This window comes from Saccopteryx leptura, chromosome 4, assembly GCF_036850995.1.
Source record: "Saccopteryx leptura isolate mSacLep1 chromosome 4, mSacLep1_pri_phased_curated, whole genome shotgun sequence".
Taxonomy (NCBI): domain Eukaryota; kingdom Metazoa; phylum Chordata; class Mammalia; order Chiroptera; family Emballonuridae; genus Saccopteryx; species Saccopteryx leptura.
In genome coordinates, this window is record NC_089506.1 from 191977101 (window position 1) to 192035126 (window position 58026).

Below are 58026 nucleotides of genomic sequence, written 5' to 3' on the forward strand. Positions count from 1 at the left end.
AGATGGGGTTATCAGGTGGACCCCAGTCAGGGAGCATGTGGGAGTCCGTCTCACTATCTCCCTTCCCTCACTTAAAAAATAAAAAAGATATAAGTCCCTGAAACATGATTTGCCTGGATGGAGTAGCTATAATTATGAATACATGTCCAGTGAGACTAGGTGAAAGAGGTAAAAGGATTAATAAGTGCAAACTGGTAGTTACAAAATAGTCATGGGGATGTAAAGTATAGCACAAGGTATATAGTCAACATTGAGATAACTATGTATGACCAGGTGGGTCATGGAAATATCAAGGAGAAAACTTTGTAAAGTACAGGGGTCTTCAGGTTATGACACAGTTCCATTACTACGACAGTGATGTAACCCAAATTTTGGTGTAAGTTGAAACACATCATAGCCTAAGACTAAGTCATTTACCTACCCTAACACAGTTGTAAAATCATAATATAGAACATAAAAACACAACTAAGCCACAGAAAAAGGCAAAGGACATAAATATACTGTACACTGTACTGCAGTAACAGAAAAAAATGAGTGTAAAAAAAATTTCTTACCTTTATTCCAGTGGTTGGCTTGCATACTGGAAGGGGCATTGCAAAGTAGGAGAGAGTGACCTATGGGGAGGAGGGAGCTGGAGAGGCAGGAGAACCTGCAAAAGGTGCTGGAGATACTGGGTCAGGTGAATCAGGATTGCCTAAGGATCATGCAGGAGACGCTGAAGATGATTCTACTCGTACTACAGGTATTTCATTTTGAGAAGCAGCTTATGTGGAGGGTACAGGATCTGTTGCAGGCCTCTATACATTCTTAAAGAATTGTTCAGGTTAGTCTAAAAGGTTGATGACTTCTCTTCCAAAATCTGCCTAGAGCATTGCAAGGCATCCATAACAGCTCTGTAAACCTTACTGAATTTGTCATCGCTGGGGTCCTCAGCCTGAAATTTTGCCAACCCATCCCCTACCATAGAAAAGCCTTCTGCTAAACCCTTGGTAGTAAATCTCTTGGGTTCTGGGGTTTCTATCTCTTCCTCTTCAATCAGCTGCTTCTCCAGCTGAAGGAGGTCCTCAGCAGATAGCTCCTCTACATGGGATGCTAGTAGTTCTGTAACAGCCTCAGCCTCCATCTAAATCATGCCACTTTGCTGTTTAATAATCACAGTCGATTTCATAGGGGCTTATCCCTTTACATGCTCTAGGATATGGTCTTTACCCTTGGTAATTCTTGCTACAGTAGAGTGGCTAAGGCCTAGCATGTGGCTGATGTTTGTCACTGATTCTCCTTTCTCTGATCTCTACAATGTATAATTTCACTTCCATTGTGATGGCTTTCCTCTTTTTCGAAACACTACCATCTGAAAACTGTGACTTTTGTTTAGGAGCCATGATAAGGGTCAAAAGTTGCCAAACAAAGCAACACAAACGGAACACTTGCACTTTTAACAGTCCAAAATGGTGTAGGTAAGCATAATGGGGGATGCCAACTCCCTCACTCATAGCCGCGTTACTGCGTATTCTTCCACTGCACACAACCAAACTAGTTCGCCCATATTGTCCCTAAGTACAATGCTAATGGCTTATGCCGAAGCACTCATGTCTCATTTTTTTAAAGTTTTTATTGGAGTGAGCATCATAAACTCGAAACGTCGTATGTTGAGACTATCGTAACCCGTGGACCCTCTGTATATGACTATCTAACCACCAAGCGTATATCCGATACTAATACAAAATAATATTAAAAGTAAACTGTAATTGAAAAATAAAAATGAAAAAAATCTCCATACACAAGACACTATCCAGGGCTTCAGTATCACTGAAAGATCAGCAAATGAAGGAAGCTCCCGAGGCTGGGTGCAGGCAGTGAGAAGACTGTACTGCCCCTGGGAAAGTAGTCATAATGAGGGTGAAGAGGAACAGAAGGGTCCTGGGGATGTGACTGCCCACTGTTAGGATGAGAATGACTTTTTTTTTTTCTTTAGAGAGAGAGGATAGAGAGAAAGAAGAGGAGGAGCAAGAAGCATCAACTCATAGTAGTTGCCTCTCATATGTGGCTTGACTGGGCAAGCCCAGGGTTTTGAACCAGTAACCTCAGCATTCCAGGTCCACGCTTTATCCACTGTGCTACCACAGATCAGGCAAGAATGACATCTTAATCTCTCTATGTATTGTGTAATTTAAAAGCCTACAGCTCTGCCAAATAGCTCAATTGGTTAGAGCATCATCCTGAAGTGCAGAGGTTGCCGGTTCAACTCCTGGTCAGGGCACATACAGGAGTGACTCCATGGTCCTGTCTCTTTGTTTCTCTCCCTTCTCCTTTGGCTGAAATTAAAAAAAAAAAAAAGGTCTACAAGCCAAGTCTGCTCCTGACCCTCATCTTTTTCCTTTTTTTATATTTATTTTGATTTTAGAGAGAGAGGAAAGAAAAGAGAGAGACCCACACAGGAACACTGATCTGTTCCTGTGTGTGCACTGACCAGGGATTGAATCGGTAACCTCTGCGCTTCAGGACAATGCTCTAACCCAGGGGTCCCCAAATGTTTTACACAGGGGGCCAGTTCACTGTCCCTCAGATGGTTGGAGGGCCAGACTATAAAAAAAACTATGAACAAATCCCTATGCACACTGCACATATCTTATTTTAAAGTAAAAAAACAAAATGGGAACAAATACAATATTTAAAATAAAGAACAAGTAAATTTAAATCAACAAACTGACCAGTATTTCAATGGGAACTATGGGCCTGCTTTTGGCTAATGAGATGGTCAATGTCTGGTTCCATATTTGTCACTGCTAGCCGTAACAAGTGATATGACGCGCTTCCGGAGCCATGATGCATGTGTCCCCCGTTACCGGAAGTAGTACTGTAAATGAGTGAAGCCGTGCTTTGTGACGTCGCCACATACAGCACTCCAGGAGCATCCTGTGCTCCTCTCACTGACCATCAACGAAAGAGGTGCCCCTTCCGGAAGTGCGGTGAGGGCCGGATAAATGGCCTCAGGGGGCTGCATGCGGCCCACAGGCCGTAGTTTGGGGACCCCTGCTCTAATCAACTAAGCTATCAGCTCAGGGACTGACCCTCATCTTAAAGCAGACTTAGGTTTTGGGAGTTTTAAGGACATGCCTGAACTCACGCCCTGGTTAAAGGCTGTACTACCTTCCCAGTTAGGTGTTGGAAATGAGCCCTTGAGAAGGGAGGTGTCCAGGAGAGCCCCCAAAGAGGCACTCAGTGATTGCAAGGCCTGAGGCAACTGTGGAAGTTTCTAGAAAGGTGGAAGTTCCTTTTTTTAAATGTTTATTTTATTGATTTTAGAGAGGAAGGGAGACAGAAACATCAATCTGTTCCTGTATGTGCCCTGACTGGGGATTGAACCAGCAATCTCTGTGTTTTGGGACAATTCTCTAACCAACTGAACTATCCAGCCAGGGCTGTAAGTTCTTTAATTCAACTGGCACAAATAAATGACATTACAATGTGGTGCCCTCCCGACAATGAAGGAACAGATAAATGAAAATACAATACAGTGTGGGGTAGAGATAGAGGAATATATGGTCTATGGAAGCACTGAGAAGCCAGTAAGTTAGTCTGAGGTAGTGAGGGAAAGGCAGTTTCCAGACTCCTGAGAGAGCTGAGGTGATGGCCATGTGACCAAGGACAAGAGCTGGGGAATTTCTGGTGTCAAGCAAGGAGTGAGACAGTCCCCTGGAGGGTCCCTGGATGGCTCCCCTGCAGTTTCTTCTCCACTGGGAACAAGCAAAGAAACACTCACCTGTAGGGATAGAAACATATTCTCAGGCTGGGCAACAGCATCTGGATAACACTCAAAATCAAGGCAGAAGAGCACAGTTGCAACGGTTCCCAAACTCTGGTTTGGAACCAGAATCACCTGAGGGCTAATAAAGAGACTTGTTAAAGCAGGACAGGACCTTTGTAGTTATGCCCAGGTCCCAGGTGATTCTATCTGCCGCAGCTTGAGAACTGTTATAAATCTGAGCTCTCTGACTCATGGGTTTGAATCCCAACTCAGCCATGCACCTCCTAAGTGACCTGGCAATTCTGTAGATTCCCCATGGTAACACAGAAGTTATAATAGTATCTATTCTCATAGAACTGCTGGGAGGGTGAAATAAGTTATCGCAATAGCACTGAGAACGGTGTCTGAGTACCATACAAATGTTTGCCATTATTGAATGTTTTAGCTGTGACAGAAAGGTACCATTAAGGAAGAAAAAAAGAGTAAAAACAGAGGAAGAGAGGAGGGAGGGAGGGAGGGGGAGGGGAAGGCAGGGGAGGGGAGGGGAGGGGAGGGAAGGGAGGAAGAGGAAGAGGAAGAGGAAGAGGGAGAAAGAAACTGCAGGGAGAAAAAGTGAAGTGTGGTTAACACAGAGATTGTGTTAGACATGAGAGGACTCCTTTTGGAAGGACCAAGTCTTGGCCCTCTTCCTGCCATGCCCTTCTCCACGAGGCACAGACCCTGAAGGACCAGAGAAATGTGACTACTCAGAGCTTGTGTAAGTACTTCACCCACCAGACCACAGTCCTAAGGCCTTGGAATTCCTGCCCAAACAGACCCAAACCTGCTTCCAGGGCCTGTCTGAACCTTTCCCTTGGATTTACTTCTCCGAAGACAGTGCTGCCATGGTGCACACCATAAGGCTCAAGGGGTAGTGGTTCTCAGGGATATGATGGCACTTGGAGGTGTAGGCTGGATTATCCCTTGCAATGTGGGAAAGAACCAGGTAGGAAGAAAGAGAAACAGCTCTTGACTATGGGATGGCCTGCTATGACATCACATTGTGGCAGACTTGAGAATTCTAAATTCAAACTTGGCCTTCCAGGATGTTGTACCTATCAAGATAGGATCGAGTATATTTGAGCTCAGTTTGATAACTTAAGACATGGCATATGGGCCCCATTTGTATTCTTCTTGCCTCTGGGAACAGGACTGATAAAGGTATATACCTTGGTACCAGACAGGTTTAAAAGGCGAAAGATTTATACGATATGAAGAGAAACAAGAGTATCCAGACAGGTTTAAATTAAAACTGGGCATGTCATTTATTGGTTATGCGCCTTGGACAATGTAATACTAATGTTAAAGCTTTTTCAGTTACAAGTATCCCGACTCAAATTGATTTAGTCATAAACAGGAATTTATTGGCTTTTATAACTGACAAGTCTGGTGGAGAGAACCTTAGGTGTGTCTGGATCTGCCAGTCCAAACAGTATCCTCAGCATGTGGTCTCTACATCTTTCCCATATTAGCTTCATTCTCAGGCAGGACTACACATAACAAGCTTATATCCTACTCACTAGGCAATCCCAACAGAAAAGAAATTTTCACTTTTCTAAAATTCTGGCATAGTCCAGGGATCTGCTGATGCTTATATATCCACTATGGAGCATCTGGGTCTGTCCCATATAATAAATCACATGGATCAAGAGTCAGAGGAATGGTAGTTCCCCAAATAAAAACATGTGGTTACTGGGAGAATGGCTGAGGCAAAAACAATAGCAAGTTGGTAGGGATTAAATACTTAGCACTTGATGTTAGGCAGTATTAATAATGTGATCACAAAAATACAAATGGGCTCAAATTGGTCTTGTATACAGAATAGAAAGCAAGTAGAAACCACACTCATTTTCCAACTGCCCTGAGTTCTGACAGTTGTAGCTGAAATAAAGAAAATTCAGTCACACTCTCAGAAGACATTCACAATTTTGTGTGTATGAACCATGCTTTCAGTTGCTGCGGCTGCTTCTGTAGTGCCAACCGGTGTCCATCCATTGGCCTTATCCTGAAGAGCTGGGGTTGAAACCAAGCCATGCTCACCAGAAAGATCCATATTTTTGGAATTTTGTAGAGTACATGAATTCTCAAATTATTATTTTTTATATTTTCTTTTTTTTTACAGAAGCAGAGAGAGTCAGAGAGAGGGATAGATAGGGACAGACAGGAATGAAGAGATGAGAAGCTTCAATCATCAGTTTTTCCTTGCAGCACCTTAGTTGTTCATTGATTGCTTTCTCATATGTGCCTTGACCACGGGCCTTCAGCAGACCGAGTAACCCCTTGCTCGAGCCAGCGACCTTGGGTCCAAGCTGGTGAGCTATGTTCCAACCAGATGAGCCTGCGCTCAAGCTGGTGACCTCAGGGTCTCGAACTTGGGTCCTCCACATCCCAGTCCGACACTCTATCCACTGTGCCACCACCTGGTCAGGCAATCCTCAAATTATTAAGTTCCTTAATATGGGCCCAACTTGGGACAGTGTTGGGTCTATCTAGTGCTTTATGAAGTAACCTACCATCACTGATAATTTATCGAATTACAATAGTATGTACTTCCAACTTACCTCCTATAATTTCTGATTATAAAACAATCATTTAAATATGAATATACCGGTAATTACCTTAATGAAAACTTACCAAGACTATCAATAAGCATTTAAACATACACTTTAGTGGTTTAAATATTTTATTTTTGATAACTGATAAAAATAGGCTATATACCACCATTTTTAATATTTGCCTAACTTTTTAATTTTATTTTTTTAGCAAGAGAGACAGAAGTTGAGATAGACAGGAAGGGAGAGATGTGAAAAGCACCAACTTGCAGTTGCAGCACTTTAGTTGTTCATGATTGCTTTTAACATGTGCCTTGACTGGGGGGCTCCAGCCAAGCCAGCGACCCCTCGCTCAAGGCAGCAACCATGAGGTCATGTCTATGATCATACACTCAAGCTGGGGACTCCCGCACAAGCTGGTGAGCCCATGCTCAAGCCAACAACCTTGGGGTTTCAAACTTGGGTCCTCCATCCACTACGCCACCACCTGGTCAGGCCTCAAATTTTTATTTTGAAAAATTTCAAAACCATAGAAGGTGAAATAGTAATATTCAAATATTAATGCTGCCTTCACAAACGAGGATTTTTGATCAAGATAACAGAGTAGCCTCTGCTCTATGTTAACGTGCAGATACCTTCTCCATGCTTACTATAGAAATAGGCTCATTTTTAGTGAGAGGAGCGTTCTGTCCTCAGGAAGTCTCTGTAATCACTTTTTCTGTAGTGTTTTCACTCAGCTCATTAGAAACACAGGACAGGATTTACTCCCATTTTACAGATGATGAAAGGAGGTCAAATAATCTACCTGTGCAAGGTCTTAAATCAGTAAGTGATCCAGCTGAAACTGGAACCAAAGACTTCCAACTTCAGTAACTCAACCTTCTATGGTCACCTCCTCTCCTGGATATACAGTGAGAGTAAGGCCAGAGCCAAGCAGATAGGCAAAGAAACATTTTAGTCTCATTCTCCTCTGACAATCAAAAAGCTAATATCCACCAGGGCCCATGTATATAGCATTATTAATCAGAAATCTGTTATTAGGAACATAAAATAACAGTGTAAACCAGGAGTGGGAGGAAATTCACAGAGGGAACTGAAATTTCTGTCAACTGCCCTGGTTTGAGTTCATTTATTGAGGGCTCATTCTGTCTCAGGTACTGTGCTTAGGATACAAAGCAAATCAGACAAACAAGGATTCTGCCTTTGTGGAACTCACATTCTAGTGGGTTAATGAACAATCCAGAAGCTGCCAATAAGAGATTGTTGGGCTGCATTTGGCCTACATTAGTGTTTTATTTGGTCCATACAGTGCTTAAAATTTTTTTTTTTTTTTTTTTTTGCATTTTTCCGAAGCTGGAAACGGGGAAGCAGTCAGACAGACTCCTGCATGCGTCCAACCGGGATCCACTCGGCATGCCCACCAGGGGGCGATGCTCTGCCCCTTTGGGGCGTCGCTCTGCTGCATCCAGAGCCATTCTAGTGCCTGAGGCAGAGGCCATAGAGCCATCCTCAGCTCCTGGGCCAACTTTGCTCCAATGGAGCCTTGGCTGTGGGAGGGGAAGAGAGAGACAGAGAGGAAGGAGAGGGGGAGGGGTGGAGAAGCAGATGGGCGCCTCTCTGTGTGCCCTGGCCGGGAATCGAACCCAGGACTCCTGCACGCCAGGCCGACACTCTACCACTGTGCCAACCGGCCAGGGCCAAATTTTTTTTTTATAATAAATTATCAACTTCTAGCTTCTCTGAAACAGGCAACTTCTGCTGGATTCCTGAATAACAAGTAGCAGCCACCACTGCCCCTTATCCAGGACACATGCCCTCTAGAGATCAATTCAGTCCCTACCATTTCCTACTGTCTATAGCCAGAAACATCCAATTCGTACGTTTACGTTGCCCACTTGATAACCATAAGCACTTAAACTGAAACCCCTGAAGCAAACAAATATCCAAACAAGGTAATCTCTGGTAGCACTAAGAAATACAAAGTAAATAAAATACCTTAATATGATCGATGTGATATGATTGGTGGAAAGGGCTACTTCAGATTGGCTGGTTAGGGAATGTCTCTCTGAAGTATAATTGAAACTGAGACCTGAATTATGACAAGTATGACAAGTCAGCCAACAGAAAAGAAAAATCCAAGTAGAGGGAACAACATAGGCACAAGTCTCCCTTGAGGCTGGAAATAAGTGGCTTGGTTAGGATACAGCAGGGTTGGGGTGGTTGGGAGAGTGGTAAAAATAACACACAAGAAGGAAGAAGCCAGATTATAGATGACCTTGTGGGCCATGGTGAGAATTTTGGATTTTTTTTTTTTTTACAGAGACAGAGAGAGTCAGAGAGAGGGATAGGTAGGGACAGACAGACAGGAACAGAGAGATATGAGAAGCATCAATCATCAGTTTTTCATTGCAACAACTTAGTTGTTCATTGATTGCTTTCTCATACGTGCCTTGACCACGGGCCTTCAGCAGACCAAGTAACCCCTTGCTCGAGCCAGCGACCTTGGGTCCAAGCTGGTGAGCTTTGCTCAAACCAGATGAGCCTGCGCTCAAGCTGGCGACCTCCGGGTCTCGAACCTGGGTCCTCTGCATCCCAGTTCGATGCTCTATCCACTGCGCCACCGCCTGGTCAGGCAGAATTTTGGATTTTATTCCAAGTGAGATGAGAAGCCTCAGGTTTTAACTGAGGAACAATGTGATCTCGTTTACATTTTCAAAAGATCACTGCAAATGTGGAAAAGTGATTTAATTATGCAAGAAAAGAAGGGAGACCAATGAGTAAGCTATACTATCCAGTAGGTGACAATGGGTAGGGCCAGGATGGTAACAGAAAAGATGGAGAGAAGTAGCAGATATAGGATATAATATAATCTGGAGTATAACAAACATAACTTTTTGGTGGAGTGGACAGAAGCAGTAGTAGTGGGGCAGAGGGAGCAATGAAAGAGAATAATTAAGAATAATTCTAAAGCTGTGGCTTGTTCAAACATTCATGTGAATTGGAGGTGAGTAAGGGAGGTCCCAATTTACGAAGAAATAAGAATCTGATTTGGATGAATAAATTTTTCCTACACTCAAGTCTTCTAGATTCGTCATTCCTTTATTTTATTTTCTGCATTCAAGTAGTCATCAAATCCGAAAATTCAAACTTCTAAATACCTAATCTTTTATCAAATCTATCCCTTCAATTTCAACTTCATCTCTATTGCCTTTGTTGTGGTTCAATCCTTTCTCTTACCTTGACTTTTACCACAGCCTTTTATAGCTATGAATAAACTAACAAAAAGCATTTAAAATTAAGCATTTAATAGGCAAGTATCCACTTTCCCACCAGCTATCTTTGATGGCAGAGATATTCGTACTTATCTCCAGTGTGCTGGGCAGAGAGAGTAGGCACTCAAACGTTGAATGAACTGAAAAGGGATCCCCTCCAATAGGATATAACCTCCTGAAAGAGAAGACTCCATTTTGGGATTCTATGATTTCTCCACACAATTTAAAGCAGAACCAGACATGAAATGTATGATCCCAAAAACTTCATCTTCCTAATGGGTGTGTTTCTTCCTTTCCAATTTAGTTTCAAATTACAGTAGAGACCCACTTTTATCCAGTAGTTAATATTGGTATTGGAGAATAGATAACATATATTATATACTCTTTTCTATTTTCTTCTAAATCTAAGGACTTTATACTCTCATATCCCCATGTCCTTGTAAGTAGGTCAAAAGATGATTATTCTCCATTTTACAAGTAAGAAAACTGAGGCACAGAATGAAATCCCTTACTGTTTGGTGTTAGCTGCTTTGCCTAGATTAAGATTAGCCTTTCCCTGACCCATATCACAGTTCTGTATTTGCAACACAGCCCAATCTCCCACCCCTACAACACTGCTGGTCAATACTCAGGCATTCTTTAGATTTTGCCTCCACAATTACAAACTTCTTTGGGTACCAGGGCGTGTTGCCACAAAGTCAAAGGCCATGTTCCCTGTCTCTTCTACTTACCACTCTCCTCAGTATCCAGTGAGGACAGATTCCACCCCTTAGGCCCAGGGAAAAACATCTTGGTCCTTATCCTGGGAGGTCCCATAAGGCCAGGAGTCACAACCAGCGAGAAGAAAGAGATCTACGTAGGTAAGAACAGCTTCAATGGAAAAAAGGAAATAGGGCCACCATTAAAGAAATCAGGATGCCCCTTTCAAAAGGTTTCCAGCTCAGGAGTGCCCAGGAAGGAAAGTGGCAGCAGTACTGGCAGCAGAAGGCCAGACCTTCCTGCTGCATCCTCCCAGAGTCATTTCTTTAAGGCGCGCAGGCTCTTCAGGGCCTCCTGGGCCTGGGTCAGCTGCTGTTGCAGCCTCTGGCGGGTGCTCTCATTGGAGGCCCGCTTCAGGAGGCCCTGCATTTCTTCTACCACTGCCCGGTAGCCCGGGGTGTTATGGAACAGCCGCACTGCCCGGTCCCCACAGGAGGCCAGAAGCCGGCCAGTAATGTCAAAGGACAAGTCACTGATATACTCCCCATGGACCTGCTCAAAGCACTCCTCCTTCTCACCCCGCCGGGTATTGTAGAGATGAATACTGCTGCCACTGGCCAAGGCCAAGACCTGGGCATCAGGGGAGAGTGCCAGGCGACAGGGGGTGGTGCTCGCCTCTTCAAAGCGGCCTGTCCTCAGCAAGTAGGGGTCCTGTTGCTTCTTGTATTCCACATCTGTGTCCCACAGTTTCCATGTACCATCTTTGGAGACAGAGGCCATCCTGTAGCATAGAAAATCAAAGCTCTCGAGTCAATACACCCAGAGAAGAGGGCACTGGGGCAGCACTAAGGGCTCCAACTAGGAAGCCAGCTCCACTGCTATGTCTACGTCCTGCTGAGGGTCAGACACCCCACCCACTTCAGAGCTGCTGCAGAGATAGGTAGAAAGACCCTGTTACCAAGAGGGGCTGAGAGCCACTGGTAAGAAATCAGAGAATTCACTCACCTCCGGGAGTCATTGGAGAAAGCAAAGAAGTGGACAGCTGCCGAGTGGCCCTTTAGTTCAAAGGCTCGTACAACCTCTTGGAAATCGCCTTTTTTCCCAAAGCAGACTTCCCAAACTTTGACATCCGGGGTGAAGCCACATGACGCCACAAACCTACCATACAACCCAGGTTTCTTTAAAACTTAATTTTAAGGGCATCTTATTTCTGCAAACCAATAAGCCTCTTCCTTGAGAAATTCAATACTCTTATATCTCAATATCATTATCTTTTTTTTTCTCTTTTTAAGTGTCACTATCTTTTTAAAGTGTTTTTATATACATGAATCTATACACATGATTCATCCACAGAGCCATGCGGTAAGATACACAGTACCACCATTCAATCTTTTAAAAACTATAGATGAAGAAATAGAGACTAAGAACTTAAATCTAGGTGTCCTAATACCATATTGTATGCATTTTCCCTATTTGCAGCTGGCTCACTTCTCTGTCCTTAGCCCCCACCCCAACCTATATCCATCCCACATTCTAAAGTCCCTCCTTCCTCACCTGCTACAGTGGGATATAGCAGCATGTGTATTATTCATCTGGTTGGTGTTAATGGTAGACAACACCTGACCTTTCAGATTCCATATGAGGATAGTTGTGTCACTGGAGACAGTCATGATGAACTTTCCTGAGGAATGAAGGGAATGAAATAAGCTGAGGTCAATTACCTGACCAACTGTCAATCTCCAAGAAGACACTTATGAAAGCCTCTGCTGCTCAAAGTATCCATGCTCCTTTCCAGGCCAAGGGTCAACACAGATAAAGACTTTGCTGCCCTGGCCGGTTGGCTCAGCAGTAGAGCGTCAGCCTAGCGTGCGGAGGACCCGGGTTCGATTCCCGGCCAGGGCACACAGGAGAAGCGCCCATTTGCTTCTCCACCCCTCCGCCGCGCTTTCCTCTCTGTCTCTCTCTTCCCCTCCCGCAGCCAAGGCTCCATTGGAGCAAAGATGGCCCGGGCGCTGGGGATGGCTCTGTGGCCTCTGCCTCAGGCGCTAGAGTGGCTCTGGTCGCAACATGGCGACGCCCAGGATGGGCAGAGCATCGCCCCCTGGTGGGCAGAGCGTCGCCCCTGGTGGGCGTGCCGGGTGGATCCCGATCGGGCGCATGCGGGAGTCTGTCTGACTGTCTCTCCCTGTTTCCAGCTTCAGAAAAAATGAAAAAAAAAAAAAAGACTTTGCTAAAGAATCTGACTCTAGGCCCTGGCCGGTTTGCTCAGTGGTAGAGCGTCGACCTGGCATGCAGGAGTCCTGGGTTCGATTCCTGGCCAGGACACACAGGAGAAGCGCCCATCTGCTTCTCCACCCCTCCCCCTCTCTCCTTCCTCTCTGTCTCTCTCTTCCCCTCCCGCAGCCAAGGCTCCATTGGAGCAAAGTTGGCCCGGGCACTGAGGATGGCTCCATGGCCTCTGCCTCAGGCACTAGAATGGCTCTGGTTGCAACAGAACAACGCCCCAGATGGGCAGAGCATTGCCCCCTGGTGGGCGTGCTGGGTGGATACCGGTCGGGCGCATGCGGGAGTCTGTCTGACTGCCTCCCCGTTTCCAACTTCAGAAAAATACAAAAAAAAAAAAAAAAGAATCTGACTCTTACTTGCCTTCCCTGGGGATTTACTATGGCTCCCAGACTCCAGGGAAACACAGTCAGAGCCCCTTTATCACTGCTGGGGGCTGAGCATAAAACTGACAGGCAGCATTAACTCCTTCAGTATATGTACCATATTCCCCCATGTAAAAGATGCACCCTAATTTTGGGGCCCAAAATTTGAAAAAGAAAAAAAAGTATTACATAAAGTTATTGAACTCAACTTTTATTCATCGTAAAATTCATACAACTCCTCCTCACTGTCAAAACTCCCATCCCTTAGCTTGTTCTCATCTGTGTCTGATGATGAATCACTGTCTTCAACAATGAGCGCAAAAACAAGCGTGAAAAAGTGGGAAATGCAAGTAAAAAAAAATCTACATCCATTTTACTAGGCGCATCCAGTTTTTAGACCCCAAAACTTTTGAAAACTGTGCATCTTATACATGGGAAAATACAGTAACTAGGGCCATTCCCTCCTGCTGTGGACAAGCACCACCCCCTGAATGCCTCTTACCTGTATCAGCAATGCCAATGTTGATAACAGGTGCTTTGTGCTTTTTAGGAAAGTCCTCTGGTGTGGCTGTGAAGGTATATCCCCCATCCTCTCGCTTGGTCATCTTGAAGACACGGAGGGTGTCTTCATTGGCCAGCCAGACAATGAAGGCTCTAAAGACAGGAGGCAGGCGAGGAAGTCATTCACCCATTTGGACAAGGAGGCCTGTGTGTGCCAGGTCCTATGCTGCTAGATTCTGAGGAAAATCAAGATCTCCCCTCATTCTCTACAGTTCAGCCTCACAACTTACCCCTTGGTTCAAAATCTCTTACAACTCTTTTAAGATAGAACTCTAATAGCTTTTGTTCCTTTAGTGTCTCTCTAGAGTTTAGAAAATCATTATAGCTTCCAAGACTAGTCTGGAAGCCAGATTTTGGTACTTCCTAAGTTGCTTCTTTGCTATACAGCCTCCATAGCCCTTTAGGGAGCTCCAGGCAGCGCTCAATCTGTCTGGATGGTCTCACTCTGCTACCCAAAGGGAAATCCTGGGTCCCCACCCTCACTATCCCAACCCAAGTATGAGAAGACCATAAGCCTGGGCTTCTGCAGGCAAACCTAAGGCTTCATCCTGTCCCACCTGCAGTCAGGGCTGAAGCGCACCAGGGTGGCATGGTCCAGCTCCACATTGGCTCTCATGCTGCGATGCTCCCGTTGCAGGAAGTCCTTTGTGCTCCAGATGCGGACGGTGCGATCATCTGCACAGGTGGCCAGGTACTTGCCATTGCTGCTAAAGTCCATGCAAGATATGTTCCCACTGTGGCTCTAGGGGGAAGGGTTGCATGAAGTGTAAACAGGAATCCCTTGGGCAGATGGGGAACCCCAAAGTGCAGCCATGACTCCAGGGCCCTGTTGCCTGGATTAATAGCAAGATGCTGATGGGATATGATGAGAAGGGATAGAACGGAGCGTCCAGACTGACTTTGGTCAGAGACCAAAGGGTCTGTAAAATGCAGAGAACACTACAAAGGAAAAGCTTGCGGAGTCTCTGTATGTGTGTTGTGCACGGTATCCATGTACCTTCAGTGCTGCAGCCAGGAGGTGGTGGGTGAAATTGTGTTGCTGAGGCTTCTCCTTGCGAATACGCTGTTGCTGTTTCTGCTTCTTGGATCGCAAGGACTTGTCAAGTGGAAATCCATTTGCTTTTTGGCCTATAAGGAAGGGCCATGTAATCCATCCATTACTCACTAAGTAAGCATTTACTGACCACCTATAACTGGCCAGCTATTGAGAGGAGCAACAAGAGATGATCAGATATGGCCCATGTCCTCAACAAGAGTGAGCGATGTAGGCAAAAACAGAGGCTTTGGAATCAGGAGTGGGTTTGGATTGTGATCTTGAGGAGACTGCTTGCTGTTAGTCCATATAGCACCTCAATGAAAATTAGAAAAGGCACCTTCTATAGGCTGACACAGCTCAGTGAGTAGACAGCATAGCCAGCGGAGTGCAGATCCTCGGCCAGACATCCCTACATAGGGAATAATGTGCACAACTGAACCTGGTAGCCCCAACCTTGAGTCAGTTACTCAAATTGTTCCGGGACTTGGTTTCCTTAAAGTTGTGAGAATTGGATAACATACACAAATGAAAGCAGAGTACCCAGTAGAAGCATTAAAGGCGCAATGGACTCAGAACTGAAGGATGAGAGACAGTCAATGTGCACTGAGTTAACCTGTGCCAGAAACGGTGCCAGTTACTTTTGACTAAAATAGCTAATTTAATTGAGAATCATGCCAGGTGCAAAGTTGGCATGTGTTAGATCACTGCCGACACTCCTCAATTCCTACAGGAGAAAAACTCTTTGAGTCCCAGTCACAAAGATGACCACAATCTGCCCTCTGCTTACCTCTCAAAGCCTTGTCTAACCCCCCCCCCCTACTCCCCCACCCCAGCGCTGCCCTCCCACTGAAGTCATACCAAATGCTGTTGAGGGCTCCTTGCCTTTCTGCATGTTGCTATTGCCAGAAATGTTCTTCCTTCCTTGGCCTCCTGGCAAACTCTTACATATCAATGCTTTAAGACCACATCTTACGTGTTCTCCACTCTCTTTGAAGACACCCCCTCCCTCCACCCCCCACCACAGAAGCAGGGCTGACCACTCCCACTACTGGGTTTCCTGTTTGTAGTACTGACCTATTCTACGAAAGCCATTCCATTTATTTTTGACCTACATTTTTAGATGTTCTTCTCCATTCCCCACAGTGGAATCCCTAAAGGGAAAAGACCTCAAAGCCTACTGACTTAGTGGGTCCACAATAAATCAGGAAACTAGTCAGAATGCTTACAAATGAACGTCGGTTTGTCCCTCACTTCCCTGCCCATTTTCATAAAATAAGGAACAAGGAAGCGAACTTGGGAGTTTAGAAGCAATCTCTCAGCAACCCTCGAAACAAGCAGAGACTCCAAAAGGCAAAGTGGCTTGGCCTTGGCCACCGAGAAAGGGGCAGTGTGGGACCAGTCTTGCCGAAGGGGCGCGACCAGCCGGCACATCTTGTCGGAAAGCGAAGCTCATTTCACAAGAGGAGAAACTGAGGCTCAGGAGACTACGGCATATCCGCGGGCCAGACCGCAGGTTGGACCACTAGGAGGTCGGAAGCGAGGGCCCCGCGGGTTGCCCCAAGCCCTCCCCAGCCCCACTAACCGGCAGACCGGCTGCACGTCTCCTCCTCTGCGCGCAGCCACCCTCGCGCTACCGCCGCCGTCGCCATCAGGGCTAGCAGCCCGAGCAACAGCGACAACCCCATCAACTCCGGCATCTGCGGCAGCTCCATGTTGGCGCAGCAGCTGCCACCTCAGCCTCTGGCTACGCGGGCTCCTGCACGTCACCACGGGGCCGCGCACGCACGCGGGGCGGGGCCTGACCGTTAGGAATCTCGAGGGTCGGGGTCCTGACCGTTGAAGCGTCAGGAGGGGCGGGGCCTTGCCTTTAGGGAAAAATCTTAGCAGGGGGTATTCAGATAAGCTTTTACTATTAATAGGGAAGGGAAATGGTAGTCCTGGAATTGGAGTGTGGTACGGCTTCAACAAAGACCTGAGAAGGAGGGATGCTATGCGGGAGGCAGGGCATATGCAAAATAAAAAGTAGCAGATAAGATTTCAAAGATCCAGTGGAGGTCAACCTTTTTACACTTGGGGAGCGATGAAAATATGAGAATTATTTTGTGGACTACTAAGGCAGAAATGAAAACCATTATTAGTATTTTGTGCACTCTCTCTTTTTTTTTTAGAGAGAGTCAGAGAGAGGGATAGATAGGGACAGACAGGAACGGAGAGAGATGAGAAGCATCAATCATCAGGTTTTCGTTTAGACACCTTAGTTGTTCATTGATTGCATTCTCATATGTGACTTGACCGCGGACTTCAGCAGACCGAGTAATCCCCTTGCTTGAGTCAGCGACCTTGGTCCAAGCTGGTGAGCTTTGGTCAAACCAGATGAACCTGCGCTTAAGCTGGTGACCTCAAGGTGTCGAACCTGGTGCCTCGGCATCGCAGTCTGACGCTCTATCCACTGTGCCACCGCCTGGTCAGGGGCGCACTATCTTTTAATTATAATACTATAAAATGAAAATTTTATAAAATAACCAAACAATAAAACATTTTTAATAGAATACAACTGAAATGTTTACAGAGCAATATTTAATTCAAGTAAAGCTAGTGTGAAATCTGCTGTTACTTCTTTGCAAGAACACTTGATAGCCTGACCTGTGGTGGCGCAGTGGATAAAGCATTGACCTGGAATGCTGAAGTTGCCGGTTCAAAAAAAAACAAACCCTGGGCTTGCCTGGTCAAGGCACCATATGGGAGTTGAAGCTTCCTGCTCCTCCCCACCTTCTCTCTCTCTCAATCTCTCTCTCTCTCTCTCTCTCTCTCTCTCTCTCTCTCTCAATCTTTCTCTCTCTCCTCTGAAATGAATAAATAAATAAAAATAATTTAAAAAAAAAAAAAGAACACTTGATAACCAAGACTGCAGTTTTGTTTCTGAGAAATGAAGTACTGCATTGAAATTCATTTGGTTTCTGTCTTTTATTAGTGATAGGGCTGAAAAAGTCTTCTCACAGTTTTAAATAACGTTTAAAACTTAATAGCTTTCTAACTAATAGATAGATATTTTTTTTAGTGGTATCTAAAACTGTAATAATTATTGCCTTTTATTTATTTATTTTTATTAAGTGGGAGGTGGGGAGGCAGAGAGACAGACTCCTGCATGTGCCACGACCTGGATCCACCCAGCAAGCCCGCTACAGGGGATATGCTCTGCCCTGTTTGGGGCTGCTGCTCCGTAGCTTGGCAAACAAACTATTTCATCACCTGAAGTGAGGCCATGGTTCCATCCTCAGCTCCCCAGGCCAACTTGCTGGAACCATTCAAGCAGTGGCTGTGAAAGGGGAAGGGAAAGGAGGGGAAGGAGGCGGAAGGGTGGAGAAGCAGATTGTAGGTTTTCCTGTGTGCCCTGACCAGGAATCGAACCTGGAACTTCCACATGCCAGGCTGATGATCTACTGCTGAGTCATCTGGCCAGGACCCAATGATTACATTTTATATTTTGGCACAAAAGTGACATCGGAATATAAATCTATCAGTTCTTTCTTTTCCCCAGTGATTAAGGGAGCAGGAGTTGATATCTTCCATGACTGGGTTATACTAATCCAGAGGTTACCTTTAGGGGATCCTCATTTTCAGGATGATAGTCAAAGTTTTGAACTAATGCTCTTAAATATTGACTTATTATATTAAAATGAATTCCAGTTGGTGTCTATAGCAATGAAAAAGTCTTGGAAAGGTGAAAACATTTCTACATCTTCTTCGTGTATGTGACTTTCTCAAGGACAAGTTTCTTTTTAAATGCATTCATCATCATCATCATCATTATTATTATTTTGCAAGACAGAGAGAAAGGGACAAAAACAGGAAGGGAGAGAGATGAGAAGCATCAAGTCATAGTTGCAGCACCTTAGTTGTTCATTGATTGCTTTTTCATAAGTCCCTTAACCAGGGACTCCAGCTGAGCCAGTGACCCCTTGCTCAAGCCAGTGTCCATGGGGTCATATCTATGATCCCACACTCAAATCAGGGGACCCCTCACTCAAGCTAGTGAGCCTGTGCTCAAGCTGGTGACCTCGGGGTTTCAAACCTGGGTCATCAGCATCCCAGGCCAACCCTTTATCCACTGCACCACTGCCTGTTCAGGCCATCCATCTTATTTCTTAACGTAAAAATGTTTATGTTAAACCCTGAAGAGAAATATTTAGTTCATTGAAGAGGCTAAATATACCCGCTATATATGTAAGCTTAGCCATCCATTCATCATCCAACAAAAGCTCTAATAATGCAGAGATTGCTTTTTTTTTTTTTTTTTTTTTACAGAGACAGAGAGAGAGTCAGAGTGAGGGATAGACAGGGACAGACAGACAGGAATGGAGAAATGAGAAGCATCAATCATTAGATTTTCGTTGTGCATTGCGACACCTTAGTTGTTCATTGATATGTGCCTTGACCGCGGACCTTCAGCAGACCGAGTAACCCCTTGCTTGAGCCAGCGACCTTGGGTCCAAGCTGGTGGGCTTTTGCTCAAACCAGATGAGCCCACATTCAAGCTGGCGACCTCGGGGTCTCGAACCTGGGTCTTCCACATCCCAGTCTGACGCTCTATCCACTGTGCCACTGCCTGGTCAGGCCAGAGATTGCTTTTGAAGAAACTGTTTCACTTCTCTCAGCTCAAAAAGATGTGAAATAACCCTTCCTCTTGAGAGCCATCTCACTTCCATACAGAGAAGGAAATGCTGGTGTTGTGAATCCATGCTTTTACAGTGTGTCATGAACAATCTGGAGTTCAAACCTCAACTATGGCCTGACCAGGCGGTGGCGCAGTGGATAGAGCGTAGGACTGGGATGCTGAGGACCCAGGTTCGAGACCCCGAGGTCGCCAGCTTGAGCGTGGGCTCATCTGGTTTGAGCAAAAGCTCACCAGCTTGGACCCAATGTCGCAGGCTCAAGCAAGGGGTTCCTCCCTCTGCTGAGGCCCGCCGTCAAGGCACATATTAGAAAGCAATCAATGAACAACTAAGGTATCGCCAAGAAAAACTGATGATTGATGCTTCTCATCTCTCTCCATTCCTGTCTGTCTGTCCCTATCTATCTCTTTCTCTGTTAAAAAAAACAAACAAAAAAACCTCAACTACTAATATCATTAATGATCTTTACTGCATCATTCATCACTGTTTTCAATTCAGGGGAAAATTTATTTACAATTAAATGCTCCAACTAAATCACACACTGAGTGAGCATTTCTGGATGTACAATATCCTTTGTTTTCACAACTACCTGAGTGATATCCAGTCATGCTCGCAGCACCGTCCATACACATTCCAATGACCTTTCCCTAGTACAGTACTCACTTTTTAAAATTTATTTATTCATTTTAGAGAGGAGAGAGAGAGAGAGAGACAGAGAGAGACAGGGGGGAGGAGCTGGAAGCATCAACTCCCATATGTGCCTTGACCAGGCAAGCCCATGGTTTCGAACCGGCGACCTCAGCATTTCCAGGTCGACACTTTATCCACTGCGCCACCACAGGTCAGGCCCTCACTTTTTTTTTTTTTAAGTGAGAGGAGGGGAAATAGAGAGACAGACTCCTGCATGTGCCCAGCAACCCCCATCTGAGTATCATGCTCAAATCAACAGAGCTATCCTCAGTGCCCAGGGCCAACTCTCGAACCAATAGAGCCACTGGCTGTGAGAGAAGTGAGAGAGAAGAGGGAGAGGGATGGTAAGAGAAGCAGATGGTCGCTTCTCATGTGAGCCCTGACCGAGGATTGAACCTGTGGCATCTGCACACTGGGCTGATGCTCTTCACTGAGCAAACTGGCCAGGGCCAGGACTCATTTTTTTCCCCTTTGTTTCCAAGTGAGAGGAGGGGAGATAGAAAGACTCCCGCATGCACCTCAACCAGGATCCACCCAGCAACCGTCATCTGGGGCCAATGCTCTGCTCATCGGGGGCCATGCTTGCAACTGAGCCATTTTTAGCACCTAGGGCAGAGACTCAGTACCCAGGGCTGATGCGCTTGAACCAACTGAGCCAATTGTGGGAAGGGGAGAGAGAGAGAGAAAGAGAAAAAGAGAGAGAGAGAGAGAAAAGAGGGGGTGGAGAAGCAGATGGTCTCCTCTCCTGGGTGCCCTGACCGGGAATTGAAACTGGGACATCCACACACCAGGCCAATGCTCCACCAATGAGCAAACTGGCCAGGGCCTAGTAGTCATTTTTAAAAAAAGATTTTATTGATTGATTTTAGAGAGAGGATAGAAAGGCGGGGAGTGGGGAGCTAGAAACATTAACTTATGTTAATGCTTCTTATATGTGCCTTGACTGGGCAAGCCTGGGGTTTTGAACTCACAACATCAGCATGCCAAGTTGACACTCTATCGACTGTACCACCACAGGTCAAACTGAAAGTACTCATTAAGAGTATTAAATTTCTCTGAACTAGAGGTCCGAATAGGTAGATCAAGACAACAGAATAATTCTTCCCTAAAGTCTTTATTGTCAATATACCTCACGAAGCAAAGTAGAAAGGCATTTTTACTCATATCAGTTGATTCATTAAGTTGAATGGCAAAACATTTCAATTTCTTTATCCCTTCTACAATTTGCTATTCAATATTATTAGTCAAATAACAATTCTTCTCTGAGCGATAGTGTCTGAAAACGGTATAGCCTCAAATTTTTGTGCAGCTTGGGGACCCCAAATTTCCTGAGTGACATCTAAGATGTAAGGCTTTACTAATTCTTTACCAATAGTGAATGGCTTTTTTATTTTTAATATTCAAAGGGCAGCTAAATAAGATATTCAAAGCAATGATTTGTCACCAGTCATCATTTGTTTCATTTGAATTTTTTTTTTAATTATAATTTTATTTTTTTAATGGGGCAACATCATTTGAATTTTTTGACTTTTCATTTGGTAGTGTAATTTTTTTTTTCTAAGTGAGAGGAGGGGAGGCTGAGAGACAGACTCCCACATGTGCCAGATAAAGTTTTATCACACTGCACATGATAGTTCATTATGGTGCAAGCTGGTAGTTTCCAAACACCACATGTACAATGCATTGAACACTACATAAGTTTGTCTGAACACTATTTGCACAAGTGTGAAAAAAATGAACTACAGATAGAAGGTGTGGGAGTTAGAGCCTGCACATAACCTAGCTGGCTGGAAATGGAAAATGGAAACATGCAACAAATAAAGGTTTTTTTTTTGTTGTTGTTTTTTCTTAATTATTTTTATTTTTTATTTATTTTAGAAAAGACAGAGAGAGAGAGAGAGAGAGAAGGGGGGAGGAGTAGAAAGCATCAACTCCCTCTCATATATGCCTTGACCAGGCAAGCCCAGGGTTTTGAACCAGCAACCTCAGCGTTCCAGGTCGATGCTGGATCTACTGCGCCACCACAGGTCAGGCCTTTGTTGTTTTTTTGTGTGTGACAGAGACACAAAACCTGGGTTTTGTGCATCCTAGTCTGATGCTCTATCCACTGCACCACTGCCTGGTCAAGCAAATAAAGTTTTATCTTACTAGCTGGTGCTTGATTTCTGAATTCCACATGTACAATGCATTGGATACTACATAAATTTGTCTGAATGCTTTTTGTCCATTGCGCATGATTTGTAAATGCTCTGTACAGTGCAGAGGTTTGTTCAAACAAGCCTACAAGTTCCAGAGATATCTAAGACAACCTCAATAGTATTTTCATTCATGATATAGGCCGATATAAGTGGCAATCACCCTGAGCATAAGTGGATGTGACTAAGATCACTGGGTCTATAATCTTCATAAATCAGATTAGTTAACTCTTTCACAGACTGACACAAAACTTTTGGCTGACTAGCAGTTGAAAAGCATGGGTCTAAGGGGCCTTGAGGGCCAGCTCAATCCAACAAGCAGAGATGAACCTCCACTGGTTATTACAGGGAGAATAGGGCTAAATTTGTGTTTTCAAGATTCTCTGGATGGACCAGTGTGTGTCAAGACCAACAACAGAAGGAAAACCAGGAGGTGTTTGCTAGGATCCGAGAGAGGGGTGATATGGGCCTGAACTTAAGGTTGGCCTAGGGAGTAAAGAGGAAGTTGAATTTTTTAAAAAATGTGCGTATTGGCTTGACCTGTGGTGGCGCAATGTAGAAAGCATCGACCTGGAATGCTGAAGTCACTGGTTCGAAATCCTGGGCTTGCCTGGTTAAGGCACATATGGGAGTTGATGCTTCCTGCTCCTCCCCCCCCCCCAAAGTCATAAATGTATGTATTGATTTGAAAGAGACATACTGATCTGTTCCTGTATGTTCCCTGACCAGGATCAAACCTGCAACCTTTGAGTACTGGGATGACACTCTAATCAACTAAGTTATCTGTCCAGGGCAAAGCTGAAGATTTTTTTTTTCAGGTGAGAGGAGGGGAGCTAGTGAGTCAGACTCCCACATGTGCCTCGACTGAGACCCACTTGGCAACCCCATCTGGAACTAATGCTTGAGTACTGAGCTATTTTTAGAGCCTGAGGCTGATGTGCTCCAATAGAGCTATCCTCAGCACCCAGGGCCACGCTCAAACCAATTGAGCCGCTGGATGCAGGAGGGGAAGAGGGAGAGAAGGGGGAGAAGGAAGGAGGAGAAGTAGATGGTTGTTTCTCCTGTGTGCCTTGACCAGGATTCAAACCCAGGACATCCATATGCCAGACTGATGCTCTATCCACTGAGCCACCAGCCAGCGCCAACTGAAGATTTTTGACAAAACGTTTCTTATTTTGAAATAATTAAAGACTCATAGGGAGTTGAAAAAAAAGTTCCAGGTACCCTTCACTCAGTTTCTCCCAATGGTAACATCTCGCATAAGTATAGTGTAATATCAAAACCAGGAAATTGGCATTGATACAATCTATAGAGCTTATTCAGATTTCACCAAAAAGGATGATATTCTGAAAGACTAAGAGAATTTGGATTAGACCCATTTCGCTGGAGAGGGAATGGCTCAATGGCTCCAGAACAGGCATGCTTTCTGGGCCTTCCGGCCTGAAACCCGCAGCAAGTAAAAGAACCAGAGTCAGAGATTCCAGAGCATCCTGGGGCTTTTCCTCCTAAATTTTTTAAAAAATTATTTTTATTTTATTTATTCATTTCAGAGAAGAGAGAGAGAGGGAGAGAAGGTGGGGAGGAGCAGGAAGCATCAACTCTCATATGTGCCTTGACCAGGCAAACCCAGGGTTTCAAACCGGCGACCTCAGCATTTCCAGGTCAAGGCTTTATCCACTGTGCCACCACAGGTCAGGCTTTTTCTCCTTAATTTGCTTTTGGAACTGTAGGCCCAGCCAAGAAACACTTTCTCTAACATCTAGAGACAAAACTGTAGTTTTAAGAAGAATCCTACTCACCAAAGCATTATTTATTTATTTATTTTTATTTGAGAGACCGACAGGAAGGAAGAGAGAGAAGAAACATCAACTTCTCATTGCAGCACTTTAGTTCATTGATTTCTTTTTCATATGTGCCTTGACGGGGTGGAGGTACTCTAACTGAGCCAGTGACCCCTTGCTCAAGCCAGCAGTCTTGGGTTCAAGCCAGTGACCATGGGTCATGTCTATGACGGCAACCCCACGCTCAAGCTGGTGAGCCGGCGCTCAAGCCGGATGAGCCTGTGTTCAAACCGGCAACCTCTAGTTTCAAACTTGGGTTCTCAGTGTCCCAGGTTGACACTCTTTCCCGCTGCACCACTGCCCGGTCAGGCTCACCAAGCATTTTGCATGTGACATTTATTGATCCAAGAGCTTTGCATTTCATTTAATCTTCTCACATTCTTTTCCCACAGATTAGGAGACTGATGCTCTAAGAGGCGCTCATTAAGTGACTTTTCAGAGGTCACACAGGTGAAGAGTGAACGTAGGTACACAAGCTGGTCTATGAGTCCAATCTATCCTTGTGGGAACAGAGAGAAGCAAGAGTAGAGTTCAGCTATGTACAGTTCAGTCAAGGATACAAGATTCTTTCCCATCATGAGTTCAGTTGATCTTTATAGAGACCTTTAAGATGCTATAAAATAACTTAAAAAAAGGTGGAAAAAAAACTAGGCTCCAGTTAAGTAACATACCCAAGGTCAACAAAGAAGCCAGGGATAGAGCCTAGAGTCAAACTTGGGTCTGCTACACTCCCAATGCATACTCCTCTCAGTGCACCATTGTGGTAAGTAAGGTCTTACTCTCATTCTCAGGCTCTGTTAGAAGCCAAGGCCAATATACAAAAGGATAACTAATGACACAAAGCAGGATTTGGCAATGTTAGGCAGATTAGGGAAGGAGATCTGCCAATGAATTTTTATTTTATTTTATTGATTTGAGAGAGAAAGGAAGGGAGAGAGAGAGGGAGAAGAGAGATGAGAAGCTTCAATTCTTAGTTGTTTCATTTTAGTTGTTAATTGATTGCTTCTCTTATGTGCCTTAACCAGGGGGCTCAAGCCCTGCCAGTGACCCCTTGATCAAGCCAGTGACCTTGGGCTCAAGTCAGCAACCTTGGGCTTCAAGCCACCAACCTTTGGGATCAAGCCAGCAACCGGGGGATCATGTCAATGATCCTATGTTCAAGCCAGTGACCCTGCACTCAAGCTGGCAAGCCCACTCAAGCCAACGACCTCGGGATTTTGAACTAGAAACCTCAGCATTCTGGATTGATACGCTATCCATTGTAAAACCATCCATCAGGCTTGCCAGTAGTTTTTTAAACTCTTTATTTTATTTTATTTTTATTTTTAATTTTCATTTATTTATTTTATTTTTTTTACAGAGACAGAGAGAGAGTCAGAGTGAGGGATAGACAGGGACAGACAGACAGGAACGGAGAGATGAGAAGCATCAATCATTAGTTTTTTCGTTGCGCATTGCGACACCTTAGTTGTTCATTGATTGCTTTCTCATATGTGCCTTGACCGCGGGCCTTCAGCAGACCGAGTGACCCCTTGCTGGAGCCAGCGACCTTGGGTCCAAGCTGGTGAATTTTTGCTCAAACCAGATGAGCCCACGCTCAAGCTGGCGACCTCGGGGTCTCGAACCTGGGTCCTCCGTATCCCAGTCTGACGCTCCATCCAGTGTGCCACCGCCTGGTCAGGCTTGCCAGTAGTTTTTGAGGGGCAGCAAGACCTGGCTGTACCTTCAGAGGTGTGCATTTAGACAAGTGAAACTGAGTCTACGAGGGACTTTTAGGTGGGACTCAAGACATGAGCAAAGACTTGGAGGAAGAAGTAATTGATTCTTATGCAAAAGGGAATCACTATGGGCTGCCTGTCTGGGTAAGTGTTGCAGATGGGGTCAGAGGAAAGAATGTTGTAGGAAAGGCATGTGCAGGAAGACAAAAACGTCTAGGCCTCCTTATGATCTAGCTATTCTACCTCTAGGAATTTACCCAAAGAAATCCAAAATACTAATTCAAAAGATTACATGTAACCTTATGTTCATTGCAGTATTATTTACAATAGCCAAGTTATGGAAGCAACCCAAGTGCCCATCAATAAACAAATAGATAAAAAACTGTGGTACAGGCCCTGGCCAGTTGGCTCAGCGGTAGAGCGTCTGCCTGGAGTGCCGAAGTCCCGGGTTCGATTCCCGGCCAGGGCACATAGGAGAAGCACCCATTTGCTTCTCCACCCCCCCCTTCCCCTCTGTCTCTCTCTCCCCCTCCCGCAGCCAAGGCTCCATTGGAGCAAAGATGGCCCGGGTGCTGGGGATGGCTCCTTGGCCTCTGCCCCAGGCGCTAGAGTGGCTCTGGTCGCGGCAGAGCGACGCCCTGGAGGGGCAGAGCATCGCCCCCTGGTGAGCGTGCCGGGTGGATCCTGGTTGGGCACATGCGGGAGTCTGTCTGACTGTCTCTCCCCGTTTCCAGAAAAAACAAAACAAAAAAAACTGGTACATATATTGAATGGAATATTACTTAGCCATAAAAAATGAAATCTTACCATTTGTGACAGCATGGATGAACCTAGAGAGTACTATGCTCAGTAAAATAAGTCAGTCAGAGAAAGACAAATACATCATGATTTCACTGATATGTGGAATCTAAAGAACAAAATAAATAAACAAAATTGAAACATACTCATAGACACAGAGAGCAAACTAGTGGTTGCCAGAGGGGAAAGGAATTGGGGACTGGGTTTTTGAAAGATGGAAGGGGAGGGGAATGGGAGAAAAAGATGAAGGGATTAAGAAGTACAATTTGGTAGTTACAGAATAGTCATGGGATGTAAAGTACAGCATAAGGAATACAGTCAGTAATATTGTAATAACTAGGTATGGTGTCAAATGGATACTAGATTTATCAGGGTGCTTACTTAGTAAGTTATATGATGTCTAATCACTGGGTTATACACCTGAAACTAATAAATTATTATATAAACTTTAATTGAAAAATAAAAAATTATTTAAAAAAACTAAAAAGGAAGAAAGAAAAGTTTAGGCCTGTCTCCCTCAAGTGTTGTAAAGGCAAAGCAGAATGAGGCATCTCAGGAACCCCTGGAAATTTAAGGCTTCTTAGAATGTAAAGGGAGGGAGGCTGTGGAGAGAAATGAGGCTGCAGAGGTAGCAGGACCCAGCTACAAAGCACCTGAAACATCAGATAAAAAACCTGGCCTCAGCCCTGGCCAGTTTGCTCAGTGGTAGGGCGTAGGCCCAGTGTGTGGATGTCCCAGGTTCAATTCTGGGTCAAGGCACACAGAAGAAGGAACCATCTGATTCTGCACTGCTCCCCCTCTCGCTTTTCTTTCTCTATCTCTCTCTTCCCCTCTTGCAGCCATGGCTCAGTTGGAGCAAGTTGGCCCCAGGTGCTGAGAATGGCTCCATGGCTTCACCTCAGCTGCTGAAATAGCTTGGTTGCTGAGCAACAGAGCAACAGCCCCAGATGGGCAGAGTATCACCCAGTAGAAGGCTTGCAGAGTGGATCCTGGTTGGGGTGCATGTGGGAGTTTGTCTCTCTGCCTCCCCGCTTCTCACTTAAGAAAAAAAATACCAGGCCTCGTCAGAGGGAAGCAGGCACCAAAGAAGCAGTGGAAGCATATTTTCAATTTGCAACTGAAGATCCACCTTGCATTGATTGGAGTCTTCCCTATCTCTCTGGCCTGTGTTAGGTGAAATGATAAATTTCATCATTGTTTAAGCAGTGGTTTTCAAAGTTTGGGCTCTGAACTGAGCATCATTAGAAATGCAAATCCTTAGACTCCATCCCTGACTTTGCTGACTCAGAAACTCTCGAGGCGGGGACCTGACAATCTATTTTAACAAGTCTGCTTAGGCCTGACCTGTGGTGGTGTACTGGATAAAGCGTAGAACTGGAACACTGAGGTCTCTGGTTCAAAACCCTGGGCTGGCCTGGTCAAGGCACATATGGGAGTTGATGCTTCCTGCTCCTGCCCCCTTTCTGTCTCTCTCACTTTCTAAAATGAATAAATAAAATATTTAAAAAATAAAAAGAAATAAACAAGCCCGCCTAGTGATTTCTGATGCACGTTAAAGTTTAAGAACCAGATTTAAACTAACTTGAGCTCCAGACATACATAATTTGCAGCTGCAGCTCAAAGTCTCTATTGCAGTGTTTCTTAACCTTGGCTGCATATTGGAATCACCTTAAAAAATGCTGATGTGCCTGACCAGGTGGTGGCGCAGTGGATAGAGCGTCGGACTGGGATGCCAAGGACCCAGGTTCGAGACCCCAAGGTTGCCAGCTTGTGCGCGAGCTCATCTGGTTTGAGCAAAAAGCTCACCAGCTTGAATCCAACGTCGCTGGCTTGAGCAAGGGGTTACTCGGTCTGCTGAAGGCCCGTGGTCAAGGCACATATGAGAAAGCAATCAATGAACAACTAAGGTGTGACAATGCGCAATAAAAAAAACCCTAATGATTGATGCTTCTCATCTCTCCATTCCTGTCTGTCCCGATCTATCCCTCTCTCTTACTCTCTCTCTGTCTCTTCTCTGTCTCTGTAAAAAAAAAACCAAACCCCACCCCCCCCCCAAAAAAAAAACCACACACAAAAAAATGCTGATGTCTAAAACCTACAGCCAGAGATTCTGATTTAATTGGTCCAGATTGAACCTGGCCATAAAGATTTTTTAGTTTCCCCCCAGCCTCGCCAGAATTATTCAGTGTACATTTAAGTTTGAAGAGCAGGGGTAAGGGACACAGGAGGCTCATGCAAATGATATTCTATTGGACAAGGGTGGTGGCTGTGGAGATGGATGCTTACAAGGTCAACTGGCCAGGCCTCGGTAGCAGATACCACAGGGTAGGTAGGGTGTGGGAGGAGCCAAGAATGACTATTTGCAGCTTGCACATATGTCTGAATGGTGACACCCTTCCTGGGGATGGAGAGCACATGGAAAGGTCCAGATTTGAGAGGGGAGGCTGTGGGGTACAGTCTTGGGAATGATGAGTTCAGTTTTGACTCCATCAAGGTTAAGGGAGCTATGGAACATTTAGAGCAGGGGTCCCCAAACTTTTTACACAGGGGGCCAGTTCACTGTCCCTGAGACCGTTGGAGGGCCCAACTCTAAAAAAAACTATGAACAAATCCTTATGCACACTGCACATATCTTATTTTAAAGTAAAAAAATAAAACAGGAACAAATACAATATTTAAAATAAAGAACAAGTAAATTTAAATCAACAAACTGACCAGTATTTCAATGGGAACTATGCTCCTCTCACTGACCACGAATAAAAGAGGTGCCCTTTCCAGAAGTGCGGCGGGGGCCGGATAAATGGCCTCAGGGGGCCGCATGCGGCCCATGGGCCGTAGTTTGGGGACCCCTGATTTAGAGGGAGGGGTCAGGGTGGCAGTCAGATATATGGTTGTGTAGCTCTGGGTGGACAGAAACAGAGTAGAAGATCCCCATGAGAGTGACGGACAGGATGGTATTGCCTGGGACTTGCCATGGTGACAGGGAAGTGAGCCAGGGAAAGGGACTGGCAGAGAAGGCTCCCGCAGCAGGATGGCACTGTCAGGAGGAGGAAGGAGAGAGCCTGGCAAGAATTCAGGATTCAAAAGGTAAGAGCGGTTTGAGATGACTTGAGTGCCTGGGGAAGGACAAGAACAGCATGCAAAGTGCTCGTTGGATGTGGCCACGAGGGCATCAAGGACCTCAATGAAAAAGCAGTGCAGGAGTGAGGCTAGGTTGGAAGGTGGGAGGAGGAGCCCAAAGGCAGGCAGCTTGGGTTAAGTGGGAGGGGAAAGGGGAGAGCAAGACAACTCTCTCACGGGAAGGTGGCATCTCGAGGGGGACAGAGTCAAGGGGATGTCATATGGGGATCTTCCTAGTGGGTTATAAGTGTGAAAACAGCAGAGCACAAACTGCCAGGATTGTACCTTTCAAAAAGCCACTTCAAGCCACAGTCAGCAGTAGCAAATAACACTTGAAGGCTGGGTGCACCTCTCACTGCACAGTTAAGAGAAGTGGCTAAGAGCAGAAACTAGAGTCAGACAGTCTGGGTGGGCATCTCATTAAGCATACAACCTGGGGCTAGTTATCTGTGCCTCAATATTTCATCTGTAAAATATGATCATAATAATTATAACTCTTATGCAGTGTTCTTTGCCAGGCACTGTTGTGCTTTATATACAGTATATACTGCTCACAAAAATTAGAAGATATTTCAAAATGAATATGAAGCAATTAATATCCCTTAATTTTTGTGAGCAGTAAATGTACTTTTTTTTTTTAAATTTTTTATTTATTTATTCACTTTAGAGAGGAGAGGGAGAGACAGAGAAAGAGAGAGAGAGGACAGAGAGAGAGAGAGAAGGGGAGAGGAGCTGGAAGCATCAACTCCCATATGTGCCTTGACCAGGCAAGCCCAGGGTTTCGAACCAGCGACCTCAGCATTTCCAGGTCGACGCTTTACCCACTGCACCACCACAGATCAGGCCAGTAAATGTACTCTTAAACCCTCACAACAGGCCTGTAGAGGCAGGTATTGTAGGAATTGAGTTAATATATATAAAACGCAGTTAGAATAGTGCTTAGCATATGGTAAACACTGGATACATGTGTAGTTATTGTTATTATTCTACAATAACAATAACAATAACAATAACAATGAATGAGGGAAGGGCAAACCCCACAGAAGATTATGTTTACATCCTGCAAATGCCTCCAGAGGTCCTGAGATGTGAGAAGATTCGGACTCACCAGGCCTGAATGGTCAGCTCCACGAGGAGAGAGGTGTAGCAGTGAACAGAATCCTGAGAGCTAAAACCATCACCTGGCTTACAGGACCTCAGGGAATATTTGTTAACTGGGTCAGTGAAAGGATCAATGAAGTATTGGGGCCTTTTACTCCAACTCTCATCTGAAGTATCAATTCCTTCTAATATATCCCACGCAAGCGGCCAGCCAGTCTGCCTGCACATCTTGCATGTGGGGACATCACTGCCCCTGCAGCATCACGTGTGGGGACATCACTGCCCCTGCAGCGTCACGCTGTCTTTCTGGATGGTTCCCATGGATGGTCGTCATTTTCACTTCTTTTTCTTTTTTTTCTTTCACTTCTATTCCTCTGTCTCAGCTCTGCCCTCTTTCAACTTGGAAAGTGGTGGGTCTCTAAACCCTCTCCTGGCCATGGAGGGAGGATTTCCAGGACTGGTGTCATGTCTTGCCTGGATGACCGCAACAGCTGAAATCTGGCTGCCCTGCTTCCACCACTGCCTCACGGTGGCCTGTTCTCAACTCTGTACCCAGAGGGATCTTGTTCAGAAGCTGACATCTGGTCTCGTCCCAGCTCTAGTCAAAGCCCTCCAGTGGCTTTCCAGGTCAGAGGAAAGTCTAAGGTCCTCTCAAGGCCACCTCCCACTGTCACTAACTCTCCATCCCCGAGCAAGATATACTAATAGTCCTGAACAGTTTTTATTTTTATTGGTCAAGAATTCTTTACAAAATCCACACGCACGCATCCACACACACACAAGATGCCTGCCCTGGTTTGGCTACCCCCCTGCTGTGTGCTCTCCTGGGATCGGAACGGCTCGGCCTCCTCCAGCTGGGGATGCTATCCTGCAGCACCCCCTCCAGGTTACCAGTGAAGCGACACAGACAGGGAACCTCCTTTCCTGCTTCTCTGCTCAGAAACAGACGCCTAGTGCCCTGCCTGCCGGGGAGCAGCAGCTGGGAGTGACAGGGAAACAGGATCATCCGGTCCCCTCCTTCAAGCTCCCTGCATTGCCAGTGTAGGTTCCCGAGTGTCATAGCTGCTAAGGCCTTGGGCTCATCTTCTGGTTGAAGCTTCTTTACCCCCATTTTGCAGACTGAAAAATGGAGGTCCAAAGAGGGAGCATGAGTCTGCTAGGTCACAGGGTTGGTCACTGGTAGAGCAGAAACGGGAACTCAGTTCTTCCTGGCTTCCAAGAGGTAGGAGAGGCTAGAGTTCTGTTTAACTCTCAGGAGAAGGGGCATCCAGGGCCTGGGGCAGGAGGGGAGTGCCCAGGAGTTGTCCCGGGAGCCCACACCCAGGGAAGGTAGCCCCAGGGCAGCTGAGTAAATGGCAGGTCTGGTCAACACTATGAGGGTTTGCCAAGGGTGCCTTCTGTGACTGCCCGTATAGCTTGTTCAGGTACACAGCCTGGGTCTGTCAGGATACTGGTCGATGTGCTAAGTTGGCGGAGGGAGTTCAGGACAGCTGGGGAAAGAGAGGGGAAAATACCTCCTGGGTTAGGGCCCTGCTCTTGGATGCTGAAGACAAAGGGGTGGGGGGAGATGCTAGTTGGCAAGATCATATGTTCTGGTAGCTGGAGAACCATCCAGAAAGCATGGTGGGATGGCCAAAACACTAGGCTATTTTGAAGGCATGCTGAACCTGGGGTTTGAACAGAGTGGAAACCTCTGCTCTGAGGCCTGGACATTCCACTGGGCAGGAAGGTGGCTCACGTACTTGGCCGGAGAGCAGGCAGAGAGCAGTACTGGTCCAGCCACGCCAAAGAGGTCTGATGGAGGCTCTGCAAGCTTGCCGTGGACACCATCCCATTGAAGGACTCAAACAGAGGCCGGATGAGGATGCTGAACTGGCCCAGGTCAAGGAGAAGGCCTGTTGTCCAGCCAGTATCCTTACCTCTCTCACATGTAGCCCTGACGTCTGGCCCAAACCAGAGGAAAGGCCTGGCAACTGTGTAGCCTTGAACCCCACGGACCCCCACTGTAGCCACCCTCCCATCTCTCATGCTGCCAAGGCCTGCCCAGCTAACTTCCCTCAGTCCCCTCCCCCACTTCTCCACGGCCCTCCTTCTGGGCTGGACCATACCCGGTCCCTGGGCTTCCTGCCCTGAGCTTTACCGGGGAGAGGGCGGTGATTCCCTGTCTTTCCTGGGGCCCAGCCCACTCATGCCATACGGAGTTTAGGTTCTCCCACACTGCCCTTGGGATTTCTGTAGGCAGGGCTGTGGTCCCCCCACCTAGGGCCCCTTGCTCAGTTTCCCTCTGCTCCTAGCCCACCACTGGGCAATCCTGCTGGCCAAGATGCCAAGACCTAGAAGGAGGGGGCAGAACTAGAGTCTCTTCCCTTGGGAGCAGCTCTGAGACCCTGCCTGGCCTGTAAAGCAGAGCCTGCAGCCAGGCACAACCTGATGTGGCTGCAGCACTCACCCTGCTGCTGGCCAAGGGAGGATACTACCCAGAACTTCCAGTTGTGCAGTGTGCGGGTCCGAACATAGTCATCGAACATGTCTCGCATCTGGTCGAAACGCTGGTGTGTGATGGGTACCCCGGTAGCTGGCAGCTGCTGTTGGCACAGGCTAGGGGTGTGGGGAGAGTCAGGGGTTAGAGTCCGGCAACAGGCCCCCCTTACCCTAGCACCTGCAGGTCCCGCCTACTTAATGGCAGCATTGAGCTCCTCGATCTGGTCCCGCAGCTGCTGCGCCTCCTCCTGCAAGGCGGCCCGCTCTTGCTGCAGCATGGTGATATACTCAGCCGTCTTCTGCAGTGTCGTTGCTTTGCTGACCTGTGGGCATGGCCAGTGTGGGGTCAGGTGCTAGGACCCACTGTGGCACTGGGGAGCAGGAAGAGGCAACTAGGTGTCTGGAGGGTTCTGGGACTTAGTCTTAGGGAGGGGGTCCATGGAGGGTCCCATGGCTGTGGGTGCCAACCTGGGTTGAGGACTCACCTTGAGGCTGGGCTGGGTGCTGAGTGTGCTCACCAGCCCATGCAGGGTGTCAAATCCCAACTTGATATTAAAGCGCCGCTTCTGCTCTGCAGAGATGTGTGTGATGCGCCGGTTTTCAGTCTTGGGGGGGGGCAAAAAGTGGGGTGAGCCTAGGAAAGAGTGTGGGAGGGCCTAGGGGTAGCAAAGAGATCTTAGGTTAAGGGATAGTGCCACCTTGTTATCTGGACGGCCCCGGCCTAGGGTGGGTTGAGGTGGAGAGACTTGGACACTCAGAGTCCCTGAGCCTGGCAGGGAGTTGAGCTCCCCGGACAGTCGCCGCTCACCACCTTGCAGAAGAGACAGGCAGACCCACAGACATACAGACACAGGGGACAGTGTCCCACTGACCTGTCCCTTTTGTCCTGGCCCCAGACATAGTCCCTGCTTCTTCCTTCCCCTCCCTCCAACCCCTAGAGTCCTCCAATCCCTGCAACCCCTCTTTACCGCTGGGTGCTGGGGGTGACAGCCGCTCTACTTTGGGGACAATCAGGGGCCTGGGAGGGGCCAGTGTGGCCGGGCCCAGAGGTGGCCGGGGTGGTGTGGGGGCCGGAGTCGGGGGAAAGAAGGTGCAGGGGAACTCAGGGACCGTCTCCTGCTGGGGTGGAGAAGGGTGGGGAGTTGGGGTGAAGCTCTGAGGCTCCCCCCACTCCCAGTGCCCGCCATCTTACCAGGGATTCTGGGGGCCGCAGGAGGGCACTGGATACAAGAGGTGGCTTCAGGGCTTGCTCAGGCTTGGCTGTGCACAGGCAGACTGTGAGGGCTCTCAGGGTCATCTCCCGTGACCCCATCCCTCCACTCCTAATAGCCCACACCCCTTTCGGGTTCAAGGCCTGTGTCCTTAATTCCTCACCACCTTGCCCCCCAGCTGAGCTTGCCCCTTAACCATCACCCTCTGTACTTATAGGCTCCTCACTTCCACATCTGGTTCCCAGCGCCCCCTCTGTCAATCCTCCCCTCCTATCTCACCTGCTGTGAGCAGCTGTGTGAGGCAGGAGTTGTTGCCCCCAGCAGTGGCAGGGGCCAACGTGGGGGGACTGGGCTTCTGCCCTCTAGGGAATGGGGTAGGGGGCTTGCCTCTGGGCTGCACACCTTGGGGCACTGTGAAGTGAGGCCCAAATGGGGGTTCTAGACACCCCGAGGATAGAAGGTCCAGGGGGAAGTGGACAGGGGCAGGGCCTGGGCCAGGCTGTGGGGCAGGTGCGAAGGTTGTGGGAGCAGGTAGTGGGGACACTCCTGACATAGGAGGGACAGTAGGGAAGGACAATCTTGGAGAGAAGAGAGGCTCTTCTTGCAGCATAGCAGAAGGAGCCGTAGAAGGGAAGAGAGGTACGGGACAGGGCTCTAGGCCAGGCCCTTTGGCAGGGACAGGGTACTGAAGAAGGTGCGGGGGCGTGGAACGGGGTGGGAGCTTAGGCTTGGGGACTTCAGAGAGGAGGCAATCAGAGTTCAGGAAGGCACTGGAGTCCAAGGACCTAGGGCAGCTGCTCCGAGCCTGGTTGGGGGGACAGACAGAGAGTAGGGGAGAAAGTTGACCTTTATAGCCACCCAGGCAGCCTCCTACCCTGGCTAAACTCTAGACTGGGCACTGGGAGAGGTAAGAGAAGTGATCTCTGCCCTTTAACATCACATTAAAGAAATTATAATCTAATGAGGAGAGGCAATGGAATACATTTATGCACAAATTAGGCATGAGAAAGAGCACCAATTTTCCTACCCACTCATTTATTCACCAAATAATTCATCCATCCATCATCTACCTACCTATTTATTCTCTCACCTATGAGCTGACTCATCTTTCTTTCCATTAGTCCACCAGGTAATAACCCATTCACCAGTCCATCCAACCATCTATACTTCATTTATACACCATACATTGACTGGCCATTTATCCACCCACTAGCCCATTCATTGATCCACCAAACTATTCATTCATCTACAAATTCATCCATCAGCCCATCCATTCAACCAACCACTCACCCACCTATATATACACTAACTCACTTAAACATCTAGTCCCATCTACAACCTATTGATCCATTCACCAACACACCCACCCATACATACATTCATTCATTCACTCACTTGCTCAATCATTGGGCAATCATTTATCCAGTGCTGGTCATGTGCTTGAATGGTGCTAAGTATGGAATATGCAGTGGTGAGCAAAACAGAGCCCTTCCAGCAAGGAGCTCGTTGTCTAATCCAGAAGAGAGACCCCCTCAACAATAACTACAATAGTACCTGAAAAGTCTGATGAAGAGGGAAAGGTATCTAAGCTGGCAGCAGAATTGGATATGGGAGTTCTTGAGCCAAAATGGTAGATTCACTGTTTTCCTAAACACCCATACTATTTTCTGCCTCCAGGCACTCGTTTGAGCTTCCCCTCCCATCTAACTTGCCCTCTTCTGGTCTCTTCTTCTGTCTAAGCCTGATGATCTGTACTCTAAGGCCCAGACCTTCCCCTCCTCCAGGAAGCCTTCCACAAGCATCCCTTGCTCCATGCTCCTCCTGCCTTCAGTCTAACTCTGTCACAGCTATCTTGTCAGTTCTGCTTCACAAGGAAGGGTCTTTCCTCCCCAGCTGAACTGCACCCTCCCAGGGTCATTCTCCCACAGCAGTCTCACTTGGCAGACCAAGCAAGCACAAAACTGGGTACTCAGAAAGAATGAACAACACGTCCTAGACATGTGCAGGTGAGCTGGGGAGGACTGGGTGGGGTGGCATGAGCTCACCTGCAGGTGGCTATGCCCTGAGAGGTGAGTCATGCCCGAGGAGGCAGGGGGCACCTCTGAGCCCAGCGTCCCACTGTCAGCCATGGGACTAAAGCTGGGAGGCTCCAGGAAGTTTGAAGGCGTGGCAGTCTGTGCTGGGCGGTAGCTGGTGAAGAAATCTGTAATTCAGACACACAGGGTGGCAGCAGTTAGGGCTAAGGCCGTGGCTGGACGCTGGGGGAGGAGAGTGGGCCTCGTGCCCAGTCCCCAGGCTGAGCTGAGGAGGGGGGCCTTCCACAGGACATTGTGAAACTGGGGGAGTTTCTGTCTCACTCAGGGGAAGCAGCAACCCAGGCCTGGGTGGGGCGAGTCTGAGTGGGAGACAGCAGGAGACTGTAGGGGTGCGAGCAGGACCCTCCCACCGTACCCCACACTTGGCTCATGAGGCCCCCTTCCTCCAGGCCTGGGCCCTCCCCTTGTCTGCTTCTGTTACCAGCACTTCTGGGAACTCAGAAATGGGGGATGGTAATAGAGTATGTCAGGGAGGGAAAGGGGTGAGGTCCAAGGAAGGAGCCCCAGGGTGATATGAGTTCAAGAGGTGAGTTAGGGGTAAGAGGGGTCAGGAGGTCAGTCAGTCTGGGACAAGCTGGTGTGCTGGATGGTCAACAAGTGGAATCTTAATGGTAGAATCCAGGAGTGGGGTGAAGGAGTGAAAGAGGTGAGAGCAGGGGTCAGAGGATGGGCTCGGAGTGGGGCTGGATGAGGAGGTTCTGGGAAGCTGGGAAGAGCTGGTGGGGAGGGGGCAGCCACATTGTTTGAGGTACAGATTGTGTAAGCGCCAGGCTATTCTGGTTTTGGGAAGCAGCTGCCTGTGGCCTAACCACATCCCGGGCCTGGGCGCCACCCGTCCACCCTCTCCCTTCCGGGCACCTTTCTCTGACCCTGACCAGCTTTCAGTCGGCACCAGCTCCCAAGGCCTCCTAGTCTGGTCATCCGACCCCAGCAGCCTTGGATGGGCTCCAGACCGCCAGTCAAGGGAGCTGGTAAGGCCTCTACCGGGAGGGTCCCCTCAAAGGAGACTCAGAAGTGGGACAGAGAGGACCACCCCACACCTGAGCCTGACAGGGATCGAATCTGTGTGCATACCTTATGTGACTCTGGGGCCCACATGTCACTGGACAGCCAGCTCTGTATGTCAGTGTGTGGTCTCATGCAGCATCTGTCTGTCTGCCTCCCTCCCCATCTGTAGCTCTAAGTCTGTGTGCAGCTGCCCTGATGTGAGGTGCTCAGCGTGTGCATGTCTGCCCTATGTCCATGTCTTTGTCTGTCTGTGTGTGTTTTCTAAGCCACATAGTCAAAAGGGATCTTCTCGCTGTTCTGCTGCCTTCTTTTAACAAAGAAACGGGTAACTACCATGGGTGAGCAGTCATTGATCCTCCATTCCCCAGCCCTCATGGACCATGGGTCTCCTCACTAGGCCCCTTGAAGCCTGGGCGCTAGAACCAGCCTCACGCTGGGCCTGGCCCTGGGATGCTGAGGGTCATAGAGCAGCACCCTGCTCACTGCTGTGGCTGTCTCCCAGGGCTTGGAGGCCTCATCACAGAGGAACAGCAGCCCAGCTCATCACAGAGTCACCGCCATCTCCTTATCTTAGACTGTGGGCATGCCCCCACCCTGCTTGACAGAAGCTACTTCCTAGCTCTAGCCATCAACAGAGTCCCTCCCAGCCTCTGTTCTCTCCACTGACCTACCATCTGCTCCCTGAGTCCCTCTCTCACCCGAGATCCCTCCCCTTCTCTGAGTACCCCTCACCTAGCCCCTTACCCCTCGTTGAACCCTTCCCTCACCAGCCCGTTCACTGGGTTTCCTTTCAAGTGAGGAGCTCTTGGGGACAATCAAAGCGGCGGCCTTGGTAATGCCAGTGCTCCCTGCCCTCCAAGTGCACAGAGAACTAGCAGGGGCCACACTAACCACCTCTTCTTCATGACATCACCTACCGTAGGGTTGCCCATACTTGCCCCCTACCCCAGCAACCACCCTGGGCTGAGAGAAGTCTCTTCCTAGCCGCAGGCTTTGCCCAGATCCCAGTGGGTGGGGGCGGTTAAGTTCCTACCTGTGGCAGGGGTCTGTGTGCCCAGACAAGGGTGCTGCCCTCCCAGGCTGGTCTGCTCCCAGGGCACTGCCATCAACACTTCTGCCCCCTCAGCCCCTACTCCTGTCCAAGGCTGAGACAGGGGTGGGGGTGGTTCCTCATTCCCTAGTCCCCGCCCCATAGGCCTCCACCTCTTGACTGACAGGCCCAGGACCCTGTGGAGAAGGAGTGAAGGGGTCGCAGAAACGAAGCCTTCATCCCAGGAACCTCCTTTCTGCCTTGGCTGAGACAGGCCAAGCCCTGATATCTACCTGACTCTCAGAATAGCTATGAAATCCCCTAATTGTATGAAAATCGGGGGCAGTCTCCAAGAGCTACAGCTAAGTGAAGAAAGCAATGTGGGGAAGAGCTGACTGTAGAAACAAAAACAGACATTTTTCCATGTACATCGTTTTATATAGACAAGAGCATCCGTGGAGGACATTCCTGTGACTTGGTGGCCCTGGGGGTCGGGACAGGGAGGCAGGGATACTACTTTTAAAAAAATGCTTTACAAGATATAATTCCTGGGATTTTCTTTAAAATAACACAGGAGAGAAGTGGGTGAGATCTAGATAAAACAAGACTGGCCAAGAGTTGATAAATGTTGAAGTCGGCATAGGTTACATGAGGGTTCACTGAACTATTTGTGTGTATGTTTGAAATGTTCTTTAATAGTTTTTTTTAATGAATTTTGTAAATAAATAGACCCAAACAAATCACAGTCCCTCTCCCTGAGAGAGTCTTAGCATCCACTGCTTTCCCGGGAGTTCCCAGAGTCTGAAGCTTCAGTGATGCTGGTCCCTTGTTCTCTGCCCTGGTACTGGGTCTGGCCCTGCTCTCACCTGAGGTCACACCAGCTTCATCCCAAGGCCAGACAAAAGGACACCGGGAAAATCCCTTAGGAGCCACTCGGACCATCTGCCCTCCCAGAGGGGCATGGGACATGCCCGAGGTCAACTTGGGGCCCTCCTCACACTGACCCTGCCCTTCCGCCCCAGGGGGAGGGGCTGCCCCACCTGAGATCTCCATAAAGTCATCCAGGCTGGGCTGCAGAGGTGTCAGTTCCGGCTGGATCATGTCAGCATTGCCGACGTAGGCTGGAGGGGGCAGTGGTGAGGACGTCAGGAGCAGCAGGAAGGGCAGAATGGGGACACCTGGCCCGGCCATCCTCCCTTAGCTGCCTGGATTCTCACAGGCCTCCTTTCCCAGGTACAGGCCCTCACCGTCGTCGGGGGGCAGCTGCAGGGGCGTGGGGCCGGGTTGAGTCATGGTGAAGAGTGTGTCTGAGATGTCGGACAAAAAGCAGTCAAGGTCCAGAAGCTGCCGCCCACCAGGCTCCTCCTCGGGGCCCCTCAGCAGCACGGGCACCACACTGGAGAAGAGCTGCTCGCACCATCGCTTTGGTGGCTGCCACCGCCCTTCCACCTAGGGAGACAGAGCCAGCAGTAGCAGCCCGAGGGCCCCACTGCCCATACTGGGGACCCAGGCGTCTCCCCACAGCCCCTAGCCCTTCCATATCACACACCGCCCCTGGGGGAGGACGTGCCCAGCCAGCCCCGGGCCTCAGCCAGCACAGCCCCTCTTCACCTTTCTGGTGGACCCAGCTTGCTGCCTGGAAGGCTAGGGTCACCCCCTTGGCCCCTAACAACTGCCCACAGGAGATAGACCAGGAGGCCGGCTGAGGAGATAAGGGCAACCCTTTTGCCTCCTATACTTTTTCTGACGGAGACCCTAGTTTTAGGACCATTTATTCTCCCATGCCTCTCCACCACTTGCTCAGTCCACCAGGAGGCTTAGGGTCTTCCCATCACTGCTCCAGGGGAAGAAAGCACAATTAATCAACCAGAAGCCAGGGGCCATGCCCAATCCCCTCATGTCCCACCCTCACACCCCGTCCTTCACCACTGCCTCGCCCACTCAGAGGAAAGCTGTGAATTCTCTGGGTCCCGGGAGCACCTACCTGCTTTGGGGCCAGGAGATCCCCTTCCCTGCTGGACTTACGAAGCTGCAATAACACACAGACGTGGACACTAAAATCCTTGTCCCTCCTCCATCAGTCCCCATCAAGGCCTCTCCGACTCACAAACATCCCCAAATCCAAAGCGGGATCCCCAACTTCCTTTCAGGATCTCCTCTGCCCAGGGAAGTATGAAGGCTGCGAAAAGATCCTATGGCCACACGGTGGCGCTATCAGCCTGAGTCTTAATGGAGGGTGGGGTCGGAGGTCGGGGGAACCCCTCCAGGGCTCTTCCCAGAGAAGCAGTGGCCAGCACCTGCAGAGGGGAAGGTCTGGGGCTTCCCCCGGGGTCCCCACTGACCCGTTTCTTGTAGTAGATGCGCCACTTGTGGTACTCGCGCATCACCACTTCGATGCGCCGTTTCCAGTAATTTCCCTCCAGGACGACGGCCTGGGGAGGGCCGGGAGGGGGCTCAGTGCAAAGGATAGCACTGACTTCACCCTTCGCCCAATCCCCATCTGGGCCAGCTCCTCCCGCCCAGAGTGGGGAGGACGGCAGGGAGGGGCTGGGTTTGGTGGGGAGGCAGGTGGGCGGTGGTCCCTGAGTCTCAGCTACCTCTGGTTTCCGGTGCTCGTCAGCCTCAGGCCCCTGCAGGGGGGTCACAAAACCACACACGGGGTTCTTCCTCCTCTCCACATCTGAAAGAAAGAGTCCAGGTCAGGGGTGCCCAGCTCCCTCATCTTTCACCCCAGGGCTGGGGTTCAAGTGCCACCCCAAGGAATCCTGCCTGGCCTTGATACTCAGAATTAAGTGCTACCTCCTCCAGGATCTTCCTGCCTTCTTCTCTAGGACTACTAGATCACCCTCTTCTATGCAGTCCTGTGAAACTAACCCAGCCTAGTAGGTGTGAAAGCCATGCTTTTGGAATGGGATTGGGGCCACAGGGAGTGAGAGGCTCCAAGAACATCCTGGTCAGACTGGCAGGCCAAGGGCCTAGAGTCCTTGGTCCCCTGCCTCAGGCTCCTTGGCCCTGCCCAATCTGATCTCGGAGAACCACCCCTTGTCCGCTGTAGGCCCCCTACCTGAGTCCTTTTTCCACCTCCTCCACTCCTTTTCCTGTCTCCAATCCTGATCTCGCTCCAGGCTCTTTCCTTTTTGCCTATAAACACATTCCAGGTTCTCCATTACCTCCCAAACCCTTCCCTTCCCTATGCAACAAACTAAACCTTTTGTTTCGTCCTTTACCCCTTTGCTTTTTGCCCAAACTCTACAAGAGTTGTTACTTGCCACGTCCACTTCTGAACCACCCAACCTCATCTTTACCGCCTATAACTCAGCATCTGCCCCCATGCCCACCTGCTAGTTACCCTCATCCTGCCCCTTTCCAGCTTCACATCCATTTCCCAGTTGCCTAGGGACCCTCCACTCGAATGTCCCAAAACTTGTCACTATCAGAATTTGGAGGAATTCCCTCCCTAGCCTGTGCCTCCTCTGGACAGCCAACCCTGCCTCCCAGTCACAAAAACTTCCTGCTGACTCCCAGATTCCTGTCTAAACCATGGACTAACCATCTCAATCCCAAGGATGTGTGACATGACTGCCAGTGTCCCTTCCCCTCCATATTCTCACTGCCGCCCCCTGTTCTGCTGTCATCTTTCACGTAGACCCCTCTGACTCCAGGCTCCCAGTCTCCAGTCATCTAGCTGCTGTGGCTGGGCCAATTCTTCCTGGAACTGCAGGTCAGGCCTGAACCCCCCCAGGGCTTCCTGAACCTCCAGGATAAAGTCCACACTCCTGAGCTTGGCTTCCCAGCCCTCCATGATGAGTCTTACTACTTCTCCTGCCTTCCTGTCTCCTTCAGATGCCCCACCTTGAAGCCAAACAGCTCCCCGCCACACAGCCCACCCTCTGGTTTTATTTTACAAGGAATGTCCCTCTCTTCCCTCCTCTGCCCTGTGCCACCTGCCCACCCACCAGGATAACCCAGAGCAGACCCTCTTCCAGGAAGCCTTCCCTCCTCTGAAACCCCTGGTCGTGTCTGCCTCAATCTCCACCTGCCTTGGCCATTTCTCTTCATGCTGACCTCCCTGCTGGGCGTGAAAGCAGTTGTACCCTTTAGCCCAGAATCCCCGTATCTGGCATAGAGCTTGGCACACAGCATGCCTTCAAAACCCTGGGCAGTGACTTTTTCTGGCAGTCTTGACAAAAAGGACTTCAGGGGTGTCCACAGGGGCCCATCCTGCTAAAACCCTCAGCAAACTTTCTCTGGGACAATTGACACAGAGAAAGGGGACCACCCAAACATGAAATTTCTTGGAACCTTCAACATAATTTACAAAGTTCCCTCCTAAAGGACATTCTCCAAAATGATCCCTGTGAGATTGGGGAGGGTTGCAAAGCTCAGCTTGGTCAGGAAACAAAGGGATAGGCCCCGTGGGTATGTGGACTCCCAGGGGATTAAGGGTCTCAAAGAGCATCTGCCCCTGGCTTTCCAGGTGAGGAAATGTGCACCAGGAAAGTGTAAGTTTGCCCAAGGCCCCCAGAGTCAGGGCCCGGCAGAGTCCTCCACCGCCCAGGGACACTGTGCTCTGGCCAAAAGCGCAGTGACCATGTGGCTTCCTGAGGGTGGAGCAGGCTTTATTTAACAATGAGAAATTCATCCATTCATGCAGCAGCCTAGCCCCTTGTACCTGGGTCAGAACCACAGATAATCAGGGCACTCACAGCTGGTGGAGATGAGGAAAGCACACACACAACATGAGCTAATGCCAGGTGGAGAGTCTGCCCATGAAAGGGGCACAGCACTCTGTGAGGTCAGAGGAAACAGACCATTTCTGGGAAAGGAAGAAACCCTGGCGCCCAGGAGCCTGCAGAGGGGTGGCAGGTGCTTGAGGGATGAGCCAGGCAGCCCCCCAGCAGTCAACAGCCCTGTCCCTCTTCTGAAGCCCACCTCCAAACCTTGGGTGCTCAGGAGGAGGGGGAGCCCCGATATTTGTTCTGTGCCTGCCCATGCTCTTGCTGTTATCACAATAGTAGAGATAGATCCCAGGGCTCACCCTCAGGGAGCCCTTGTGGGTGCCTGCCTGGTGCTGAGATGTGACGGCACTGAAAACTCACAGGAGACCTCAGCAGTAGGACTTATTATGCCCACTTTACAGATGAGTAAGCTTCGGCTAGGAGAGGCTGGGGACTTTGCACATAGCTAGGGCAAACTAGAACTTGACTCGAATTCACCTGTTTGACTCAGAACCTGGGGTCCTTCCAGCAACTTGCACAATAGCTGGAGACCACAGTCTGTCTGTCTGGGTGAAGAGCCTAAGTTTGCATCTCATCCAGCTTTGTGAGAAAGGGGAGACAGACAACGACACTGATTACCCTAGCCTATCAGCTTCTCGGTTTGGGCAGGCCTGCTCTCAGGTGAGGACTGGGAGTCAGCCAGCAGGGTTCAGTGAGGGCTCAGACTGGGAGAGTCCTGGACTTTCCAGCCACAGCTCTGTTCCCTTTATGCTGTGACCCTGAACAAGTCACATGCCTTCTGGGCCTCACTTGCTCATCTATAAAATGAGGGTAATATTATCTATCTCCCGGGATTGCGAGGGAGCTTCAAATAAAATGATTTATGAGAGTGCTGGACACATAGATGAACAGAAACCAAAAACACTCTCTCTTTCTGCTTAGGTGAAATCTAGTGGGGCCAGTACAGAGAAAACTGTGTGTTGTCCCTCCTGGGCTATGTGTTCACAGCTCAGCACAGCCTTTGATCCTATAACAGGACCCAACTAAGCTGGACAAGGTCTCAGCATGGAGCCAACTAGTCTGAGGCCTCTCAGCTTCTGCTGCCCTGCCAGGGGAGAAGGCAGAGAGGTCTTGAATCCCCAAATGAATGACTGACCTTCTCAAGGGTACCACATATTCAACCATCATTAATTGAGCACTTTGTGCCAAGCCTGTTCACACTCGTTATCTCCAGATTAACCATGAAAAGTAGGACTATTGGCCTCATTTTATAAATGAGGAAATAGGTTCAGAGAGGTTAGACAACTTGCCTGTAGTCACACAAAAACAGGTGAGAAACCTGCTCTGTGGCCTCCTCTCCCAAAACTTCCTTGGGGGGGGCACTTGGTGGGGGTTCAGCAAGAACTTTAATGAAAGGCTGGAAGAGACCCATACAGGATCCTCAGTTTCCCTTTTTGCAAAGTGACAGAATTGGCCCAGATAGGGTCTAATGCCTCTTTTTAATCTGGTGTTTGAGGCCCGACTATACTAATGGGATGCAGAATAAGCCTTGAATTATTTCCCAAATCTCAGCCCACCCTAGGACTTCCAAAGGGTGACCCCTGTAGTGCCCAGCTTTGTAGTGGAAAGCACTCTTACAGACATATCCCCCAAGACTCTGGGGGTAAGAAGCTGTTCACGGGTGCTGGCCCTGGGGGCTTGTTCTCCCCCAAAGCACTCTGTTGGTGCAAGCTGGAAATTCCTGGGCAGGCACCCCACCAGCAGCCCCTACCAAACCCCACTCACTCCCACAGCCCTTCTGTTGGGAAGGCCCATGGCGCCCACTCACACTGGATATACCAGGCCCTCCAGATGGCGTTGTTGAGACGGATCTTGTCTCGGCAGAGCAGCTTGAGACCTTTAAAATTCTTCCACTTGGGAGACACCAGCTTACCACTGTAAAAGGGAGAGGCTAGGTCAGGAGGGTGGTAGAGAAAGGGGAAGGTTGAAGGGGGCTTCGGCAGGGGCTGGCTCTACACTCTTCCCAGCACTAGGCACTCATCTATTTTGGGCAATTTGAGGAACCTTTGAAAAATCCAGCCTCTTATTTTAACCTGCCTAAAATTCCTACCCTGAGAGTCAGGCCTTTAAAATACCCTTCCTGGTCCTCTTTAGGGGCCCTTGTGTTCTTTGGTGAGACCCGCTTGTTTAATCTACTACCAGAACTAAAGCCAGGGCTGGAAATGCTCATCAGCTCCGTCCTCATAACAGCAATGCTTAGTGGCCTTACCGGCAACCGTCTTGTAGGCCAGCTAGGGTGGGTTCTCAGATACATCTCTTGCTGAAGGAAACCAAGGGTCAGGAAGGGTTTGGGACATGTCTTAGTTTACGTGGCAGAGACTCATTCAGGCCCTGTGGCTTTTTTTTTTTTTTTAATTTTTTTTTTGGGGGGGGGGGAAACAAAAACATCAAAATAAGGGTAAGAAATAAAATCAGAGAAAAAATACAAAATAACCAGTCTCTGGAACCATTTCTAAAAATTATGCTACAATAAGAATATCACATTCAAAAAAGGTTAACTCATATTTTAATATAATTACACCCCAAATTACAGATAACTTTGTGGATTCTGGCCGCAAGAGAAATCATGGATGCACAACTGTCACTTCAACAGAGAAAAGTAATTTACATCTGATAAGCAGAAAGAGCTAACTAATCAGATTAACTTTTTTTTTTTTGTATATTTCTGAAACTAGAAACGGGGAGAGACAGTCAGACAGACTCCCGCATGCGCCCGACCAGGATCCACCCGGCACGCCCACCATGGGGCGATGCTCTGCCCACCAGGGGGCGATGCTCTGCCCCTCCTGGGCGTCGCTCTGCCGCGACCAGAGCCACTCCAGAGCCTGGGGCAGAGGCCAAGGAGCCATCCCAGCGCCCGGGCCATGTTTGCTCCAATGGAGCCTCGGCTGCAGGAGGGGAAGAGAGAGACAGAGAGGAAGGAGAGGGGGAGGGGTGGAGAAGCAGATGGGCGCTTCTCCTGTGTGCCCTAGCCGGGAATCGAACCCGGGACTTCTGCACGCCAGGCCAACGCTCTACCACTGATCCAACCGGCCAGGGCCTCCTGTGGCTTTTTCTTTACCAGACTTGCGGGCCTGCTTAGGTCAGGGAATGGGTAGGATTTGTCTTGGTGGAGAGGGAGCCTCTCACCAGAGGTGGCCTTACAATAACCAGCCACTGCCTTTTCATTACCCTTCTGATGTCTGCCCAGCCTAGACTCCTAGGATGGCAATCTGGACTGAGCTGGAAGGTGTGCCCCTTCTCAGGGGTGTGGCCAAGACAATACCATTAGGACCCAAAGGAAGGCAGCTAGGATGGTGGAGTGGTAAGCAGTGGGGAGATAGAACTCTGACCCTAACCCTAACCCTAGCAGTCAATCAAAGCCAAGAGATGAAAGGATTCTACACAGGTGAGGGGCTTGAGTCTCAGGGTCCTGCTAGGCACAGGCCAAGTCTGCTACCCCCAGTGAGCTGACCTAAGAAGATGTTAAGGGTCTTAGACCCTTGCTCGTCCTTTTCTCCTCATGGTCCATAAACCAGGGTTGTATACCAGTCCCTCTGGCCTACCTTCTCCAACCCTTACTCATGTAGAATTCTGGCTGAGACCTCAAGGCTTAGACTTTCCAAACACTAAACCTGCTCTCTCCAGGGGCCTCTCTCTCATCCTGGGGGTAAGAGGTGGGTGGGTGACTCTTACAGCCCCTTGGGTACATAGGTCACTGGGTCCCCTCTCCTCTTTGGTCTCCAAGCTCCTGTGTTTGCTTTGGAGTAGGGAGAGGGGTGGACGGCCACCACAGGGTACACCAGGCCTCATTACCCAGACAGAGTACATAGCCTAAGTGCACAGGCTGGCTGGTCTTCTCTCTCCTAAGTTAGATAAACACCATCTGTCTGGAGAAATGGGGGAGGAGGGTACTTTGATATCTCCTGGGCCAGCTTCTTTTGTGACACCTGGAGGGAAAGGGGTTCCTGAGTTTACTGCCCCTGCCTGTATCCCAGCAATCACCAAGCTCACTCTGATCACCCAGTACCCCACGCCCAGCCTGCTTGGCCTTCCTTTTCCTGGGGTGATAGTGTCTGTGGCCAGGTAGGGCTAGAGGAGACGAGACAGTGACAAAATCTAAGCCCAGAAGGAAAGGTTTGTGCTGGACCTGTCAGCTGGGAAGGGAGAAGAGAGGCCCAACCTGGAGCAAAAAGCCTGAGGCCAGGGTTCAAGGACTTGTTATGACCAGTAGAAAATTTAGGAATCTTGGGGATGGGATGGGGAGAACTCAGACTCCTAGTTCAGTTTCCCCTACTCCCACACATATCTAGCTTGCAGCAATTCCTGTGGAGTCTTCCTGACAAGGTCCTGTTTGCCATTTGCCTGAGGCCATTCTTTCCATATCTCTGATTATAGCTCTGACCAAGAACAAGCGTGTTCTTGAAACTTCCAGAACCTGCCTCCCTGGGGCTTCCACCCACAGAACCATGGAACATGGGGTCCTTTCTCTGCTCACACTGCCTTTCTGAGGATGAAAGCTGGCCAGGCGTCCGCAGGCTATCCTCCAAGTCAAGCTGGCCAGTCCCTCCCAGCATCTCTGGACCCCTTGCCTTACTGTCCCTTCCCATCTCTTCCCTCTCTTGGGACACGCTCCTCTGATACTGAGCCATCTCCATTCCTGGAGCAACCCAGTGAATATTCTATGTGTTTAGGGAGAAAACACAGCCCTCTCCAGCCCAGCTGCCCCTGACTGGGGTCACACCAGCTTCCAGTCAGCCTCTTGTGAGAACAGTTCTTGGAATGTGCTCTGTCCCCCTAACTTGCATCTCCCCTTAATCTCCCCCCTTTTGGTCACCCATGGTCCCAGGTAGGGGGTGAGTGTTAGCCAGCCCACGTAGAGAGGTGTGTAGTATAAACTAGAAAGCTGGAGTTGGGAGTGGGTGAGAAATGGGGGCCCTGAAGGAGCCTAGGGAGGAGGGATGCCCACACACGTCTGTACCGGGACCTTAGGTGCCCGGCTCAGGCGGTCTGTATGGCGGCGGGGTGGGGGGGTGGGGGGGGGTGTAGAAGGGTAGGGATGGGAATTTGAACTTTCCACATTGGTCTGGCGCCTGAGACGATCAGGTTGCAAAATGACCTGGGCCCGGGGCCAGAGCTTGAGGGCCAAGGTTACAATGCCTCCAGCCAATGGAGTCACTTCTGGGCCGCCGCTATTGAGGGTGGGCAACACTCTCCCGCAACCCTCACCCCAGCTCCGGCTCGGGGTTGGAGCAACAAGTGCGGGTCTGTAGACCACAGTTCTCTGAAAGGGAGGAGACGCGCCGCGGAGGAAAAGGAATATTTGCAGAGAAAAGATCAAGGCCGGCTGATCCCCCTTTATCCCCTACGGTTTCGGTTGATAATTTATCCTGGCCCCTCAGCTCCGAGGAACTTTGCTCCAGGGCACTGCGCCAGGACCCGGTTCACGCCCTCCCCTGGGACGCAGGCGCGCTCCGCGATGCGCCAAGCAGGGGTCCCAGTCAGTATTAGGCACTCAGCCTCGCGCAGCGACAAGGGTAGGCGAGCCCACGCCTCCCGGGCATCAGCCCCACATGGCCTGCGGCACTCCCTGCCGGTCCGCTGCTGGGAACCTCTGCGAGCTGAGACCCCTGGGGCACTCTCCTCCAGCCACCCTCGACCTAGCAAGCCCAAAACAGGTGTCCCTGCAATTGGGGTAGGGGGTACAGGACCAGAAACTGAGTTTCAGTAGACTGTTGGCCACGAATTGGGACAACCATGAGCGCGAGGCGTATAGTGAGGGTGCAGAAAGAGTGGGCGTGGGCCGGGATTGTTGGGGAGGGAGCGGAAGGTTACAAGTGATCGGGTGAAGTGGCTCCCAGCTGTACAGGTGGGTGTGGCAAGATGGCCGTAGGGTCCTGGGAGCATGAGGGATGCCCTGGCATAGCTTTGGGGGCAGAGGTACAGAAATAGAAAGGGGGCCTACGATGGGGTTGAGGTGGAGGACAGGCGGTCCGCGCGCTGGAAGAATGATGGAGGTGAGGATGGGACCCAGAAAGTGCGTAGGTCTATTGAGAATCAGTACGCTGCGCCAGGGTCAAAGAACGCTTGGGGCTGTGGGAAGGGGTGTCCAGGTTGTGGCCAGAGTCTCCGAGAGCAGCCGGGGACCAAGGCGCGGGACTGGGTAGTGTCCGGGACCCCAGCGCGTGCTACCGCCTTGGAGGGCCGAGGCCGTCGGGCCCCGGAGCCGCCCTCACCTGTAGGCCAGGCTCATGCACTCGAAGAGGCGGGTGAGTGTGGGGTCGATGCTGCGCGGCCCGAAGTCGGCGAGCCCCACGGGCCCCTGCTGGTCGTGCCGCCGGGTCAGCGAGTCGCTGTGCGGCGACGACACCATGAAGTGACCGCTGTGGATGACCTGGGAGCGGAGCAGCCCGCCGGCGTTGCGGCGGGTACTCGGGTCCTCCGAGTCTGTGTCTGAGTCCGAGTCCGGGCTGGGGACAACCCGTGGGCCCTGCAAACCCGTGGTCAGACCTGCCAGCGCCCGGGCCATGGCCATTGCTGCTATCGCCTCGCCTAGGCTTGGTGGAACCGCCGGCGCCGTTCGGGTGGCCGGACAGCCCTCATTAGCATCGCCCCACCCCTAGGTCCCTGTAGGTCGCTCGAGGGGGCGGGACCGCGTGGCCTTCGCGCGCGGGAGCGGATGAGGCGGGGCTTAAATTAACATAAAACCCTGTTAGGGAGCGCACGGGGTCCGGAGCTTTCAAGTCTACGGCTTGGAAGAGGAGGCGTTCCCTGTCTTCTCAAATGCCTTTGCTTCTGTGACCGCTTATTTAGACTCTTGATGCAACCTCCCGTACTTCGCCCAAAGGGGTCTCAGAATTAAATGACCAGTCATGCCCACCTAAACCTGAAAACACCTTAGTGCAGGGGTCCCCAAACTTTTTACACAAGGGGCCAGTTCACTGTCCCTCAGACCGTTGGAGGGCCGGACTATAAAAAAAACTATGAACAAATTCCTATGCACACTGCACATATCTTATTTTAAAGTAAAAAAACAAAACGGGAACAAATACAATATTTAAAATAAAGAACAAGTAGCCTGACCTGTGGTGGCGCAGTGGATAAAGCGTCGACCTGGAAATGCTGAGGTCGCCGGTTCGAAACCCTGGGCTTGCCTGGTCAAGGCACATATGGGAGTTGATGCTTCCAGCTCCTCCCCCCCTTCTCTCTCTGTCTGTCTCTCCCTCTCCTCTCTAAAATGAATAAAAAAAAAAAAAATTTTTTTTTTAAATAAAGAACAAGTAAATTTAAATCAACAAACTGACCAATATTTCAATGGGAACTATGCTCCTCTCACTGACCACCAATGAAAGAGGTGCCCTTCCAGAAGTGCGGCAGGGGCGGGAAAAATGGCCTCAGGGGGCCGCAGTTTGGGGACCCCTGCCTTAGTGCCTGGGGTTCCGGTTTCCAGGGGCGCCCTCCCGTGAAGCCTCTCATCTAACTACTACCCCCTTGCCCTCTCTGATCTCCTGACTCACGTTCATCCCCCTCTCAGTCAGCCACACAGCTGGAAGCATCCACTTCTCAGAAGTCTTGTGTGGCCTGGCCCACTGGAAGGTCTCAGGACCCCCAGTTACCATTTTGGTCATCACTACATCTTCACAGAGCCCCAGAGGGTTAAATGAATGTGATTCCTGCAAGCAAGGTCAGTACCATGGTGATGTGTGATGCTGGCAAGGTGGACCCTTGGTCAGCCTCCCCGGTATTATCCCATAAGCAGGCTATCTGCTCAGGAGCTCTGGGCCCCCTCATCCTACCGACTCTGAAGTCCAGCTTCTGTTTCTGTTTTTGAAGTCCCTCCTCTCATCCTGAGGACACAAACCAGGCTGTTTGGTCTGAGGCATTCACGCCTGTCACCTTTAACAATCCTTAGATGTGGGGTTCTTACCCTACTTCAATGAGGCACAGGAGTCCACACGAGTGGAAAAACGCCCAAGTATCTGCAGAGGAATGGCAACAAACTGTAGTCTAAAAGAATTCCAGACTTCCCACCTAGAGCTATCCCTGGTAGGCATCAGGAGAGGGCTGGAGGCAAAGGCCAACCCCTCTTGGCTTTGAAAAGGATGTGGTCTACATATGGTCACATAAATAAGGTAGTCAGCTGGGGACTGGAGGCTTGGAAAAAGTTCCCACATAGTGCTTTCTTCCATGGTAGCGTCACAAAGCTACAATCAAATGGCAGTGCCCCAAAGGCCCCTGGCCCAGCTGAAATTGTTACCCAAGGCTGCTCAAAGACTAGCCCTTCCACCCACCTATGTTTCTTGGCTAGGTAACCTCTGTGCCTGCCAGTCACCTCATGTTCCCAGGGGCCCTAGCTGCTCTCCTCCACTCATTTCCTGCTCTTTTCTGCAGGAGGTGTATTCTCCCTGCCCATCCTGTCAAATTCTGGGGAACCTTGTATGCCTACCTCAGCCTGCTTCCTCTGAGAGAGAGCCACCCCTCAGTAGCCCCTTTAGGATCCTTGGCACAGAGCCCAGCAAGGTCATTACTTACCCTTTATGGACCTGTCTGGCTTCTTCCCTGGCCAGTGGGCCCTAAGGCAGGACTGTGTCCCAGGGTCTCTGAACCCCCACACTTGGTACCCAGGGACTTGGGGAACACTTGGAGAAAGGCATGATGCTAAAAGGAACTGGTGGTCACTGTGTTTGTATGGGGGGCAGGGGGCAGGAGTAGGAAGCATGATTCCTTGGAATCTCCTAGCTTCAGGGGCCCTGGCTTAAGCAGAGACCTGAATTGATTCTTGCTCTGCCAGTAATGCCACAAATGACCTTAGGCAAATCTCTGTCTTATTGGGGCTCTGTCTCTCCACCTATAAAATGAGAAGCTGAATTCAGTGATTTCTCAGGGTCCTGCAACTTTCACAACTTCTGGTTCTGAGTCTTTGCTTATCAACATCCCCAGCTTACCCCACCATGCACCCCAGGACTCCTTTCTCCAGGAGAAAATCTCCCAGCTAAATCTCCTTTGGTTCAAAAGACTCCTCCAAACTGGATCTCCCTCACCCTATGCCGCTCCCCTTCCCCAGCAACCAGTTGGCCCTCAATAGGCATCTGCATCTCTCTTCTGCCCTCCTTAGGGCCTGATAATATCTTTGGAAAAGATAATACCTACTGGTATAATTCAAAACAAAACACAAAATTGTACAGTACATGCAATGAAGTCCACAAATAGTGACTTCTCTCATGACTACATCTTCAATTAAAATGTTATATATGTGCATATATAAATTACTACATTTCTTTTCTTTTTTTTAAAATGAGAGGAGTGGAGATAGACTCCCACATGCGCCCTGACTGGGATCCACGTGGCAACCCTGACCACTAGCTGCGAGAGGGGAAGAGAGAGAGAAGAGGGAGAGGTAGGGGAAGAGAAGCAGATGGTTGCTTTTCATGTGTGCTCTGACCGGGGATTGAACCCAGGACGTCCACGGGGCTAACATTCCATCCACTGAGCCAACTGGCCAGGTCTAAATTTATTTATTTAATTGTGTGTGTGTGTGTGTGTGTGTGTCAGAGACAGAGAGGGACAGATAGGGACTGTCAGACAGGAAGGGAGAGAGGGAGAGAGATGAGAAACATCACTTCTTCATTGCGGCTCCTTAGTTGTTCATTGATTGATTTTTCATATGTGCCTTAACCGGGGTGTGTGTGTGTGTGTGTGTGTGTGTGTGTGTGTGTGTGTGTGGCTACAGCAGACTGAGTGACCCCTTGCTCGAGCCAGCGACCTTGGGCTCAAGCTGGTAAACCTTGCTCAAACCAGATGAGCAACCTCGGGGTCTCAAGCCTGGGTCCTCCACATCCCAGTCCTAAGCTCTATCCACTGTGCCACTGCTTGGTCAGGCTAAATTTATTTTCAAAGAAAGAAAGAAGAAAGGAAGGAAGGGAAGGACTGAGAGAGGGAGGGAGGAAAGAAGGAAGGAAGGAAGGAAAAAAGGAAGGAAGGAAGGAAAAAAGGAAGGAAAGAAAGAAATCAAGAAAGCAGGAGGGGAGGGGAGGGGAGGGGAGGGGAGGGGAGAGGAATGTTGTAATGTTTAAACACTGCTGAGGCTTTATGTGCTTCATCTACCTTGACCAGTCTCCAACCTATCTGTTTGGCCATTTAAAGAAGCATGCACTCCTCACCTGACCTGTGGTGGCGCAGTGAATAAGGTGTCAACCTAGAGTGCTGAGGTTGTTGGTTCAAGACCCTGGGCTTGCCTGGTCAAGGCACATATGGGAGTTGATGCTTTCTGCTCCCCCCTCTCTCTTTCTGCTCTCTTCTCTCTAAACTGAATAAAATATTTTTTTAAAAAAAGACAAGAAGCGGCCCTGGCCGGTTGGCTCAGTGGTAGAGTGTTGGCCTGGCGTGCAGGAGTCCCGGGTTCGATTCCCGGCCAGGGCACACAGGAGAAGCGCCCATCTGCTTCTCCACCCCTCCCCCTCTCCTTCCTCTCTGTTTCTCTCTTCCCCTCCCACAGCCAGGGCTCCATTGGAGCAAAGTTGGCCCGGGCGCTGAGGATGGCTCCATGGCTTCTGCCTCAGGCGCTAGAATGGCTCTGGTCACAACAGAACGATGCCCCAGATGGGCAGAGCATTGCCCCCTGGTGGGCATGCCAGGTGGATCCCGGTCGGGCGCTTGCGGGAGTCTGTCTGACTGCCTCCCTGTTTCCAGCTTCCGAAAAATACAAAAAATACAAAAAAAAAAAAAAAAAGACAAGAAGCATGCATTCCTCATTTCAGGCACTGTGTTCAATTCTCTGAGCCATCATCTCTAACCCGTATTGCAGGAAATAATAGAGTTTCCATTTTACAAATAAATAAACAGGCTCGAGAGGTGATGTACTTGTTCCTCAGCTAAGAAAGGGCATAACCAGGTCTGAGAGGTCCAGGCTCCTTTACCTATGAGGCTGTAGTCCTCTCCTCTTAGACATGGTTCTCACCACAGTGCAACTGGAAAAGTCAAACCAGCTGGTGGTATGGGGGGGCCTGGCAGGCCTGGCAGTGGGCATACCAGGTTCAGGGTGCTCTTGCCCAGATGACAGCACAGGCTTGTGTGAATTGGCCTAGCTCACCCTCTTGTTCCCTTTCCCATTTGGCCTTTATGCCCACTGCTCAGTGTTCATAGCTTCTCACTACACATGAGTCTTACTCATGGACAGGAAGGTGTAGGACAAGGTCCTGACTGGGGTGTGAAATCCTGCTTGTCCCGGTAACCCCACCTGACATCACACCCTGTCTGTCTCTCAGTCTTAGTTCTCAGGGTTTCTCCCCCAGATTGCCCCTCTGTGTCAGGAAAGCTCACCTATCCCAGAAGTGTCACCTCTACCTCCTACATCTTCCTGAGTTCCCACACCCCTGTTCAGATACAACTCTGATTTCCTTTGGCCCTGCTTTCACCATGAGTGGTGCACATACCTCTCTTTCCCACTAGATGGCAAATTCCAAGAAAGCAAAAACCACATCTATTTCTCTCTACAGACTCTCTTCTGAACCTCAAATGCAAATATGCAAATAAATATTTGTTGAATGAATGAATGAATTTATATTATATCTACTAAATTGCCTATCAATCCATCTATATATCCGCCAATCCATACACACACACACACAGATAACATTTATTAAGTGCATATTATATACCTTTCTCAATGCAAGGTATTTAGTGGTTTTTTTTTAAGATTTTATTTATTAATTTTAGAGAGGAGAGAAAAGGATGGGGAGTGAGACGTATCAACTCATAGTTGCTTCACTTGTTCATAGCTTGTCATATGTGCCTTGACCGGGCAAGCCCAGGGTTTCAAACCAGTGATGTCAGTGTTCCAGGTCAATGATCTATCCACTGTGCCACCACAGGCCAGGCAGTATTTCAGGTTTTTATTATTATTATTATTGATTTGAGAGAGAGAGAGGTTGACATTGATTTGTTCCACTTATTTGTACATTCATTGGTTGTTTCTTATATGTACCCTAATCAGGGATTGACCCACAACCTTAGTGTATTGGAACAATGCTCTAACTGACTTATCTTTTCACTTTTGCAAAAATTAAGGAATATAGAAAAGCAAAGATTCAGAATCTTTAATAGCCATAGAAATAGAAAGTAGATTAGCAGTTGCCAGGGGTTAGGAATAGTTGGGTGTGGAGAAATGGGGAGTAGCTGCTAATAGGTATGGGATTTCTTTCTGGGTGATGAAAATGTTGTGGGATTAGATAGGGGTGATGGTTGCACAATTTTGTGATTATACTAAGAGTGACTGAAAAGGGGTTAATTTAATAATACAGTAATGCCTCGGTTTTCATTGACTTCAGTTATCATCGGTTTCGGTTTTTGTCAAAATTTTCCATGGAAAATGACTCAGTTTTCATCGGTTTTGGATATCGTTGATTGTTTTTGGATGGATTATCAATAAAAACTGAGGTATCACTGTATGTATTATCTCTCAGGGAAAATATAGGCACTTCAATTCACAATTCCATTTGTTAGTAATCCTCTCAACTGTGTGTGTATGTATTAGTAGTTTTACCACCATGTTACGGAAGGAGAAACCAAGGCTCTGAGACGCGACATGATCCAGTGGGTCATTGTAAGAATTAACTACACACAGCTAATGTTTATGGAGTCAAACCTAACTGGTCTATGAAATCTTCATAACAGCCTTATGATTTTCAACCTATTTTGTAAACAAGGAAACTGGCTTTGCTGAAAGTCTCAGGTAAGAAGAGAATTGAGATTCAAACACACAACCTGATGCCAGCCTACCCCACAAGCACCAACCTTCTTAAATTAAAAGGATTAGTGATCATCTGTGGGGATGTGGAGTGAGCAGAATCTCATCCACTGCCACTGCCAATGTAGTGGCACAATCACTTTGGAAAACTGTCAGTATCTACTAGAACTGAATGTCCACACACCTTCCAACCCAGCAATTCCACAGAAATATGTATATATGTGCACCAAAAGATGTGTACAAGGCCCTGGCTGGTTGGCTCAGTGGTAGAGCGTCGGCCTGGCGTGCAAGAGTCCTGAGTTTGATTCCCGGCCAGGGCACACAGGAGAAGCGCCCACCTACTTCTCCACCCCTCCCCCTCTCCTTCCTCTCTGTCTCTCTCTTCCCCTCCCGCAGCCAGGGCTCCATTGGAGCAAAGTTGGCCCAGACGCTGAGGATGGCTCCATGGCTTCTGCCTCAGACACTAGAATGGCTCTGGTCGCAACAGAGCGATGCCCCAGATGGGCAGAGCATCGCCCCCTGGTGGGCATGCCGGGTGGATCCCGGTCGGGCGCATGCAGGAGTCTGTCTGACTGCCTCCCCGTTTCCAACTTCAGAAAAATACAAAAAAAAAAAAAAAAAAGATGTGTACAAGACTATTCAGAGCAGTATTAATATTAGTAGGTCAATACTGGAAACAACCCAAATGTCTATTAACAGGTGAATGGATAAATACATTGCAGTACAGTCACACTACAGAATATTAACACAGCAATGAGAGAGAACACTCTACAATCAAATGTAACCATATGGGTGAATCTCATTGACAATATGTTGAGCAAAAGAAGGCTGGCGTGGAAGTGTATATGCTGTATGATTTCATTTATATATATAAAGCTCCAAAATAGGCTAACCTATGGTGTTAGGAGTCAAGATGTGTTCAAGTTGGGTGACTAGAATGGATTAAGAAGGGGTTTTCTGACATGACCAGGCAGTGGCGCAGTGGATAGAACATAGGCCTGGAATGCTGAGGACCCAGGTTCAAAACTCCAAGGTCACCAGGTTGAGTGCCGGCCTCACCAACTTGAGTGTGGGGTTGCTGGCTTGAGCATGGGATTATAGACATGACCCTATGGGATCATAGACATGACCTTATGGTCATGTCTAAAGGTCACTGGCTTGAGCAAAAGGTCATTGGCTTAGCTGGAGACACCCCCCCCCCCCAGTCAAGGCACATATGAGAAAGCAATCAATGAACAACTGAAGTGCCCATAGGAGTTGATGCTTCTCATCTCTCTCCCTTTCTATCTGTCTGTCTCTCTCTCAATTAAAAAAAAAGAAGGGGTTTTCTGGGGTGCTGCTAACATTTTCTTTATCTGGGTTCAGATTACATGAGTGTGTTTGCTGTGAGTACTTATGTGTGCAGTTTTTGTATGTATGCTAGACAAACATTTAAAAAGAGAAGCCGATTTTGCACGTGCATATGCATGCATAATCGGAAGCCTCACTAAAGCCTATCTTGGCGGGGAGGAGGGAATCGTTGAGAGAGTTGAGAAAGTAGAGGCTGGAGAGCTGGATGAGAGTGAGAAAGGTGTCTCAGCGGCGTCTATAGCTGATGGCAAGTTGGGAAGTCATTTCCCCTGCCTGGGTCTCAGCTTCGGCATTGGTGAAATGGGTGAACAAATTATGAAGGAAAAATGGATAAATATGACCACATTAAAGTGAGAAAAATGGATTGGATTAATTCATATCAGGAGCGTCCAATTGTTCTATCAAAAATATAGGTCTCAATATATTAAGAATGAAAAAAACACTTTCCTTTTTAAGAAGCATAGTTTACATTTATAGACTTTCTGCTTCTATATTTATGGTTAGTGATACTACAAGTAGCAGCCATACTGTTTATACATTTTTAAGTTATGAAAATGACAAGTAAAAAAAAAAGGCCTTATGTAGACCAACTCTGCTCCTGACTGAGAAGCACTGATGTTTGTGCTCTGAGATTGTGAGAGTGGAGGAGGAGGAAAA

The 58026-nt window shown here is 48.7% G+C and overlaps 2 protein-coding genes across 8 annotated transcripts; both read right to left on the reverse strand.

The window, feature by feature from the left end:
• Positions 1–3301: 3301 nt before the first annotated feature.
• Positions 3302–16323, reverse strand: TBL2 (transducin beta like 2). 5 transcript variants are annotated; one of them, XM_066382380.1, is made up of 9 exons: positions 16138–16322; positions 14517–14647; positions 14077–14261; positions 13461–13612; positions 11865–11991; positions 11316–11468; positions 10889–11091; positions 10343–10481; positions 3677–3763 (listed from the first exon to the last, which is right to left on the reverse strand). In XM_066382380.1, the coding sequence occupies exons 1-8, from the start codon at positions 16265–16267 to the stop codon at positions 10381–10383; spliced, it is 1182 nt and encodes a 393-aa protein (XP_066238477.1). In that variant the 5' UTR covers positions 16268–16322; the 3' UTR covers positions 3677–3763; positions 10343–10380. The 5 variants fall into 5 exon arrangements, with proteins under 5 accessions (XP_066238473.1, XP_066238477.1, XP_066238476.1 ...); XM_066382379.1 differs by lacking the exon at positions 3677–3763 and adding an exon at positions 5028–9786; XM_066382376.1 differs by lacking the exon at positions 10343–10481 and having other exon boundaries at positions 3302–3763; positions 16138–16323.
• A 14661-nt stretch (positions 16324–30984) lies between these two features.
• On the reverse strand, positions 30985–49860 carry MLXIPL (MLX interacting protein like). 3 transcript variants are annotated; one of them, XM_066382384.1, is made up of 17 exons: positions 49511–49860; positions 45064–45170; positions 41115–41197; positions 40860–40949; positions 40502–40546; positions 39765–39966; positions 39558–39638; positions 36429–36586; positions 34663–35188; positions 34365–34432; positions 34141–34288; positions 33871–33983; positions 33658–33777; positions 33368–33495; positions 33166–33289; positions 32434–32563; positions 30997–32181 (listed from the first exon to the last, which is right to left on the reverse strand). In XM_066382384.1, the coding sequence occupies exons 1-17, from the start codon at positions 49807–49809 to the stop codon at positions 32063–32065; spliced, it is 2541 nt and encodes an 846-aa protein (XP_066238481.1). In that variant the 5' UTR covers positions 49810–49860; the 3' UTR covers positions 30997–32062. The 3 variants fall into 3 exon arrangements, with proteins under 3 accessions (XP_066238479.1, XP_066238481.1, XP_066238480.1); XM_066382383.1 differs by having other exon boundaries at positions 34141–34291; XM_066382382.1 differs by having other exon boundaries at positions 30985–32181; positions 34141–34291; positions 40860–41197.
• Positions 49861–58026: the final 8166 nt, after the last annotated feature.

Bases quoted from the DNA above. Each gene is read 5' to 3' on its own strand.
- TBL2 (XM_066382376.1), bottom strand. From the start codon at position 16,267: ATGGAGCTGCCGCAGATGCCGGAGTTGATGGGGTTGTCGCTGTTGCTC. The intron at 13,613-14,076 runs GTGGGACAGGAT...TCCTGTCTTTAG, and splicing joins CGCTTCAGCCCTGACTGCAG to AGCCTTCATTGTCTGGCTGG. The intron at 11,992-13,460 runs GTAAGAGGCATT...TTCATTCCTCAG, and splicing joins CATTGGCATTGCTGATACAG to GAAAGTTCATCATGACTGTC.
- MLXIPL (XM_066382382.1), bottom strand. From the start codon at position 49,809: ATGGCCATGGCCCGGGCGCTGGCAGGTCTGACCACGGGTTTGCAGGGC. The intron at 33,290-33,367 runs GTAGGCGGGACC...CCACACCCCTAG, and splicing joins GAGCTCAATGCTGCCATTAA to CCTGTGCCAACAGCAGCTGC. The intron at 32,182-32,433 runs GTACGTGAGCCA...CTCTTTCCCCAG, and splicing joins TCTGCCTGCTCTCCGGCCAA to CTGTCCTGAACTCCCTCCGC.